The 60948-nt window shown below is 55.8% G+C and overlaps 2 protein-coding genes across 6 annotated transcripts; one reads left to right on the plus strand and one right to left on the minus strand.

Moving 5' to 3' along the window:
- Positions 1-396: 396 nt before the first annotated feature.
- PSD (pleckstrin and Sec7 domain containing) lies at positions 397-30537 on the plus strand. The gene is made up of 12 exons (XM_043518557.1): positions 397-593; positions 2202-2282; positions 2925-3037; positions 3800-3858; positions 4444-4533; positions 21058-21101; positions 23567-23745; positions 25077-25147; positions 25848-26005; positions 26630-26774; positions 27737-27880; positions 28461-30537. Exons 1-12 carry the CDS (start codon positions 436-438, stop codon positions 28698-28700), a joined length of 1482 nt encoding a protein of 493 aa, XP_043374492.1. The 5' UTR covers positions 397-435; the 3' UTR covers positions 28701-30537.
- Positions 30538-30952: 415 nt separating this feature from the next.
- On the minus strand, positions 30953-60172 carry NFKB2 (nuclear factor kappa B subunit 2). 5 transcript variants are annotated; one of them, XM_043518556.1, is made up of 23 exons: positions 44466-44680; positions 43284-43346; positions 42839-42917; positions 42221-42261; positions 41825-41923; positions 41297-41448; positions 40071-40177; positions 39476-39634; positions 38682-38786; positions 37840-37925; positions 37451-37589; positions 37158-37277; positions 36767-36979; positions 36412-36553; positions 35648-35762; positions 34992-35199; positions 34359-34528; positions 33771-33873; positions 32941-33173; positions 31997-32066; positions 31685-31857; positions 31494-31605; positions 30953-31370 (listed from the first exon to the last, which is right to left on the minus strand). In XM_043518556.1, the coding sequence occupies exons 1-23, from the start codon at positions 44508-44510 to the stop codon at positions 31231-31233; spliced, it is 2874 nt and encodes a 957-aa protein (XP_043374491.1). In that variant the 5' UTR covers positions 44511-44680; the 3' UTR covers positions 30953-31230. The 5 variants fall into 5 exon arrangements, with proteins under 5 accessions (XP_043374491.1, XP_043374490.1, XP_043374488.1 ...); XM_043518555.1 differs by lacking the exon at positions 44466-44680 and adding an exon at positions 60081-60172 and having other exon boundaries at positions 31494-31857; XM_043518553.1 differs by having other exon boundaries at positions 31494-31857; positions 44466-44686.
- Positions 60173-60948: the final 776 nt, after the last annotated feature.

Consider the following 60948-nt stretch of genomic DNA (forward strand, 5'->3'; position numbering starts at 1 on the left):
GGGTATATACGCAAGGCAAGTCTTCAATTATATCCCTTTCCCTAAAGGTTCTGGCCCCTAGGCCCTGTGGCAGGAGACAGCATGGAGGGGTCAGATGGTGGGTCACTGAGGGTTACAGCCCTGCCTCCAAACTCTAGGTTGGGCATCAAACAAAACCAAAATGGGGAACACCCGGATCCCACCCCTCATACTTCCAGCCAGTGCTATGGCCTAGTAGCAGTGTCTAGAGCTGAAACCTCCTGGGATGTCTTTCCTCAGAGAGCTGTGGAGAGCCAGGTAGCGAGCTGCAGAAAGGATGACGAGCCTGGGGTCAGGAGCCCAGGTGCCTTAGCAGGATGCAGTGGAAAAAGCTTTGTTGCAAGACTTACCCGAGGCTTCTGTTTTTGTTGCAGTGACCATCCTCTGAGTCAGCTGGTCTCGGACTCAGACTCCGAGATGGACAGCACGGAGCAGCTAGCGCTGGGCAGCACAGACACGCTGTCCAATGGGCACAAGGCCGACCTCGAGGCTGCCAAGCGCCTGGCAAAGAGGCTCTACAACCTGGACGGATTCAAAAAAGCAGACGTGGCTCGCCATTTGGGGAAGAAGTACGTGTGGGTATTATGAGGAGAGGCTGTTCATCCAGGGTGCTGCTCAGTCACTGAGGAGACAGAGCAGCCTGCTGCATGCATAGCTGCTGCCACAGGGCCATAGGAGCATGCAGAGAATGGTAGGAAAGAGACAGCCAGACCCAAAGACAGACAGCCCTTAGCAGGAGCTCATGGGAGCGCTCCACACAACTCACATCTAAAAGGCCACGTATGCCCAAAATTCATCCCCCATGCACCATTTACACCAAGTTTTACTGCATTCAGGCTCCAGGGAGAACTCAGAATATTGCCCTGTGGAGATCAATGTGATGCACCTCAAAGCTGGAGACTGTATTGGGTGTGTCCACCCCCATCACACTTTCCACTGTCCTATCTCATGTCCCCTGGTGTGGTACTAAGTCAGAGGTGGGCAAACTATGGCCCGTGGGCCACATCTGGCCCTCGGGACTGTCCTGCCCAGCCCCTGACTCCTGGCCCAGGAGGCTCACCCAGGCCCCTCCCCTGCTGTTCCACTTCCCCCGCAGCCTCAGCTCACTTCGCCGCCGGAGCAATGCTTGGGGCGGCGGAGCGGCGAGCTCCTGGGGCAGCACAGCTGCAGAGCCTGGCCTGACCCGGTGCTCTGTGCTGCGAGGCTGCCTGTCCTGGTGCAGTCGTGCTGCCAGCCACCGGTGCTCCAGGCAGTGTGGTAAGGAGGCAGGGAGTGGGGGCATTGGATAGAGGGCAGGGGAGTTTGGGGGTAGTGGTCAGGGGGAGGGGGTGTGGATAGGGGTCGGGGCAGTCAGAGGGCAGGGAACAGGGTGGTTTAATGAGGGCAGGGGTCCCTGGGGGGACAGTCAGGAAGGGGGGGGATTGGATGGGGGGTGGGGGCAGTCAGGGGCAGGGATTCCGTGGGCAGTCAGGTGACAGGGAGAAGGGGCGGTTGGATGTGGCAGGGGTCCCGGAGGGGCCGCCAGGAAGGGGGGGGGTTGGATGGGGCAGCGGGGGGAAGTCAGGGGCAGGAGGTCCGGGGGCAGTCAAGGAGAAGGGGTGGTTGGATGGGGCAGGGATCCGGGGGGGGCAGTCAGGAAGGAGAGGGGAGTTGGATGGGGCAGCAGGGGGCAGTTAGGGGTGGGGGGTCCAGGGGCATTCAGGGGATAGAGAGCGGGGGGTGGATAGGGCAGGGGTCCCCGGGGGGCTGTCAGAGAACAGGGGAGTTGGATGGGGCAGAGTCCTGGGGGGGCTGTCAGGGGGCAAGAAACGGGGGTGGGGGCCAGGCCAGGCCTGGCTGTTTGGGGAGGCACAGCCTCCCCTAACTGGCCCTCCATACAATTTCAGAAACCCAATGCTGCCCTCAGGCCAAAAAGTTTGCCCACCCCTGTACTAAGTGCTTTAAAATCACTGGATAATTACCTGTTCTGTTCATTCCCTCTGAAGTACCTGGCACTGGCCACTGTCGGAAGACGGGACACTGGGCTAAATGGATCTTTGGTCTGACCCAGTATAGCTGTTCTTATGTTCTTAAAATTTCTTCTGTTCCCCCCCCCACCCATCTCCATCCCTCCCTCCCTCTCTCTCTTCACTGGTCTGTCACAGTGGTCTGGTCTATTCAACTCTCTCTCCCCTCTCTTTCAGTAATGAGTTCAGTAAGATGGTGGCTGGGGAATATCTGAAATTCTTCGTGTTCACTGGGATGAGTCTGGACCAGGCTCTCAGGTCAGAATCTTTCATGGGGCCACATGTGTTTTTAGGAGCCGTTCACCATCAGAATCTATGTGCACCCCAGCAACACGGGCCGTCTGCAGTTAAGAGCAAAAAATTCCTCCCCCACTCCCCACAGGCTGGCTCTAGACCCAGCACCAAAAGGCAATTGCAAAGCCGTTCTTATCTCAAGAAGACTTCTCCTCTTACCCAAGAAATGTAATTTTTCCCAAGGACCATCTGCAACATGGGAGCCCATCACGTGGGCTGGTGTCTAAGAACATGGGAGGACATACCAAACCTTACAATCTAGTGGAGGGAGATGTCATGGATTCTGGACACTCTCCAGCCACAGCTGAGTTTCCACAATCTCAGTCTCCGAGCCCAGACAGTTCTGCAATGGGTTCAGCCGCTATTCCCATGCAGACTGTCCTACCTGATGTAGAGTTCTGGGATGTGCACGAGACCGTCTGGTCACGTGCTCGGTGAGGAATCCTCCAAGCGGATGAAATAACGATGTAGGAGTTCTGGGCTCCCTGTTGTGCGCACTGGTGTTTTTCCTGTCTGTTACAGAAAGGACAATTCTCCTGCTCCTTGACAGGGTGGGGCGGGGTAGGTGATGTTTGGTTTGATGCATGACCCACTCTTCTTCTTCAGGTCCTTTCTGAAGGAGCTGGCCCTGATGGGGGAGACTCAGGAGAGAGAGCGAGTCCTGGCTCATTTTTCACAACGCTATTATCAGTGCAACCCCAATGCTGTCTCCTCTGAGGGTGAGCTACCATATGGCTGTGGCTGCATGTGTGTTTGTAAACCTGGGTGCAGATTCCCTGACCAAAACTAGGTTAAGCTGGAGTTAAGGCAGAGAGCACATGCCAGTACCTGACAGATAAATAAATCACAGGGATGTTGTAGTTATTCCCAAACTAAGTGTTGTAAACCCAGGAAATTCAGAGATAAGGCTTCACTGAAAGCCAGACTTGTTGTGGCCTAGACATGCACAGTTTGGACACTCGCCACCTGTAACCATAGTAGATCAGCACCAGGAGAGAGAAAGGAGCTACTTTTAAGTGTAACTGTGTGCTTGGATGTCTGGGTCCCGTGACTCAGAATGGCAGGGACTTTCAAAGTGAAGTAGCCAGGGCAACCGGATGCTCAAGTGGCCACCAGCAGTTGCCCAGATCTCGCTATTTCATCTGAACTTTTTACATCCTTGTTTCTTTCTTGACTTAATTCACCACCGCATGCCTGCATGTCCTCACCTTGAATCAACCTTGAGTCAGCTCCATGTGCATGGGGATTTAGGGCTTGCTGGGTGCCGGATGCCATGTCAAAGGTGACACAGGGTTCTGTAGCATTAATTCTGGCTTCACTGCTCTTCTATTGTGTGGTCCCAGCCCCAAAGCAGCTGTACAAAATCCCATCAAGTGCAGTTGCTTTGGGGCCGGGACCACACAATAGAATTAAATGGAACTTCAGCCTGCACAGCTGATCTGAGTGGTGCTCTGATCACCTTTCTTGTGCTTGTGCTGCAGACGGAGTCCACACACTGACCTGTGCCCTGATGCTCTTAAACACAGACCTCCATGGGCATGTGAGTACCTGCCAGCTCCAGCGCCCGGCCTGCTCTGCTCTGCTCCTCCACTAGGCGACTTCTCATCTGGGAGGGAGCAAAGTGGCCATTGTCTGACTGCGTGTTAGCAGAAGGCACCTGGGGTATGTGGGAGCCAGCCTGCTAGCTGTGTGGGGGCATCAAGAGGACGGGAAGGAGAAGCAACGAAGAGTGGAGAAGGTGTGATGAGCGGGGAGAAAAGGTTGCAGGAGAGAGAGAAGGGCATTGGCAAAGCAGCAGCAAGCCGAGACGGAGCTGAGGAGAAGAGAGGAGTGGGAAGGAGGGGTAAGGAAGACGAGGGAGGAGAGTGAGGGGGATGGGAAGGGAATCACTGAGTGGCCTTGGGGCTTTGAATTTTGACAGGAATGGCTTTTTAAAGCTCCCTGGCCCTTAGCAAAGGGGGCTAGGTTCTCCACATCTCCAAGTGGCCTTTCATGAGATCCAGGCAGTGCTGCTCTGTAATGGTTGGCTGTCCTATCACCAGGGTGTAGGGGGGCTCTCCGGCCAGCCACTGCTCCCACTTCCCAAAGGTAACCAGCCACATTTCTCTGCCCCTGTCACCACCAGAACATCGGGAAGAGAATGTCCTGCTCTGACTTCATTGGGAACCTGGAAGGCCTCAATGGAGGGAGTGATTTCCCCAAGGAGCTGCTCAAGGTAACTCAGATCGGTCTCCCCAACTGAGCCAGGCCAGCTAGAGTTAAGGCTGGGATCCCTCTTAGAAAACTGCTTTTGTGCCACTTCCTAGTAAAGGATTCCCCCGGCACCTGGCTGGCTCACTCAGGCGTTGTCTGGGGCACTGAGTGGGGTGCAGTCTTGCACCCAGAGCAGACTGCATAGGCAGCATTACCCTGGGCAGCGGCTTTCTCTAGAGCAGGTGTTTGCTAGGAGAGCAATTTGTTGTCCTGAACTATGGCTGTAAATTCGTGCAAAGCAAATTTATTTCCATGTGCCATGGCCTGGCATCCACTAGAGAAACTAACCCCTGTACAGCCTCTTGCACATTTGTAGGATGATCTGCATCCACACACAATGCCCCAGGGGTCAGAAAACCAGAAAAATAAACAGTGTCTGAGCAGATTGAATAACTGAGCAAAGCTTAGCTGGTCCAGACTGAAGCTGAACTGGTTTAGTACCTGTGTGGATGCCGATAAGCTCAAAGTCCTGGGAGGGTCCCCAGTAAACCAGTAGCCCCGCACGGTGCCCCAGAATGCGTTGCTTCTAGAAGCTGAGCCAGGAATTGTGGGATAGATACCCAGAAGGCATTGCAACTAAAGAGAATTAAGACACCACTAGTGTTGATGCGGAGCGAAACTGACCCCAACTCAGCATGGCTAATGCGAAGGCAGTGACCGGCACGTGCTGCAACTGGTTCAAGCTGCTAGTGTAGACTGAGGCCCATTGCTTGGGTGGAACCCTCTCCCTGGCCGTGTGCCGAGGCAGAGCGCTGCGAATGCACCATCCCCAGCAGCCAGCGAGCTCTGCTCCTTTGGACGGTCCTCCCGCCCCCTTTATCTACCCTCCATCCAACCTCCTTTGTGGTGTGTCCTTTCCAGCTCCACTGTGTTATCCTGACCCAGAACAACCTTCACCTCTGCCAAGGAGAGCTGGGTGGAGCTACGCCCAGATATCCCACTTCCCCTGTACAGGCCCACTGTGTTGTACCTCCCCGTCCTGCCCCTGGAGCCACGCATCCAGCTAGAGTCCTGCCTGCTGTGTTGGCCCAGCGTGTCTCTGTCTGTTGGGGCTGTTCTAGAGGTGGCTTGGTAAAGGCTGCTGTGCCCAGCTGTCTCGGAATGGGAGTGTGGGGATCAGGGTCCCAACAGCTGATGGCCCACATGGACATGGGAGGGTGGGGTAGGGAGTGCACACACTCTCCCAGCCCATGCAGTGTGACAGGTATGGCTTCCCCTCACCGCTAGCCTGGCGGAGCTCTGCTGTCCTCCCTTTTGTGGATCCCTGGGGCCCTCCGTCTGCCCAAGAGAGCGAGACCACAAGGAGCAGTGACGGGGTGCCGCTGACACTGTGCGCAGCAGCACAGGGAGGGCAGGATTGTCTAGTGGTTAAAGCAGAGGCAAGGCAGCCAGGAGTTCCCAGCACTTATATGCTATGTGATATACGGAGAGTCCCTGCCTCTCTGTGACTCAGTTTCCTCATCTAAAACATAGAGACACTGAGCAGGGCGCCGTGAGGCTGAATCTGGGGACAGTTGTGAAGCACTTTGATGCCAAAAGGTGGGAGGTGCCAGAGGAGGGCAGCGGCATTAGCGGCAGAGCCTGCCGTGGTGCTGGTGGCAGCGATGCCAGGTTGCAGCCTCCCTTCCTCCCCGCAGGAGGTGGTGGGGAAGGGAGAGGTGGCAGCGGTTTGATGGTGACTGCACCAGGCCATTCCAGGGTGATAGTGACAGCAGCTCGAGATGGCTTCTGCAGGGCTGACTCATGGTGTGGAAGGAAGTTGGCTGCCTCCACCTGGGAGCGTTAGCCCCGACTCCACAGGGAGTCACTTAGCTCTCGTGACTAAGCTGTTGTGTGAGAAAGAACAGCCTCCCCCCACTCTCCCATCCTGGGCCCTGAGCCACCAGCACTGCACTGGCCTTGCCCCTTGCGGACTGTCTCTGCTGAGCTTGGCTCCTCACTGGGCCCTGGATGTGTCTGGGATGCTGCTGTGGCTTATGCTGCAACCAGGATTGAGCCCAAGAAACCAAACCAAGCCAGGATCTGGATCTGGCCCAGAGGATCTAGCCCTTTCCCCTGCTGAGCTAAGACCTCCATATGTAACTGACCAGTGGGGAGGTTCATTGCTGATGAAAAGCGACTGTTTCCACCACAGCTAAAGGGCCCTAGACAAGCTACTTTTAAATAAAGAGGTTTTAAAAAGCAGATCTCACCACAGTCAGACCATGCTTCTGCCACTTTTCTCCAGCCCCTCACTTGGGAACAGGGAGCAGATGTTTGAAATGAAGTACATGGGGGTTCAGTCAGGCACTAGCAGGGATAACAGGAAGAGCTCACCGTACTGCTGCCCCCACCTCCCCACTGCACTCACAACCCATGGACCAGCAAAGGTGCTCGCTTCCTGTGGATAGTAGGAGACTGGCAGGCAGAAGTGTGGGATGAGAGGAGAGCACAGTGCTTGAGGGCAGTGGAGAAGAAATCCTGGAGAGTGCCAGAGAGCTGGAAGGCGATGGGTGGTGATGGGAAGAAGTGGAGAAGGGGCATACGTGGGACATTCCACTCCACAAACCAGCGGAGGGTCCCTGGGACACCAGTCCCCTACAGACTCCGGCAAGCGTGTGGGAGTTTGTTAGGCTGCCACCACTGCATGCCCCAGCAGACCCCTTTGAGCCCCTTGCAATTCCCCCAGCTCATTGAGAGCGTTGTTAGCCTGGTAGCTCCCAACTAGCCTACATATGCTCATCAGCTCTCTGACACGCTGGCGGAGGGCTGTCTGGAGACCAAGGAGCCTAGTTAGCCTTGACACACAGCTGCTTGTCTAATTATAGCTCACCAGGAATACACAGGGTTTGCAGAGGACGGGAGGGGCTGGCTGACCTCTGAGGAGTTTTCCTGAAGCTTGCTAAGGCATTGGCAGAGGGTCCTGACAAGCCCCTAACGTCTGCAGGGAGAGGGCATTGGGGAAGGTCCTCAGAAGATCCTCTGATCCAACACCAGGGAGTTGGTGCAGTGGTGCTCTGCTCCACTTCCTAAGATAGCTAGTGTTGGCTCCCTTCACATGGACCTTTGGAGGTCTACAGAGAGAGGTGGGGGTGCTGCTCCCCCTTACCTCAGGAGCCCCTATTCCCCCCATTGCCTCCTTCCCTTGGAAGGGATCCCTTTTCTTCTGTACACTTCCTCATTATTTGTAGGGCAGTAGCTAGGTGCTGTACACACATACATGTACATCATGAGGTTCCCTGCACCTGAGTATAAGAGGAGAGAGATCAGGTGGAGCCAGCCACATGGGGGGAAGCACATGGTAAGAGTGAGCTGTAATCAGCATGGCAAGCTGCAGTTACCAGCTGTAGTCTGTGGGAGTGGGGCTTCTTTCCTGCAGACCGCAGGGAAATCAGCAAGAAGTGAGAGAATGGCCTCCTCAAGCTCCATGCATGCCACACTCCCATCTTAAAACTGACATAAAAACTAAGGAAATTCACAGACAAAAACTTTGTTAAGGTGAAGGTTGAGCATATGTAACAATAACTTCAGAGATGGAAAGCCATACACAAATGTATGACAACCGTTAGAGAAGAAACAAAAAATCAAGTTTAAACTTACAAGAAACCCACACATTTGAAAGCATGGAAAGTCACAGTTCAGGGACACAAAACCACCTTAACTCTGCCCCCTTTTGGATCCCCGGAGAAAATAAACTCAGACTGTGCTATCCATGTAAGAGGACACAAGTATATAACCACATAAACTCAAATGCTTTACTCTCAACCATAGCAGTCTATGGTTGTGCCAACTCCAGCCTCCTTTACAGATACACACACCACCAAAAACTCCTACTTGACCAGTTCCTGCTTGGGCAATCAGTAAGCCGTCCATCCACGCCTCTTCCTCATGGGACTGGGCCTTTTGTTGCTGTGGGCCATTCACTGATATGAGGAGCATTGACCACAGCCAGCCTAGCCACAGTGGAGACATGAAACCAGTGCTAAGCCAATACACTGTGGTGCCCATTTTCAATACCCCACTTTCTCAAAAGTTAAGCCATAGACTTCAGACTTCTTAGAAAAGAGTCCTTGATCCCAAACCAACACATCTTACAAAGTAACAACAAAAGGAACAAAGCCAGGATGATGGAATTGCTAGAATTGGTCTAAATCTGGTTGTGGGTTTGGTCTGGTGGTGGTGGTGGCCCGTGATGTACAGGATGTCAGATTGCCTGATCTGGTGGGGCTGTCTGGCCTTAATCTCAGTGAGCTCAACCCTGCTTTTCCATGTTATGAAATGTTTGGGTTTCCTGGTGTTTGACTTTAGCCCTGAAGTCCCTGAGTCTCCAGAGGCCATTAGTCCTTGAACAAAACAGTCTGTGATGGATTTGCTCCTCAAGTTACTGATCTGCTCACTCAGCCTTAAATTCCCCTTTCCCAAACCTTTGCCTGTGGTGTGAGTGAGCCAAACCACACCCCAGTACTCCAAAGCGAGTTGCAGCATTGTTTGGTAATTGTATGAATGACCCTTTGCATGGCCATAGTTCCTGCCGTCTGCACTCAAAGCACCTTAAAAAAATTAATGAAGTCTCATGAGCCACTCGCATCCCCTATGGGGGAGGCAAGGAGCATCACTGTGCAACTCAGGAACAGAAGCATAGGAAGATAAAGTGCCTGAAGTCTCATAGAAAGAGGAGCCATTTGAACCATTGAGGAGGTGGGAAGTAAACCCTGATTCCCAGAGCTGAGCCTTAACCACAAAACCCTTTCCCCTCCCTCTCGCTAATCCCACTAGCATATTCTCTTCTGCAGTCCATGAGGACCCTTGCATCTTTGCTCGCCGAGGATCCATGTGCCCAAAGCCCCATCAGTGGATAATGCTTACTTTTGCCATGTGCTCAATGACTTCTGCAGTCAAGTGCTGCCCGGTTCTCCCGATCTCCTGCAGTGTTCTCTGCTGTTCACTATGCCAAACATGTCTCGTTGGGAAATTCCCCCTTCTTGCTGGCCCCCTCCTCACTGACATGGATTACATAACACCCACCCTCATCCTTTCCTTTTCACCCTCATACAGACTCGCTGGAGACCAGCTCTTAGCATCTCTGCACAAGGAGCAGCTGCTCTTTATTACATCTATTTCCTATCTCTTCACCAGTGATTCAGCCAGCCCACCAATGTACCCCTTGCCTCTTGGTTGTTAGTTTTCTTTACCATGGGAAGAAGGGTGGTTGTGTGGTCTATTGTGCCAAGTACTTCTTCTGTTCAACTAAGGTGGGGAGTTCTTGGTAGCTAGATAGGAGGCTGGCAGCTGCTCTGAAGTGTGCCCAGCTGGCTACGGCCCCATGGGGCCATCTGCCTGCTGGGGATTGGTGGAGTGCAGAAATGCCCTGGCCATGCTCCTATCCCAGGCACCCCCGCTATGCTGGGCAGATTCCCTGCTCCCTTTGTGTGCAGGCAGCTGGACGCAGACATGAGCCCAGTCACCTTGGCTACATGCGCTCAGCGCACACTGAAATTAATGGCACTTGCCTGCATGACACCAATGGCGAAATGTGGTCTTTAGGCCCTCTGTGCTTCAGTTTCCTCATCTGCAACGTGCAGCTGAGAAGCTCTACCTCCCAGGCCATGTTCATGGTAACGTGTTTGTAACCTCAGCTATAGGAGCGCTGGCTCCTGCACAGAAAGATGGCAGAAGCCTTTCGCTAATTGAGGGACACAGCTGGTGCAGCCACTTGCAGTGTTTTGTTCACTGTTCCTAAGGTCTCCAATGGGTTAGGGGGTGCTGCTTGGGCCCCGTTGGACTGGGCTCATGTATTTTGGATTCCCTGCCCTGCTCTGGCTGTCAGCTCTAACCTGAAGCTCCCCAGCGTAGAACTCCCAAGAACCTGTATAATCCCTTCAGCATTACAGGTGTCCTAATGGGTGATCAGAGCCATTTCCTTGATCCCCCCAGTGTGGTTAAGTCAGTTCTCATAATGGATCCAGAGGGGCCCAAGAGCCTGTCATATGCCCGCAGTGCAAGTCACTTGGAGCAGAACAGAGACATGACAAGTTCCAGCTCCTAATATTGTGCCTGCATGTAGGGGTTCTGCCAAAAGAGCTGGATCCCCAAGCACTTTCAAATGAGATACTCTCCTGCTTGCTGTATTTCTCTCTCTCTCTAAAATGAATCACTTTACCCATCACTGAATTGCAGCGCCTTTGGGGTGGAATGTGGCAGCTGTTTAACCACAACAACAGTTTAGGGCAGGAAGTAAAGCAGAGTACCGTAGCCAATTAAAACTGCAGGGGGGATTGAAGGAGCCAGAACGTGTTTGCTCAAATATGTAGTTGACCAAGAAATAGAGCCTAGTGCCATGGGAGTTAGGCACCCTAAATACCTTTGAGGACTTAGGACTCAGTGACAAGAGCTTCAGTCTTACGTCTCACCTGGAAGCCAGTCAGCAGTAGTATAGCTGAAGCACTGATTTAGTGCTGACTCAAAAGAACATCCCCGCCCCCCACTAAATCACCCACCGCACCTTCAGGGAGCAGCCTTCATTATCCCTAGGCTTGTCCTGACCCCACTGGGCTTGTGAGATCGAAGCCTATGGTAGCATGGCCTGCAGGTAGAGAGAAGAGAACTTAAGGAGGCTGGTTGTTGCTCAGTAAGCTTCTTTAGCAATGCAGGCTAGGTGCAGAAGCTGTGTGCTCCATGGTGGGACTCCGATTATCCTCCTCGGAGTACAGAAATGAGACCCAGATGGTATGAGACCCGGTGGCTGTGGTCAGTGCTGGCTAGACTACAGACCACCCTTCTAGATGTGATCAGAATGTTTTCGCCTGCGGCCCTTGTGAGCAAAGACCAGTACTGATCTCAGCGATGACAGGAGTTGACACCATGTATCTGTATATTATAAAGGTCAAGGCGAGTGACTGAACCCTGGGAAGGGAGGCATGACGCTTGTGTTGAGTTGGAAAGTTATGCCCTTTTTTGGTCAATATATTTTAGTGCCTAGATATCGCAGTGACTGGTGCTATACAAAAAGTATGGCTAGACGTGCACTGTATAGTATTGCATAAGAGCTCCGGCCAGGACATCCAAGTGACTAGTGCCTGGTTTTCAGAAGGTAAGTGCTCAGCAGATGCCCTTTTAAAGCATCTCAAGTTGAGTCTGACAAAAATCCCTAGTTACATCTGCCAACCTGGCTCTCCCCATCTCCTCCTGATCCCATCCCTCCCTCTGGGTGAGAAGGGATGCACTCCATAGTCTTCACCAGTGCCTGGCCAACCCCCCTTCCCCACGGAAGTTAAGGAGGGATTTTCATGGCTTAACTCCCGTTGAAATTCCTTGAGAATCGGGTGGCACACTCCCTTTGAGAATCCTAGTGATTGGACCCATTGTGGCAACTACCATGGTCAGTGCACCAGGCGCCATCTTTGGCAGCAAATGCTGGCTAATCTCTGTGTGGAGCAGCAGTGTGAGAAGAGCAGCAGGGCCAGCTGAACTGAGCAGCCATGGCAGGGGCAGCTTGAAGTGCCTAGCTGCTGCTGGCTCGAGCTCATCGCCAGCCACCAATGCATCACATCCAAGCCCTTGGATGCACAAGGGCCTGCCCATATGTCTCAAGTGCGGAGCTAACCTTTAAGAGCAGAGCGTGTCAGTGTCATGGATAATGGCCCTGCCTCTGATGGCATCTTCTCTCTGAAGCGGCACTGTCAAGCTTGGACAGCGTGATGACAATCCTCGCCAGCTCTGATCACGGGGGGTGAATCCCAGGCTTGCTGAATGCCCTCCCTGCAGAGAGACACTCAGAAAGAGGAGACATTACTCCACATGGAAAACCCTGTGAAAATTCCAGGCCTCCAATCACAGGGTTTCGGGCCAGGACTTGGACACCAGCCGCACTGCTCTGAGAAAGGACATCCCCATTTCTAGAGTCATGCATCCCAAAAGATATGGTGCTTTCCAGCTTGGTGAGCGCCTCTCCCACCCTTGCTGTGCAGCCACTTCTGGTGTGCAGAACCTCCCTGACTTGTGCCATCTGGCTTCACTAGGGGGCCTGGCCTTGTAGCCTAACCAGACCTGTCCCATTCCCTCCAGCTTTTCCCTGCCCTCCTCCTCTCCAGACCCATCGCCTCCTTTGTTCACACATCCTCTCCCCCGCCCTTTACCCCTTTTCTGCCACTGCTCCTGGCTTCTAGCCTCCTTCCTCTCCTCCAGCCCCTCATCACCCTCAGTACTTTGGGGGGTGCGCTCACCCCCCCCAGTTCCTGATCCCTCCGTCTCTTCCACCCCCCCTCTCCCTCAGTCCATTCCTTCCTCTCCCCCATCACTCCCGCCCCTCCAGCCTCCTCCCTCTCCCCCCCAACTCGCCTCACCACCCGCTCCCCGTATCTGCCCCCTCCCTTCTCATTCCTCTGAAGCTCCCCCATTGCCCGTCTCCTCTCTCCACCCTCGGCTGGCGGCGCTCCCCTTTCCCCGCTGCCGGGCCCCCTCCGTCGCTCGCTCGCTGCGTCCCTGAGCGTGCCGGCTTCCCCTCCCATCCCAGCGCCTGGCCGGGGAGCCATTGGCTGGCTGCTGCGAGGGGAATTGCGCTCCCCTGCCAGCCGAGCGCCCTCGCCATTGCGCGCACGGCCTGCGGCTGCGGCACGGAGCGCGCTCCTTGGCGGCGCGCAGCCAGGGCCGCTTCAACAGGCTGCCGGCGAGCCCAGCCCCGCGCCGGCCGGCTGCCCGGGGGCCATCGCGGCCGGCAGGATGATCGGCGTGAACAGCATCAACAGCAGCGCCGGGCGCATGCGGTCCCGCTCCATGTGCTCCGTGCGCTACGGCCGGAATTACCGGGGCATGGAGACCTTCTGCTACGGCTGGCCCCAGCGCTCCCGCACGCTCAAGCCCGTGCTCTACACCGACCTGGTGGTCAGCCGCCTGCAGAGCCGCAGGAAGAAGAAACCGGTAAGGACGGGGGGCACCGGGCGCCGCCGGCTCCCGGGGGAGAGTTCGGGCTGCGGTGGGGGCCGCCGTCGGGCGGGAGTTGGCGGAGGGGGCCCGCTCCCCACCCGGGGGCAGAGAAAGCTTGAACCCCCTTGAAACGGCAGCTTCGACTTGTCTGTGCCCCCCCCCCCCCCGGGAGAAAGGAGCGCGCGCTTCGGGTCCTGTGTGCGCCTCCCCGGTCCATCACAGCCACACACCCATCACCGTGCGCTCGCACCCTGCGCGCCCGGACAGCCCCCTGCGCTCAGCCCCCGCCGACTACACAGCGGGGTGTGCGCAGGGCAGGCAGCGAGAAGCCAAGAGCGCACTCCCCTCCCTCCCCCCACGCACCCACCCTTGCTCGGTGGAAGAGGGAAACAGGGTTTTAATGATCCCCAGACTTGACAGCAGAGCCCAGCCTGCCGCGCTGGAGCTGCTCTAACCTAGGGGCAGTTCTGTGCCACCACCAGATGAAAGCTCCAATCTTCGTTGAATCTGAGACGGGCCTCTTGGGACTCGCCTTTCTTTTCAACTCCCTTCCCGGTGGCTGCAGTTAGAAGCAGAAAGGCTAGGAGGGCACTTCAAAACCTGCCCACCCACGTTCTGCGGAGATGGGGTTTGGGATCCAGGCCTGGCCTCCTGGCAGTGCCCGTCCCATGGCTCAATGTAACAACAGCGTGACATTGCACCACTGTGTGCAGCCTCACACTGGCTTGACAACCACCTTCTCTTTAAAACACCCTGCAAGCAGGATCAGGGCCAGGATACGCAGGACTGTCCCTGCAGTCTTAGTCTTAGACCCAGGTGTGTCATGCCAATCAGGACCCCCACATGGCAGGAAGAATGGGGAGAGAGCCCACCATAGGCTCAACAGCACTGGGGGTTTCAGGTTCCTGTGCAACTTGCAATTTGGTCTGGAAAGGTGAGTGGGTTTCCTTAGCCCGCTAGGTGAAGAGAGGGAGATTTGGGGCCAAGTGCTTGCCTGGTGTAAGTCGGTATTGATTTCAGTGGAGCAAGCCTGCTTTGGATGTGCTCCTTTGAGTTTAGTCCTGGACTCTGGTAGAGGGGCATGCTGGGTGAGGAGGAGCAAAGAGGCACTGCCCCTTGCCAAAGCAGAGGGAGAAGCCTTCCTACAGAGCAGCAGCCTCAGGAGAAGGCCCCCCAGAATAGTGCCAAGCTGGGCACAGGGAGGGAAAGAAGACGGGGAGATCCCACCATGAGCACGGCCTGGCAATGACACATCCCGTCATAGCACAGCATTGGGGCAGGCTGCATCCACGTCACATTGTGACACACTGAGATATAACCACGCACTAGGGCCACCTGGCATATTAATCCTCCGCTCTTTGCCTCCTACACGCCGCTGATGTTGCAGCCTGCAGCATTAAGGCACTAGAAGGGGAAGGGTCCTGGGAGCATTGGGATGGGGATGCAATTCCTAGCCCTCTTCAAAAGCTGACGCTGGTATGACAGCTAGCATTGCAGCCACTGCAGGTTGGGAGCTATGGACGCCACAGGGTGTGTGTGTGTGTGTGTGTGTGTGTGTGTGGCAGGATGGGGCCATGCAAGCTGTCCCAAGCCACATTTACACACATCTGCTGCATATGTGCGTACCCATGTATGTTCACATGGGGTGGAGGAGGAGTGTACTTCCCTCACTGAGATGCCAGTAGCATGGGGAGCACAAGGGAAACGAGCTTGGAATAGGGTTGGTGGTTCCCCAACTGCTACAGAGGAGAGCCAGGATTTCTCACACCTGCAGCGCAGCACTGTATAGCACGTGCAAGGCCTCCCAGTGAACATGAGTAAGGGAATGGACTGGAGGTGGAATGAGGGGGGTATGGAAGAGACTTGACAGGCCAGGGCAGGTAGAGATGAGAGAATCGTTCCCCCCGCACCACCACCACAATCTCTGCACAGAGAGTGGCTCACACTGAACCAATACTGAAGTTGTCTTCAGCTTAGCCAAGCCAAGGACAGCATGCAAAGGGCTCTTGGTGGCTTAGGGAGGCACTTTGCAATGTAGCTCATGGCTAAGCTCAGATCCTTGTGAAGGTGGAGATGGGAAAAGTGCAGGGTTGAGCTCTCGTGGTGAGATGCCCCCGGGCAGGGAGACAAAGAGGAATCTCTGCAGGGAGGACACTTTTCCTTTACAAAATAGCTCATGGGCTGTGACTGTCCAGGATGCTGATGGTCCCATAGGGCTCTGGCCTCAAACAGGCTCAGAAACCTGTGACCCACCCCTAGTGGCATGTTCCTGAACTCAGACACCATCACATTAAGCCATGGGCTATTTGAGCCTTCTCCAAGTAGGAGACTTGTGTAACCGATCTCCTAGGCCCGGGAAGGGGTTAATTCTCTCTTTCAGATTCATTGATTCATGCACTAGCCAAGTGTCTGGTGGAAAGATTGAAGCCCTGGTTTCAGTGCCCCTCTCTGCCTGTGCCCTGTGGTGGGACCAGTTCCCTGTCTGTAAAATGTACAGTGCACTGAGATCTGTGGCTGTGAGAGCTGCGCAGGAACTCTCTGTTCCTGCACATGGAGGGCTTTACCCTAGGCCACTTGCAGCGGAAAATCTTCCCACAGTTGTGGGCCAGTGATAGCAATAGGAAGAAGGGGGGTAGGGGGTGGGCAGGACAGCCAGCTTCTCTCCTTGCATGTGTATGTGTGTCAGGGTAAGAGCTGTCCCCCTCGCAGCCCACATTCCCCCTCTGCTTGCTGCTGCAGTGAGCTCATACCCTATACTGATGTCACAAGTCCCTGTAGCCAGAGGGCACGGATTTATCCATCGATGCAGGGGCAGGGCGAAGACGAATGTGAGCCAATAACCAGCAGTGCCCTGTTTATACGCACAGCAGCATGTCCTCTCTCCCTCTCATCACACACTCCCCTTCCATCCAGGGCACAAAGCAAAGCAGAATTCAGCCTTGGCTCTGATTAATAGCACTTGCCAGGAGGCAAGAACCTTGAGGCCCCAACCTGTTAAAGGGCCAGCATCACCAAAAACTTCCTTTTGTGGAGGAGTTTAGAGCTGGACTGACAGCCCCTGGGGACTGGTGCCCTCAGTCTATCCCCAGAACAGGTAAAGCCTGGATAGCAGCAAGGCAAGTTTCACCCTTACCATCTTGTCCCTGAAGAACCATGCCCCACCCCAGGCATGGGCTGGGTGTTCAGTCTCCCTGTCCTCTGCTGAAGCAGCTAACAAGGGGAGTTAGGAGTGATTCTTGAAGCCCCAGCAACGGGCTCAGCCCTGTCCAAATCCTTGCTTGAAAGAATGTACAGACAGGCAGCAGGACACACTGGGAGAGCAGGGAAACTGGGACACCAGTTGTGGTCCACCACGAATCTTTGGGGTTGGACTGAGACCCCCAGATTCATTTCCTACTGGACACCAGGCAGCTATCAGCTGGGGGCAGCTTTTATTCTAGTAATGGCAGGATTTCAGTGGAGGTGAAAAACTACATTCTGGTCCCGGTGTCCCAAGCACTCCTGTTTGTTAATGTTCCCTAACTGCATGGGACACCGAAACTGTATGCCTTTCTATCCTCTCTACATGCGAGCTCCTAGTCTTCTCCAGCCCAATTCACCATGTTGACATGCCCCCCCGCTCATGCACTTACTCTGGCTCAGCAGCTTCTTGTGATGCATGCAGTGTATGTAACAGAGCCGTTCCTTCTGAATCCACAAAGCTGTTAGTCCTTTAAAGTATTCCCAGACTGTCCTGGATCCCTGACTGTTGTACAATTCAGCTCTGGTGGGCTGTTCTCCAGAGCTGTGTAGATGTCCATCTTGTTCTGAGTTTTCAGGGTGCAGCTGTTGCTCTGCTGCTTCTCTTGGAGCAGAAGTCCTCTCATCAGTCCTTTAGAGGGCTGTAGTCAGAGCATCCCCAGTCATCTCCAAGACACTTCAAATCTCCAGCTGGATGAATTTACCCAGAATGCTTCCTGGTTAGTTGATATGTATCTCACTCCCTTCATCACTTGAGGCCCATGCGATCTCTCGGCATTGCTCTGCCATCAACCGCCTGAGTTCGCATTCCACTCCCTCTCAGAGCACCTTTCCGGCCCATGTTACAATTCCCTACATCTTGTATGGAGCTGTGCAGGCACTTGTTGTACTCCTGGTCTCCTTCTTGTGCTTTTTCCAAATCTCTTTGTTGTTTCTCTCCAGGGTTTTTAGCATCTCCCAGCTCAATACTGCAACACTGGACGAGGAGCCTTTCCCCTCCTTACCTATGGCAGATTCATTGCATCAGCTCCTCTCCTTAGATAGCTAGGTCTGCTTCTTCCCTCCATGACTGGATTCTCCTCCTTGAGTCTGGCTCTGCATCGTTGTCCTTTAGTTGTCTTGCTGCCGAAATTCCAGCAGATGGCTGCTTAATGTACTTCAGCTTCTCAATCCCTTGCTAATAACCAGATCTGAACTTCTCTAGAGTGCTGTGGGTGGTTGGAACCAGGTCCATCTGGGCATGATCCTAGTCTCTTCTCAGGGAATGCCTTTCCTACTGAGGCTGGGTTCAATTCTCTGCCTACGTAGAGCTTCTCTCAGAGGTGCGATGGGGGTGGCTTCTTACCTCATCCAAAAAAAATCAAACCTGCATTGATTTCACCAGCAAATCCATTGGTCAGTAAATAATGGACTTCAAGCCTGGGCCTTCTTAGATGAACTTCTGTGAGCTCAGTGCACCTTGCTTGGGCAGGGCTGGCTTTGGCCTGGCTCCACAAGGATGCCATTGGAGACAGAGCCCCAGACAAGTATTCCAGGTTCCTTCCCATGGTAGTGCACATCTGTCAGAAAGATACACTGTTCTCCTTCCACATTATAAATGTCTGGCTGAATGGTGTCTGATGTTCAGGCTGTGTGAAGATGGGCTGGAAGGACAATTACATACTTTTCTATGACAGGTTTCAGAGTAGCAGCCGTGTTAGTCTGTATTCGCAAAAAGAAAAGGAGTACTTGTGGCACCTTAGAGACTAACAAATTTATTAGAGCATAAGCTTTCGTGAGCTACAGTTCACTCCTTTTTGCATATACTTTTCTATAGAACCATTCAGCCCGAAGGATCCGAAACCAGTAGCCCAAACCCTGAAATCCATACTCAGATTTTACATAGTCCAGATGCTGGCTGAATTGGGGGGCTTGTACCTGAGTAAAAGCTGAAGGAGGACTTGAGGCTTTGGCCCTGTACAAATGACTTTCTCTGTATATGAAGTGTGTCTTTCCCAGTGAAATGCAGACACTAACACGCATTCTTCATCGGCAATGCTCCCAAAGAGTTGGGGCCAGAAGTGCAGTTTAGGGAGGCAGAATGTTAGCTACTCAGACTGGAATTTGGCCCCAACATTCCCATCCATATTGCTTAGAAAATGCACTTGGATCTTTAACACACACAGCTGAACAACAGCATCATGGTGCCTTCCCCAACACCATTCAGGGGCATTAATTCACTGCTGACTCAGGGAGTCGGGGTGAATTGTCCCTCCCCCCAGGCCTGCCACAACTTGGTGAACTCCCAAAGTCCTGCCAAGGCCCCACCAGGCTCAGAGCAGGAGTTGGGAAGCTGTCACAGCCAAAGTAGGTATTACTGCACAGCCCAAAATCTGTGAGTAGGGGTACCAGAAAAGGTTAACACCCCAGGGAAGCCCATCCTACAGGACCTGCTTGCCCTGAGTGCTGTTGTGTTTCCCCTCTGTCATGAGAGTCATAATTTGTATTAGAGTAGCACCCGGGAACCCCCATCACAGCCCAGAACCCCATTGTGTTGTGTGTTAAAGCACAGAACAGAGAGACAGTCTCTGCCCCAAAGAGGCTCCAAAGGGCCTCCCTTGCTATGTGCCTAGGGTTTGAGTGATGTCAAACTTTCCCCTAACCCCCAGCAGACTAGGATCCCCAAAAGCTGGCTATTGCCAACTGTACTGATTTACAGCCTGGGTATGACACAGCAGTGCTGGGGCTGTGATACGTAGGAGCTATTCACCCAGGTGAGCACCATTGTGCATGCAGGCAGTATGCACTACGCTGGCCATGTGCACATCTGAGTGCCCAAGCTGGGTATTTAGGGAGGCCTGGCTAATGACTGGGGTTGGCCATAGTGCTTGCAGGGCAGGGATTGGGTCTTTTCTGTTTGTACAGTGCCTAGCACAATGGGGGTTCCAGTCCTGATTGGGGCCTGGGGGTGCTGCCATGATATCAATGTCCCGTACAGCTACTCGCATAGGTCTGCCCAGGAACGTGCATGCAAATGTGAGCCCCGAACATCTGGGCCAGCGAGTTTTCAGAAGAATGTAAGCCACGAGAAGGAGAGAAAGCCCAGTGGAATCGGCCTTGGCACATCTGTAGTGGTTTTCATCTTCAAAGCACTTGCAAAACATTAATTAGACCTCACCGCCACCCTTCCCAGTAGGTCAATGCGCCATAGTATAGATGGGGAGGTGCAGGGGAAGTGACTTGTCCATGGCTACACAGTGAGTCAGTGGCAAAATCTGGCATGGCACCCAGGCCTGATCAGTAGGTGCTACCCTAGCAGTAACGTGGGCAGTGCAGCCAAGGAGAAGGTACCCGTTCCCCTGAAACTCGTGTGTGTGTGACTCTGCCACTGCTCACGGAGCACTAGGGACACAGCCGCAGCACACCCCACTCTGGTTAGGGGCCAAGTAGTGGGTGTGGCTTACAAAAAGGAGGTGTGAGCCATCCCTGTAGTGCACTGTAGCTTCCCCCTACTTCTGAGCCAGCCGCATGTACCTCTTCCTTCCATTTTCTGCCCTGCAGCTCTTTGCGAGGCCCTTCCCAGAGGGATTCAGGCGGCTTCACTAGCTGCATTTTCCCCAGAGATTTTGTTTACTCCCAATCCCATGTTGTCTACCAGCCCCGTGTGTAACCCCTTTATTAGAACACCCTGTGGTGCAGAGAATGTGAGGGGGAGGCATTACAGAACCTCGGCTCACAGCCGGCTGCTGGATTTGTTCAATGTGCAGTTTTCCCTGCTGTCCACTAGGAGGTGCTGGGATGCAGGCTGCCCCCAGCTGCCCCCATTCTGTTTGCATCCTATGCCTGTCCAATGGCAGCTGCCTTCCTTTTCCTAGCCTTTCACAGCTCACCCTCACTGCCGCATGGGATTTCTGTCCACTCCTTGCTCAGCCTGGCCCTGCTTGTCCCTTTACTGGTCCCCAGCTGTCACAGAGAAGCCCAGGGCCTCTCCAGCACGCCCTCAGTCATAGCCCTGCTTCTGGCCTGAACCTCAGAGTCGCCCATCCCTCCTTACACCCCCCCACATCGGTTCCAGGCAGGGAGTTTCCCATCCCCAGCTCCCTGCTGCCCATCGGCCGGTCCCAGCGTGCCATGGGCACGGCCCTGTCCCACATATTCGGGAGGTGAATGCAGCTGCTTTGGCTTGTGAAGAAAACATACAACTCTCTCGTCCTCACTCGTCCCCCTTCTGGCCTCAGGGAGGCACCCACACCTACGCCCGACTGCCTTTCCCCTGTGGGTGCCAGTGTGGAGGGAGCGACAGGCCCCACTCAGGGTAGCGTAGCAAGCATTGGCCCCGCTGACCGTTGTTCTCTTGTCTCCCCAGGCTCTGTACAGCTCCATCAAGAATGAGAAGTTGCAGTGGGCCATGTGAGTAGCACCCCAGCCATGGGCCAGCCTCTCCCACTGGCTAGACGGGGCTTGGGGGGCTCTGGCCTGAGAGCTGCATGCAGCGTAGACACATGGCCCCCGTTAGATGAATCCTTCAGGCGCTAGTTTCTCTCCTCCTCATTGCTTTGCTCATAGGATCCAAACCATCCCCACCTCTCCCTGCGGGCCAGGCCAGCCAGGAGGGTGGCAGGTGTGACCTAGAGGGCTGATTGCCTCCAAGAGGGGCCAGAGCCCAGCGAAGTCCATGAGAAGATGCCGCGTGATCTCTCCGGGCTCTGGCTCCAGCCTAGGTGAGGAAGAGCGCAGCTGCTGCATGTGCTGGAGAGCTCGCTGCCCGGGAACAGGAGTGATGTACAGAGGGGCCCGATAGGGCAGCAAAATGCAATGGGGGGGAATTGAACATAGACTTGACTCTGGCTGTACAAAGCTGGAAAGGATGGGTCCCAGCTTTTCACACAGCTGGAAGCTGTATAGCAAAGCAAGTCAGACTAGGCCCAACTAACAGCTGGGAGGACTAGCTCAGGGACTGGGAGACCCAGGAAGGCCCAAAGAGGGAAATAACCTGGGCAGGCCTGAGGTGTGGAGTAGGAGCTCTGCAGGCAGCAGAACTGGGGAGTAGCTGAGGCAGGATTTACACAGCTATAACCAGGGTGGTGGAATAGCCTCGACCAGGGGGGCAGGTGTAGCTGGGAGGTAGGCTAGGCGGATTGTGAGCCGACCTGGCCAGCTATTCGGGTGCAGTGGGATTCCCCCTGCCCGGATCTACACTGGGTCACTCATAGCAGAGAGTAGCCCAGACTGTTGGACCAGGCCAGAGAGACAAAGCCTGTATAAGATGAGAGCCATTGATGTCTGCTTTGGCATAACAGGGGAAAGAGGGCTCTTCCAGGCTAAATGGGGGAGTAGCCCTGGCCAGGTCTGCACAGTGTAGATGAGGGGTAGATTAGGGAGCAAGATTTTCAGAGCTGCCAGCCTGGGGAGTCTGTGCACGTGCAGAACTGACCTGTTCCTAAGGACTTGAGGAGTTCTGCGGGGGGAGCTCTGGGGGGACTCCTGGGCAGAGCCAGTTCCCAAGGCCCTCCCCTCTTGCCCAGTCTGCCTGCAACCTGGCCCTGGCTATGGCCCAGCCCCTTACCTGGTGCCTGGCTATGGCCCAGCCCCTTACCTGGTGCCAGGGTGGGGAGGAACCACAGTGGGGCAGGGAGCAGCAGGGGAATGGGCTGGGAGAGCCTCGCTGGGCAGGGTCTGCTTGGGCTGGGGCTATAGAATTGGGGGAGGAGCAAGAAGTCATGGCTGTGACAGGGAGGTGGCCCCCTTTCCCAGGGCTGGGAGGGGCTCAGGGTAGGGTCCTAGTGCCTAGCCAGCCAGTTCAATGGAGGGGCCATGCCCCTCGCCCACAGCTGCCGTCCCCATAACTGGCAGCAGTTGCGTCGCTGGGAGCTCACGTAATCCCGGCTCTGAGCCAATGCAGCTGCCATGGAGACGGCCAGCAGCTGCGGAGGGGTTTAATTAGCAGCGCTGTGTTTGTGAGGAAGAGGGGAGGTGGTAGAGCAGGGCTCCCACATCTTTGCATTGGGAGAGCAGCACCAAGGAGTCCAGAGCCCAGCAGGGAGCATGATTCACAGGCTGTGAGCATGTGAGCAAGGGCCCACCTCCCTCACCAGCTGGCTGTCGGCTGCCTTCCGCATGCAGCGTGCCCACCTCCCGCCCGCACATGCACTCCCGTTCCTGCCCCTCTCCCCCACCCCCCAGCCCACAGGGCTGAAGGGATCTGCAGGGCTGGCTCGTGATGTCCCACAGCCCCTCCCAGTGCCTGTGGCTAGGTTCCTAACTGGGTGCCCGTCCCTCTGGAGCCCAACGTCTCCTCAGCAAAGCCCACAGTGGGCTGGGGCTCTGCGTTGCTCCCTGCTCCCCTGAGGGTGTCAGAGCCAGGGCTGGAGTTTCTCTCTGGGGCTCTGTCCACTCCTTGCTGTCAGAGGGGGAAGTGAGCCAGTCACCACAGGCCAAGATGGCCTCCTGCGGTGGCAGGCACCAGGGCACTGACCCTTCCCTGCGCAGCAGACCCCAGCCTGGCCCCGTTGCCTGCAGGTTCTCCTCTTTTAGCCAAAGTTGAGCACTGGCTGCCAAGGGGCCTTCCAGGCACCTCCCCTCCATGGGGCAGGCAGGGGGCTCCCGTGCCCAGCTCGAGACTGACCTAATCGAGCCCCTAACCTGGGAGAGACGTGGTGCGAGAGCCACCAGCCTGGCAGAGCCGTGAAGGGGCCTAGGGCACAGCTCCCAGGAGCATGGAGGGGGCTGTTGGTGTCTCTCTTGAGGTGATTTGAATGGGAGCCCTCCCACCGAGTGGGCTCCACCCCAACCCCTTTGGCATGGCCTGGTTAGAGTGCTGGGTGGTGTGTTGGCCAGCCCTGGTGCCACTAATCCCTGCAATGTCTGCCCCACAGCGATGAGGAGGAGCTGAGGAAGTCGCTCTCTGAGCTGGCCGACCCCAACCCCAAATCTATCAAGCGCATCAGCAGCTGCAGTAACCCCTTCCTGGACTTCTCGCAGGACCCCAGCATCGCCACCTACAAGTACGGCCTGCTGGTGCGCAAGAGCCATGCGGACTCTGACTGCAAGAAGAGTAGGTGTCTGGGGGCGGGGCTGGGGTGTGCTAAGGGCAGAGCCAGTTCTCAATGGGGAGCCACTCCCTTGCAGTCACAGTGGGACGAGTGATGCAGTGCCACTCCACGCCCTCGTGGCAAAGGGGCTTCGGTCGAGACAACGCCTGGCTCAGAACCAGCTCATGCCCTGACCTCTCTTCATTCCCCTCCCACTGGTCAGTGGGTCCATTTTAAAAACTATTTTTGTACAAAATTACAGCAGAACTTTCAAACACGCAAGCCAGGTCCTCCAAATCTCTGCTTCCTGGAGCACCATTGTCTGCAGCTCCCGCACTCGCCCACGTGCCATGCCCCCAGGGGACAGGGGCCTTTCAGCTAGTAAAGACTCCGTTTGGTTTTCATTTTTGTCCCTGTGCTTCCAGCTTCTCAGCTGAGCACGCCCCAGCCACCTGCAGCGGGAACCCCCCACAGAGATTAAAGCAGGGTCAGAACTAACCCCACATTCAGCAAGTGCTGGGAGGAGCAGACCTGAGGGCCTGACCTGCGGCAGGTGCTGGGGCTGCATGGCTCTCTTCCATTGGGAGTTAGCATTAGTGTGCCGCACGCCAACGTCATCGCCACCTGGGGGTAGGGGGAATGGCAGCTAGGTGCAGGGCCGGTTGCAGGAGAGACCTTTCCCCTGCGCTGTCTTAGCTGTGTGCGGAAGGAGACAGGTAGGGAAGAGAGCTCTGCTCTATTCCTTGCTGTTCCTCTGTCTAAGGTGCTAATCAGGCCTGGACTCCTGGGGGTGGGGAGAGGAAGTATCCAGAGCCCCCGTTCTGGGTTCAGACTGGGCGCAGGCTGCTCGCTTGTTGCAATGATAATTAAATCTAGTTGGGGGAGCAAAGGTAGCCGCCCAGTTCACAGCCACAGAGGAGCATGCTACCTTCCCACTGCCAAATCCTCCCTAATCCCAGGCCAATTGATGCCTCCTTGATCTGATTAGAAGCTGGCTGTATTTTCTGCATCTGCTGCTGGGCGTAGCAGTGCCTGGCAGGAAATGCTGCCTGCCTCTGCTTCCTCTGAGCGGTTAGCATCGTGGTTAAACACAGCAAGGAGAGCACTGAACCGTGCCCTGGCTGCCTGGCAGCAGCCTCTGGCCCCAGGGGGCAGAATGCAGGATCCTCCCCCCGCAGCAGCCAGCTGCTGACTCTCAAGGAGGGCACAGCTCAGGTGGGCTGCTGGGGAATGAATTCCACTGGAGAGCTGCCCGTCCCCTGGGTGGGCTGACATTCACGCTGGCAGAGCTTGCTGTGCCACTTCGCGCTTGGGACTGACTTTCCACTGACTCTGCTTCTCTCTCCCTTGCCAGCCCCCAGAGGGAAGAGAGGCTGGAAGACTTTCCATGCCATCCTGAAGGGAATGATCCTCTATCTGCAGAAGGTAGGGTGTAGCGAGACTGCTGCCCGCCTGGCCACCCCAGGACAGGGCTTGAACTCAGGCCAGGCAGCTGAATCACAGGGAGGCAGTCTGGACTTCTGCCCCTGCCCCCACTACCCTGCCGGGTTGTGGGACCCTGCTGCAGTGATTGATCAGGTGGAGAGAACCTTGCTGCTGTCGGAGCGTGGAATCCATTTAAGCACCACGACACCAGGCACTAGCCGTGAGCCTTTGGCCCAGGGCAGGGTGAGGCATCCCTGGCCAAGGCAGCAGCGCTGCTTCCCCAAGGCAGTTGTTAGAGCCTTGCAAAGTAGGACCGCATTACAGCAGGGTCTTGGCAGAGGAATGACATGCCAGCCTCCAAGCTGGCCTCCTGCCTGGGACTGCAGCATTTATTTGCAGCGGCAGTGCCCCCCACTGGGCTAGCAGCATAGGGAATGGCCTCCCATAGGCCACTCATACATGCAGTCCTCCCCCCTCCCCCCCTCGGGAACACGCGGACACAGCCAGCTCATGGCGGGTTGGTATGTACCACCCTGGGAGTAGCCCTGATGCCTAGCACTGCTGCGCCTGGTGGTGGTGAGCTCCTAGGAGGAGTGGCAAGGGCCACTATAGCTCCCCCAGTCCTGCTAGAGCAGGACCCTAGCGCCAAGGCAGGCTGTGAGGAGCAGGACTCATTTGTAACCAGAGCCTGGCCTTGCAGGAGGAATATAAGCCCGGGAAGCCCCTGGCAGAGGAGGAGCTGAAGAACGCCATCAGCATCCACCACGCGCTAGCCACGCGGGCATCCGACTACAGCAAGAGGCCGAACGTCTTCTACCTCAGGACAGCCGAGTGGCGGGTCTTCCTGTTCCAGGCCCAGTGAGTATAGGGCGACCAGATGTCCCGATTTGATATTTGGGGCTGTGTCTTATATAGGCACTTACTAACCCCCCTCCCCCCGACCCGATTTTTCACATTTCCTGTTTGGTCACCCTAAGCGAGTAACCCGGGCCAATACGGGAGCTCCTGGCTGCACAAGCCAGGCAGGCAGTGCCGAGGGGCACCGGCTAGAGACATCACACTGGGCAAGTGTTACCAATCTAGCACCACCCCCAGGGCTGGGAGCGGGCCTGTGGGGCCAAGGGCAGCATGACGCTTTTCAGTCTAGCAACTGCTTCTCCTGGAAGAAAGGGTGAAGTGAGGAAAGCCAACACTCCTTTGTCATGACCCCCCCACCACCGCACTGTAGGGAGCGCCCCTGCCACTTGGCCATTGCTCAAGCATCGATAGAAGCCAGCTGCTAGCTGGGGTTAGGTGCACCATCTGCCATTACCATGGTCCATGGGCAGATGCTGGCCTAGGAGGCCCATTGGTCTGTTCCAGTAGGGCCCTTCCTCTGTTCCCAGGGCTCCAGCCTTGGGGCTGGCACCATCCCTGGAAGGGGGTGGGTAGGGAGGGTGCAGCTTTGGGCCCATGGTTTAGTGCTTTGGCATTTCCCCACAGGAATACAGAACAGATGCACTCCTGGATCACACGCATCAATGTGGTGGCAGCCATGTTCTCTGCTCCCCAATTCCCCGCGGCCATTGGGTCCCAGAAGAAGTTCAGCCGGCCCCTGTTGCCCAGCTCTACCACCAGGCTGGCCCAGGTAACAGGGTACAAGCCAGCTCACTGTGTTAGGGGTAGGGGCTGCAGGAGCAGCACTAAGGCCTAGGGCTGGCGTTGCTGAATGTTTAATCGTCTGTGGCCGGGACAAGCAGGGAGGTGATATCATTTGAGTTATAATCAAAGCCGGAGAAGACAGAGGAGTTGCAGAGGGGCCAACACCCACTAGGGGAACACGCAGCACAATGGCAGGTGAAATTCAACATTGCTATGCCAAATAGTGCACTGTGGAGGGGTAAGGTAGAAGGGAATAAGTTGGAGCAGCTGTGCAAATTAACAGTCAGCTCCGGAAAGGGACCGGGTTGTGCCTGGGGACAGCTCAGTGAAGACCTCGGCTCCGTGCACTGCTGTGCTCAAAGCCTGGGCCTCTTCGTACAGACAATATTAATGCCATGCCCCAGAGCAATGGTGCAGTCTCCTGCAGGGAACGGGAGGGGCTCACAGAAGGAGCGGGGCCTGGATGCTCTCCGAGGAAAAGCATGGGATTGTGGCCTTAGGAGAGGAAGGAGAGAGGGCTGCAGGGATCTTGCCTGGTTGGTCTAGCGCACGTAGAGCAGGAGCTTCTGCTCCGCCCAGCTCATAACACAGGAACACTGGATGAAATCAAAGGGTGGGAAATTCAGTCCAGGCCTAGGCTACTAAAAGAACCTAGTTTTGGAAGGGAGCTAAACCTTCATGGCAGGAGCTGGACTGGTGGGGGTTAGGCAAAGCATTCCCTGGGGCAGGTTATCCCCTAAGTGCCCCCTGCTCAGGTCTGCTACCAGACACTGTCAGAGACAGGAATTGGGCCTGGCTGGGCCCTTAGGCTCATCCAGCATGCCAGTCACCACAGCCAAGTGGTACAGTGTCCAGCTGCAGTCCCAGCCAAGAGCGACATGAGTGGGTGGGTGCTGCAAGCAGGGCCTGCTTGGAAAGGGGCACTAACACAGTCCTGCTGGGCCCCAGGAGGAGCAGGTGAAGAGCCACGAGTCCAAGTTCAAGGCCATGTCGGCAGAGCTGGTGGAACATCGCTCCTCGCTGCCTGAAAAGAAGGTGAAGGGCAAGGAGTATGAGGAACTGAAGCAGAAGGAGGAGTACCTGGAGTTCGAGGTGAGCTGGGTGCCCACCTGCTGGGGGGGAGCCCTCTGCCCTTCCGCTGGCAGTGGCCCTGCTCCCTGTCCCCACTCCCACCAGCTCCACATAAGAACCCCCAGTTGCTGATCAGAGGCTGCTGAGACATCTCACTGCCTGGGGGTATCATCAGGCTGAGCAATGGCAACAGCTCAGGGAATGTGCCACGGGGCTGCTCCAGAGCCCTCCTCCCTTCCCTGCCCACAGACCCACCTGCCAGCTAGCACTATCCAACCCCACCAAATACCTCAGTCCCGCCCCTGCTCTGGCTGCCAGTCCCCCCCAAAAGGAGGAGAATTGGCTCAGCACAAGCAATAGTAAGATTCCTGGGCACCTATTGCTGGCACCCAGCTCCTCCACCCTGCCCCCGGGATCAGTGAGGCAGCATTAGGGGCGCAGTTCCATTGCATTTTCAATCCAGTATGAAATGCTGAGGAGAAGCACCTGGCTGCTTCACCCACTGTGGCAGGGGAGAGCCAACTCCAGGTCCCAGCAGCGAGGCTGCACTCAGTGCTCTATGCCCTGCGCCTCTCACCCACTCTCCTCTGCTTGCCCGCAGAAAACACGCTATGGCACCTATGCCATGCTGCTGCGCGCCAAGCTGAAAGCCGGCTCCGAGGACCTGGCGGCCTTCGAGGCCACGCTGTTCGACGCAGCCATCAGCGAGGAGGACAGCCTCAAAAAATCCCGCTCCAGCCCCTCCCTCAACCTGGAGCCACCTAGCACAGGTACCAAGATCAAGCGCAACGTCTCGGAGCGCAGCAGCCGCCATCCTGCCAACAACCTGCAGAAATCCTAGACGGGCAGCGCCTTCTCAGCCAGCCCCGGGGGCAGCCGGGCCCCTGCCAACGAGAATCTGCATGACTTCATCCTTCGTGGGCACAAGCCATGGGGCTGACAGCTCTCACCCAGCCACCAGCACCAACCCATGCCAGCTCAGCATGGAACTAGAGCCCTCCACCGACTCCATTGGAAACACATGCCGTGTGGTGCCGTCTTCAACCCCTGACCACCGGGCTCACACTACAGGACTGAACGCCCCCCTCCCCCTATTTCCTGGGAACTGGGTGCAGGTTTCCAGAGCGGGGAAATAACCAAAAACCAACCACTGAGCTAAATTCTTCAGTGTAAAAAGCAAAGCAGTGCTCTCTCCTGCTCAGGCCCCCCCACCATGGTTTCTAGGACAGACTCACTCTGTCTGGGGAGACAACCCAAGTGGGGCCCTTTTATACAGCCTCACTGCAGCCCTGGCCACCCCAGGGGCCAGTTTCTTTAAAGCTGCCAGATGGGCAGAGCCCTGGCCGCTCCCTGTGATGCCCCCCCTCCCCCATCTGCTGGTTTCTTACGGTTTTGAACGTTTTTGTGATACAGTTTTGCACTTTTTAGTACCTGACTGAGCTGACTTACAGGGAGTTTTTGGGGGGGTAATTTTGATGCTTTTTTGGGAACTGTAAAAACAAACCCCAAGCCCTCCAAGGCATTTGTTTCCTAGAGCTGCTGCAGGTTTTCTGTGACTGCGGGGGGTGGAGGCCCAGCCCCACCCGCAGCCGCTAGCCTAGCACTAGTTTTCTATGTTGCACAGAGGAGCTGGCTAGTTCTGCACAGCCCCACTCGAGCCACTGGACTGGCTTGTGCCCCTTAGGCAGCAGCTGGTACCTGCCCTCCCACCCGAGGTGGTGTTGCCCCAGGGCACAGGAAACAACCACCAGCCAAGTCCGGCGTTCCAGCCCAGGATGCAGCTGTACGGTGCAGGGTAGGAAAAGGCTAAGCAAGCCTTGACTCAGCCATGAAGCCATAACGAGGGGCCAGGGTGGTGTCTCGTGAGCACACAGTGCCCCTTCGGCTCATCATAGTGCAGATCACTGTGGACAGGCGACACGGGTGGCTTTCCCCATTGCCTAGCTGGCCTAGCTCGGGGCATGGTGAGGTGAGGAGGAAAGAGCAGGGTTATTTTGAGAGCTGGAATTCAACCTGCGCCTGCTGGCCATGGCCCCTGAAGGCTCCTCTCTGCCCTCTGTTGGAGGGGCTATGCCAGTCCTGCCCCTCTACCTCCCACTTGAAAGGGCTCAGAGGCTGCTGGTGCCCCTGAATGTCACGCCCAGGCCCTGCCTCTCACAAGCCTTTTCCAGCATTAAAGGTCCTTGTCCATCCCTGACCACTGGAGGGATAGCAAGAAGGGAAGGGCCTGGACCTAGGAACGAAGCTGGAGCTAACGAGGAGCTTTGCCCCCAGCTTGTTGTGGTGACTGGAGGCTCCTCTCCCTTGCGGGGAGCAGCATGAGCTCTAGCCCAGGAGCTTGCCTGCCCAGGCTGCAGCCAACCATCCCAGCAGCATGCCGGGGGCTGGAGGCAAGGGGATCCTGTCCCCAGCAGGGGGCTGGATCAATGCATGGTCAGCTGTAGCTCAGGGCTGAGCTATAGCACAAGGGTGCAGGCTCAGCCAATGGGAAATCCAGGGGCCAACAGGACTGCACCTACCCAGGGACCTTGGTCAATGGCGGCAGGACAGCCACGCCCCCCGGCTGCCCTTCGCCCCGACTGCGAATGTGTCTCTTTTTATTCTGCTCTTTCGAGTCTATTGCAAAAAATCTTTGTACAGCTTCTTCCATCAGTTACTGAAGTAAAACCTGCTCTTAAGCTGCGGGGCTGGAGTCAGTTCTTCCACTGAGCCAAGGGCTGCCAGGCCCAGGAGCAGCTGATCCATCTCCCTGTCAGACAAGTCCCCAATCCCCCCTCATGCAGAGAAGCACTGTGACTTGGCCTGGGTCACAGGGTCAGTGGCAGGAGTGGTACAGGGACTCTGCCTTCCACCCTCATGCTATGATGGTGCAGGCAGTCCATGGGCACACCCTTATCTCCACAACCATTGGGGAAACTGAGGCAGGGGCAAAGTAGCAGAGAACTGTGCCTAAAGGAAGGGGCGAGGCCAAAGCACACAGGTAGGACTGATGGGGCCCTAGCAGCACACACGCCCTAGCTCCCAGTGCTTGGAACGCCCCTGCAGGGGGGGTGGGTGTTCTCAGGACCCTGGAGCCACAGTGAAAACATTCGGGGAGTCACACCCTTTATTTACCTAAACCAAGAAACCTGATGAGGGATCTTTAAATAAGAGCAGAGAGGGGGCTGGGTTCTGCACAGCAGGGCCTGCCAGGCTGCGGCCAGCCCTACCAGAGGAGAGTCGAAGAGGCATGGGCAGCCCATTCTGGGGCCAAGAGGCACTTGCATTCAATCCGTGGGCAGTGCGGGGGCTCCGAGCCTGCCGCAGCTCCGTCCCTCCAAAGTGTCAGTCACAGCCGGGCTATCCCGGGACCAGAGGGAGGCACCGGCAGGTCAGTGCACCTGCTGCTGCTGGCTGTGGGGGGGCTCGCCGAGCAGCTCTGCAGAGGGCAGCGGGTGCAGCTTCAGCGGTGGGGCCGGCGGCTGCTCCTCTTCCACCGACTGGCTCCCATAGGCACTGTCCTCCTTGAGCTCTGCAAAGCAAAGAGCCAGCATGGTAATGAGGGCAGCCGGGCCCCTCCTGAGCGGCAGCCCTAGGGAAAGGTCTGAGACACGGAGTGTGCGCCGCTGGCCCCCGGACCTGCCCCAGCCCTTACCTGTGCTTTGCAGCTTGTCGGCCGTCTCTGCTTTGCGAAGCATCCTCACTCCCTCGCTGAGCCCCATGGAGTCCAGCGCCTCCAGCAAGCCCCCCAGGCTGCCGCCAGCGAGCTGGGGAGAGAAGGCAGTGAGAGCGGGCTCGGCAAGGGGGCCAAGGAGAGGAGAGGGTTCCCCATGCGGGGAGACTCACCTCATAACTGAGCAGGAGGCTCCCGCTGGGGGAGGCCGTGTCCTTGTACGTCTCCACCAGGCTGCGCAGGCCCAGTCTTTGGGCCAGCTCAGTCCAGTCCGAGCCGCTGCGGTCCTGGTTCAGTAACTGCTCCAGGCCCTGCAGGGTGTTGCTGTCGAGTGACAGGATGGTCCCTGGATATGGGGGAAACACATGAGCCCATCGATGGGCCCAGCCCTGCCCAGACACCACGCTGCCATCCGAGCATGCTCAACCCCCAGAAAGGAGGGGTGTGTGACTGGGGGGAACCCAGCAAGGGAGGGGGTTGCTCACCTGGCCTGGGGGCGGCAGGCTGCTCTGACTCCGGGCCTTGCAGCGAGGCACGCAGCAAGATCTCCCGCACCTGGGAGAGACGCATACAAGACTCCTGAGCCGTGTCCTGGGAGCATCCCCACAGCCTGTTCCCCCCCATCCCTCACTGGGCTCACAAGCGCAGGCCGAGCTCCCAGCACTCCCCAGAGAACAGGCAGGGAGAGGGAGCACTAGTGTGGGGGGAGAGCAGGGACAGCGAGTGAGCCCACACACTGCTGCTCTGCTGGCCCCCGACAGCACCACAGGCCCAGGAGAAGCTCCTGGGACCCCACCCTGCCAGAGCTGCAGGTTCAAGGGGCTGCAGTACAGAGGAGCCTGGAGGGCAAACACTCCTCTCCCCACTCCCAGCTTTGCCACCAGCCCCCTACCCGAGGCTGCCAGGGGACCAAGGGCTGAGCAGGGCCCCCAGCTGGCCTGGGCAACAGGAACACCCACTACTGCACAGGATGCAGGTCCAGCCTTCAGGGTGGGAAGCAGCCATTGACTGGGGGCCCAGCATTCCTGCACTGGCCCTTACAGAGCCCAACACCCACCTTGGAAGCTAGCACTGGCCTCGCCAGAACTCTGGTCAGACCAGCCCCCAGAGCCATACGCCCCTCAGACCCGTGTCGCAAGATCATCCCATAGCGAGCCCCACATCCCAGGAGTGTCTCTGGGACCCCACCTCACACAACACCGCGGTGCCAACACCTGCCACGGAAGAGCGAAACATTTGTCCTTTAGCTTCTTTTGATGGGATTCAGTAGCTGGAGGGATGGCAGAGCTGCCAGACTTATGTGCCCAGCCAACACTCTGGGACCCACCACTCCCTAGCAGGGCAGCTCCCTCCCCAGAGCCAACCCACCAAGGGAGACCCATGCTCTTGGGTCTCCAGTTCCCCTGGTTTAACCCCTTATGCTCTGTACCTTGTGGCTCCTGGTTAAGTCAAGCGGTGTGTGTCTCCGCCGCTGCCTTGCACCCCGAGTGCCAGGCTCCCTGCTTCTGTGCTCGGTAGCGGTGCTGGTATCTGTGTGCTCTGTGTCTGATTCTCCCAGCTCCATGTCTGCCTCCTGCTCCTCGGGCCCACTGTCCGTGTCGCTGCTGGCTTCGGACGAGGACGACCTCACCGGCTCATCGTTCTCACAGAGGACATCCCCTCCTGGGGATGGGGGTGTGGTCAGAGCCCAGACAGCATGGTACCCGGAAAAGGATTTGGCCCCTCCCACCTGCCCAGGCCCCAGCTGGCTCAGATCCCAGTGCCCACACTTCCTTCAAGTCGCCCGTCTCCACTGTCGGGCAGGGACTCAGTCCAGGGAGGGTCGTTCACACGCCCTCCCCAGTGCCCCCATTAGGCAGCCTGGCTTTTCAGGCCTCAGCTTCCATTTCACATCCCTCTCCTTGGGCCAGGATTTGGGGCGACTGGCCTGGCCCAGCATATGCAGTGGAAGGAGGTTACAGCATCATTTCAGATCTCATTCGCCCCAGAGGCCACCCCCAGCCCAGCCAACAGAGCGCCCTCTGCTGGAGTTATCACTTCTGTCTGTACCTCAGCCTCCATCTGCCACCTCCCATTGGCTGGGCCAGTACCACAAGCAGAGAGCCCACCCATTAGCCCTCCTCTGGAGGCAGTAGCTCTCCCACCAAGCCAGACACTGGAGCACCAGGGAAGAGCCTGCGTCATTATGCTGCAAAGCACCTAGCACAGCTCTGGCAGGCTTCTGTGATTGCCAGCGCCAGGGGAGCAGAGAGGAGCTACCTGCTTTGATGAGCATTTTGGTGAGGATGGGGGAGCCCAGGCCTGCAGCCAGGTGCAGAGGGGTGTTTCCAGCAAATGTCCGAGCATTGACATCAGCTCCCAGCTAGAGAGAAATGCAAGAGTCAGTGAGGAACAGGCAGCAGCAACGCACGGAGAACAGACGCAGCCCCTGCACGCTAGGCGCAGCACCATGGGGGAACACAGACTGCCAGTCTCAGCAGCGGCCGTGTGCGCTCTGGGCAGCAGAGAGCCCGGGGACAGGCACAAGCCCTGCCCCACACAGAAGGGCCAGGCAATCACACCGCATAGGCAGGCCTGCTGGCACTCCAGCCTACGTGCTGAAACCACACACAAGGTCCAAGGGCAACCAACCGAGCCAGCAGAAGACGGTCGGGAGCAATTCTGAACCCCCTGCCCAATCCCACACCAACACCATGGGCCCCACTGCAGCCCAACCGAGGAAGCTGCCTTTCTCATCCCAAGAGCCCAGCCTCCAGGCAGACCAGAGCTGGGAGCCTTGACCCCGCCCCGCGCCCCCCCCTGCCCACTCCCGGACACTCTGGAGCTAGAGGGCTCCCTGCCCTGTACCTTCTTCACCAGATGGCCAGCCACATTGAGGTTCTCCATCTCCACGGCCAGGTGCAGGGGTGTCCGGCCCCCTTGCCGCTCCACGGCATTCACGTCTGCTCCCATCCTCACCAGCAGGTCCAGGCAGGCCAGGCTCTTCACCCTCACAGCCAGGTGCACGGGGAGCAAACCTGGAACAGGGAGCAAGCTTTAGCACCAGCAGGGGACTGTCACCCCCTCAACTTATCCCACAGGGAGGACGTGTTCCCCCAGCTCCACATGGAGCCCCAGCAGGGCAAGCTTCCCCCAGCCCTGCCCTGTCCCGGAGGGCAGTTTGGACTCTGGCCCATGCTGGCAAGGGCCTTTCGCGACGCAGACACTTGGCCATTGCCAAGGGCTCGGAGGTTCATATACCAGGACAGGCAACTTCTGAGAGGTGGGGGTGGGCTGCACGGACCCTCCCTGTCTCATTTCACACAGGCCACTAACCTGGATTTGAACCAGTGACCTACCGGATCCAGGCCAGCTTTGGGGCTTCTGGCCCTTTCCTGGAAGTCCAGCCCACTGGGAGGCAGAGCCCCGCTGAGAGCCAGTCTGCCCTTTGCTCAGTATCATCCCATCCCAAGCTCTCCTCGCCCCGGGGTCCCCTCTCACCATGATAATTGGGTGTGCTGAGCAGACAGGGGCCGGAGGAGTCCAGGTGCCCCAGCAATGTCTTCAGCATGGCCTCATCGCCTGTCTGGAGTGCCAGGTGCAGCAGCGAATTGCCGTACCGATCCAGCAGGGTGGGGTCTGCTTGGGCCTGCAGCAGTAACCTCACCACCTGGTGCTGCTTAGTGATCACTGCCAGGTGCAAGGGAGTCTGGGAGGAAAACAGCCAGCTCAACAGGGAGCCAAGAGCCAGCGGGATACTCTCGAGCCGACAGCCCCACTCCCTTTGCTCTCACAGCAGGAGCCCCCAGCCTGCTTACCACATTGACACCTTCAACACCGACAACGCAGTCTGATCTCCCTCCGGCAAGCAGGGGGCGTTGCAGCCCAACCCGGGATACGTGGTTTACAGACCAAAGAGCCTGCCTCCCCTGGGGAACACACCCAGAGGCAGCCAGCTTGAAGGAATGGGGCTCTTGGCATTGGCAAGCCAGGCCTCTGGCAGGATCTGCCATGGCCTGGGGAGCTTGGGGTCATGCTCTGCGAGCAGAGGGATGGGAAGAGGATGGCTCCAGCTAGAGGGTCACAACAGCCCTTCATCATCAAGGGAAAGGCAGGAATCCTGGGAGATGCCTTGGGAGCAGATGGGGTCACTGTACCTGCTGCAAGTGGTTGGCCACGTTGATGATCTGCTGGTTGGGGATGCTGAGGATGACCTGGATCAGCTGCTCGATCACAGTCGTCTGCTCATGGATGATGGCAAGATGCAAAGGCCTGTGGGCAGGGAGGGGATGGCGAGCTCAGAGCAGCATCTCAGCAGCCACTCACTGTGGTAAGCCAGCACTGTGCTACCCAGCTGGGCTGCATGCCCCCTCCCCAGGCCCCATGCATGCCCCAGCCCTGAACTCCCTTCCCATTGTTCCTCCATGCTGGCTGCCCCAGCAGATCCCTGCTCCCAGTGACCATCAATCCGTGTGAAACTGCACAGGTCCTGCACCCTATGGAGCCCTGAGCCACCATCTGTGGCCCTACCCAGCTTCAGGAGGAAATTAATTCCACATGACCTGGTCCCACACCCTGCGTGGAAGGAGCTTTGGCTTCCTGAGCCAAAAAGGGAGCTGGCTCAAGGCTATGGAGCAATGTGGAGGCGCCAGAGAGACATGTCTTCTCCTGGGGGAGAGGGAGCTAGCTGGCTTGGCCTAGACCCCACGTGACGGAGCAGGCCTCTGTAGAGTCCTGGCCAGAGCTGGATCTGCCCATTCCCAGGGAGCAGGGTCCATTGGGGAGTCTCCAGAGAGAGAGTGGAAAGGATCGTGCGAAAACTGTAATGGCACAGGGCCAGCACAAGCCTCCACACAAAACCAGAGCCCTCCACAGCTGGTGCTGTCCTCAAGCCCCCCACCCCCATTCCCTGAGGACTCACGTGTCTCCATTCTCATCCTGGGAGGCGGCCAGGTGCCGCTGCACGGCCAGCAGCATGCGTGGGTCAGCAGTGACCGAGTAGTCCAGCAGGGCATGGGCGCTGCGCTGAGCCAGAGCCAGCATCCTCATGCTGCAGAGCTGGGCTGGAAAGCAAAGCCGGGAGTCAGCCCCTGGACAGACAGTTCAGGGACCAGCAAGAGCCACCCACCTAACTGAAATTGCCAGTCCTCCATTCTGCCAACAGCCTATGAACACCTCTCCCCCGACCCCCGCAACACACACAGAGTGCCTCAGACCCCTCTATCAATCCAGCCCGGGGATCAGCCCTTCCCTCACCGTCTCCCCACCCACCATACCATGGTGATGCAGCTGCTGCCGGTGGCTCTCCTCTGGAGGGCAGGGCTGCTTCCCAGTCTCCACAGGCAGGTGCTCGCCATCCCCCTCCTCTTCCATCTTGGTGGCCCTGGTCATCTGCACCCCCCCTTGGTAGCCACCCACAGGGTGGGGGCCAGATGAGTAGATGTTGTTGTAAGTCAGCCCCGAGGAATATGGATAGTTTAGATTTCCGCCTGTAGACCAAGAAGGAAAGACCTGTGACAAAGGCAGGATCTGGGGGAATGCCAGCCCCCCACATACTGCTGCTGCTGGCTCTGAGGCAGCTCAGGAGGTTTGGGGTCTCCCAGGCCAGCCTGGGATGAGTAACTTGCCCTGCCATAGCTCCCCACAGCGGGGAACAGCTCAACTCACCTCCACCGGAGCCAAAGCCACCGCTTCCCCCGCCGGCCCCGCCCATGTGCGAGCCCCCACCAAAGTGCTGGGGGAACTGAGGCAGCACCTTCTTCCGCTTCCTCTCCACCTCCTCCTTATCTGCAGGCAAGACACATGGGGGAAGATCAGAGCCAGAAACAAGCCTGACCTGTGCTGGGACAGCACTTCCCTGGCAGCTGCAGGCCTCCCCGGGGCTCAGTGCAAGCAGACAGTGGCTCCAAGCCCAGCCAAGTCAACCTGGAGAGCCCCCCCACCAACCGAGCACCACTCACCTTCCACCACTGGGTAGTAGGTGAACTGCTTGGAGTCGCTCACGTCTCCCCCACGCTTCCGCTTCAGCTGCAGGAAGACAGTGACGGGGCGGTCGATCTTGGGCTTATGGTAGGGCGGCGTGCGGAAGACGATGGCGTACTGCAGGCAACCCAGGAGAGGGAGTTATGCACTGGTGCCACCTTCACAGCCCCACACTCCCCATGGCAACCCCAGCAGTACAGCCTGGCCACCCCCAGGATCCCACCACCCTGGCAATCATGCATCTCCAGCCCAGCAGGCAGAACGAAGTGCCTGCCACCACAAAAGCCTCATGCCACTGAGGTGGCACAAGGCCCTTCCCCAACACTCCATGCAGACAACAGCCCTGCCCCCATCCGGCCCACTGCACCTGCTTGTGAACATCCGTAGGGGAGAAGTCCCCGAAGGCCTGCCAGCCGTTCTCATCATCCTCGTAGAACCGCACCTCTATGTCATCTGGGGGAAGAGAGGAGAGGGGGGCAGTTACCATGGGGGCTCTGGCAGCGCCCAGCCAGCCTGACTCCTCCCACACAGCTCAAGGACTCTGCTTCCTCCACCTCTCCCACAGCTGCCTTAGAACCAGAGCAGCTCAGTATTCCCTAGCCACTATCCTTGTCCTCCTCTGTTTCCCCAGGTGCAAGGCACCACACGGCCCTGACCCCAAACACCAGCCCCAGAGCAGCCTGGTCTATGAGGCAAGCTTCGGCAAGGATGAATGAAAATGGCTCCAAGTAACTGCAGGCCTTGGAGACATCGTGCTCCCAGGGGCACGGGGCAGAGGTACGCCCATCGTGGGGTTATGTTAAATAACTACATGGTTCAGATGGGCTCTCTCCTCACAACCCGATCCATCTCAGGCTGCACCCCCTATCCCTGGCAGGCCGGGTCGGAAACACATGCATCTTCCCCCACTGCCTCTGCCTCTGGGTTCTCTCAGCTCACCCACCCTGCCCCCACCTGGTCATCGACCCAAGACTCAGTCTGCTGTCCAGCCAGTCTGGCTCCACAAAAGGCTCAGCCAGACAGGGAAGAGGGAGTTCCTCAGAGCATCCTACCAAAACACGGGGTGCTGAGAGAGCCCGAGACCACGCACAATAACTCGCTCACCACCCCCAGAAGGAGCAGCACATAAGCACACCCAGGTGGCTTTTGGGTGGCGGGGGGGGAAGAATGACAGCAAAGAACCCAACTGGCTGCTAGCAGGCTCCTTACCTTTCTGAACTTTATCGCACAGCAAGTAGACCTCGTCCCCTCCCCGCACCGAACCAGCCGTCTTATCCATCCGTGAGATCTTCAGGTTGGAAGCCCCAGGTGACTCTGTGGAGCAGGAAAGTGTTTAGAGCTCAGCAAAGGCACTGCCCAGTCCTGGGGATGCACGGCAGTAATACAGTGGGGAGGGGTGGGAACGGGGAGAGAGTGTCAGGGAAATCTCCAAAGAGTCAAACATGAGTCATGGCAAAGTTCCTGATCTGTGACTCATCCACCATCCTCCCTTCCCCCCAGTATGCCCCACAGGGAGCAGTTCCTTGCTCCCATCAGGGGTGCTGGGGAGAACAGGCACCCACTTGCCACAATTGAGCCCACCCACTGGCAACACAGCCCAAGGGAAACACCCCTTAGCTCAAATTAGTGGGTTCAAGGGAAATGCTCCACCAAGCTGCCAAATGAGGATTCCCAACAAGGACACACCCTGCTCCGGCTGCCCACTCAGTGGGCAAGTTCAGGGTCCAGCAAGGACGTGCCCTGAGGAGATCCCCAGCCTGAATGTAGCTCCCTGCTTATCCTGGTAAGGCTAGGGAGGGGGCACTAGCCACATTTCCTGCTGGCCACTCCCTGCACTGTGAGAGGGAAGCTGGGTTGAGCAGAGCCCACGATCAGTTCTGGGCCATGGGGGTTCCAGGTACACACACAGCATCTTTCCCTCCAGGAGGCGCTGAGCACGTTAAATCCGCTGCGGTTTGGAGCAGCGGCAGGTGCCACTGGGTCTGGCCAGCGCCAGCACTTACTACTGTCATGGATCGGGTCCGAGATGACAGGGTTGAGGGGCAGTGTGAAGTTCCCATTGCTGTCACGGAGGTAGGCAGTGAAACGGAGGCGCACGATGCTCAGGTCCATCACCTTCTTCAGCTCCTTCGCCTCCACCTCAATCTCACGCAGCTCAGACTCTGCATGAGAGAGGGAGCAGAAATCTGGGTTACAGACCGCCTGGCAACAGGAAAGGACTCTGGCTCAGAGCCCCCAGAGCCCTCCCTCTCCCACACCGGTACACAGCCTACACCAATGCATCCCTCCTGCAGGCTGTATCAGCCCACCCCCGAGCCTGTGCAGCTGCCCTGCAGGCTGTGCACGGGGTCAGGCCCACTCCAGATCTCCAGAGTCAGTAGATCCTCTACAACCCATTTCTTGGTCCCCCGACCTTGATTCCCTAGCCCTTCCCTCCTTGCAACATACGCCAGACCCATGTCCCCCACAGCCTTCCTCTACTCTTCCCTCCCCCCCTGCAATTCCCTGCAGCCTGTCCTGCGGCTCTCAGTCCTACTGGGCACCCTTCCTTGCTGCCTGTGCCCAGAGCAGCTGGCTCCACCATGGAAGAGCCTTCACCTGTCAGTGCCTGATTTCTATTGCGTATCTTCTGCTGCTTCAGCTTGTCCTTCATGATCTCCATCATGTTCTTCTTGGTCACGTGGAGCACCCCAAGGTTGTTGAATCTGAGAGAGAGGAGCCCAAGGGACAATCAGAGAGCGAACACAGGAGAGTGGGGAGGAGCAGCCTGCCCACCAGCTATAGCAGGAGGGGGAGAGGTGGATGCCAGTCATTGAAACAAAGCTAAAGAAGACAAAGGGAGGTAAAGCACTGGGTAGCCAGTGGGTTCAGGGCAAGATAGGAGATTGGGGAGCAAGGAGATGGCTATTTAAGGGAGCATCCAAAGCAGTTGGGAAAGAGTCAGTCTGACGCCAGTGTACAGACAGTGGCATTCTAAGGAAAGGCCAGACAGTCAGTAGCTTTACTTGGTGTGGAGATTAGACATGCAGGTCTGCGAGTGAGGTCATACTCCTGGCAAGTATGAGGACACAGCACTGATTTGGGAGGGATGCAGATCGAGTTAGACAAAGGCATCTGAATCTAATCCACACTAGCCTGCTGCAGGTCTAACAGTCCTTGTCCAGTCCACTAATGTGCTTTGATCTAGTCCCGATTCAAAGAGGAGCAGATCAAAGCACTCTAAGAAACTGTTAACGTGTGTCAACAGGGCGCAGGCTAGTGCAGGTAGACTGTAGACAAGCCATGAACTGGATTTTTAATAAAGCTACTAGGGCTAGAAACCAAGCAGCTTAATATCCAGGAGAACCACACATATAGCCCCTGCTTTGGCCCAGCTGTGAGGAAAGACAGCTCCAGCCAGCTATGAGCTCTACCTGCCTCGGCAATGGCACAAGGTTTGCCAGGGAGTTTCATGCGACGGATTAGCGGATAAGCCCTTTCCACGTGGGCTAGGCATTTGTGAAGGTGGATAAGGCACTGGCTAGAAAGCAGAGGGATGGGGCTCAAGGGCTACCTAGTGCAAAGCACGAGAAGTGAAGTCCAGGGAATGTATTACCGTCGCTGCTAGCCATCAGGACACCTACAGAGGATGCCAAGCTAAGAGCCAGAGGAGATCCCACAGGGATGGAGTGGTGCTGAGGACAGCTGCTCTATCTGCTCAGCACAACAGTGTAACAGAGACAATCAGAGTAACACTGACACCACCTGGTACCCACTCAGTCACAGACAGGCTTCTGGCCAGGTGCCCAAGCAAGCCTTCCCCAGCCTTAGGCACCAGTACGTACTGTGCCGTCATGTCCTTAGGTCCCACGGTCACGATGCAATTGCCAGCCTCATTGCACTGCTTCCCCACCAGGCTGTGAGCGTGCACTCGTGGAGGGTCACTGTGGGTCACCAAGTCCACCTCGATCCGTGCCACGCCTCCGTAGTTGCAGATCTGATGGAAGAAGGGGGATGAGAGGAGGGCAGAGCATTTCTCCCTGGCAAGCATGGTACACAGGCCTGCAACCTCCCTCCCCATGGCATTCTATTGCTGGGATCACCACCCTGCTTTGTTACAGCACTGCCTCTGCTGACAGCTCCCCCAGGGTCACACTCCCTTTCAACCTCTTGCAAGCCCCTCGGGGAAGGAACAAGTCCTGTCCTCAGCACCACGAACATACAGGGCTTTCTTAATATCTCCACAGAGACTCACATGCCTCCTCAAAGCCCCAGAGCAGTCACCTCTGCACATGCAGACAGGATGCTGCGGGTAACCCCAGGTACCCACAGCTGCGCAGAGCAGCACCATCTCCTACAGGCATGACACTCACCTTGACAGTGGGGTAAGTCTTGCGTCCCTTCTCACTGGATGCTCCGGGCAGCCCACCATGTGAGGGGCCTTCACAGCCGTACCGGAACCGGAACCCGCGCTGCAGAACCAGAACACCAGGTCACTGCACTGCAGAGCCGCGCAGCCAAATAGCCCCCACACGCTGGGCAATCGGGGAAAAACCCGCATTTCATGCTACAGACAGTCGAGTTACCAACCTAATACACACATTACTGACCCCCGGGGGGGAATGGCGTGAGAGCACGAGCCAGGGGAACTCACAGCTACTCCCACCCCAGGTTCTTCTAGAAGGAGGCACTGTGGGGAATAAGTGAGGAGGTGCTGCCTGTGGGGAGCTCACAGCTACCCAGTGAGAGATGGCCCACAGAATCCTCACCTGTTTGGGCTGCTCAATGATGATGAGATATGGACCTTCAGCTGGAAAAGAGAAAGGAAAGACACCAAGTGAAGAATGCGTGTCTGCATATGGGTGCCAAGGGTTTAAAACCCAACGGTGGCTGAGGGGGAGGCAGGGTCAATGCTGGAGGTGAAGTCTGTTCACCGTGCCCTATGGCAGAGCCAGGGAGGGGTCCCACAGCAGCTGTGGGGTAACATTGTTTCTGGAAGCAGCATTAATGGCGGGGTAAGAGCCGTGCTGAGGAGGGAAGGAGACGGACCAGGCCTCCCCACTCACAAGAGCCCTAAGATCACATAGGGAGGGTTGGGGACCCCCAGGAACTGATTGCAGGCCAACCCCATGCGTGAGACTGCAGCCAGCCACGCACAGCAGGCTCCGTGGGGAATTCCTGCCGCTCCCAGCAGAATTCACTCCCTGTCACTCTGACCCAGGATCCTGGTCGGCCTGAGAAACGATTTGAGTGAGCCAGCTCCTCGGGAATTCCCCTCTCCCTGTGCTCCTTGCGCTCTGTGTCTGTGAGTGAGGCGCTTGGAATGAGGCAGCTCACAGCTCACAGCACACGCACCGCCCTGAGCGAGCGCTGGGCCAGGGCCTTACCCGTCTCCATCAGCGGCTCCTTCTGCTCCATCATGTGGGAGCTGAACTGGAAGTCGTCATAGTCGATCCCATCCAGGCACTTTGTGGAGAAGGAGAGGGGGAGAGCGGAGAGTGAGACCCTGCTGGCACCTGGGGTGCAGGGAGGAGGGTGCACCCCCACACGGCAGAGCAAGGGGGGGGGGCCCCTCCCTTGAGCCAGGCACTGAAGTGCCAGCCCCAACCCAGATGCAACCCATTTGGGGGGCCACACCCCAATACCCACCCCAGGCGAGACCCTCCCCCCAAACCAGAGCCAGCCCCAGCGAGCCCCCCACCCCCGGCCAAGCCCCAGCCCCCCACCCCAGGGCGGGCCTAAGCGAGCCCGTCTCCCGAGCCCGCCTCCACCAGCCCACAGCGGGCCCGAGCGGGACCCCCCGGGCCGAGCGGGGAGGCGGCCGGGACTCACCGCGTTGTAGGGCTCGTCCATGGCGGAGCCGGGCTGCACTGCGGGGCCGGGGCCGGGGCCGGGGCCGGGCCTGCGAGAGAGGCGAGCGCTGAGCGGGGCGGGGGGGGCGCGGGGCGGGGGGGCAGGAAAGTTGGGGCCGCGCCGCCCGGAAAGTCCCTAGAAACCCAGCCCGGGGCTGGAAATGACGGGCCCGCGCGTCACCGGCCCGCCCCGCCCCCGCCCGGTCTCCCGGCCCGACTCCTGCTAACCCCCCCGCCCGCCCCACAGCACCCCTGGACTCCCCACTCCCGGACCCCCAGCCAGGCCCCTTCGTCCCGTTCCCACTGAGTCCCCCTGCCCCCCAACCAGACCCCTGGACTCCCCGCTGCCTGTCCCTGGCTCTGGCACCTCCCAGCACCCCACCGACTCCTCCCGCTCCCAGCCAGCTCCCCCCCCCGCGCACCCCGCCAGCTCCCCCCCACCCAGATCCCCCCCCGCGCACCCCGCCAGCTCCCCCAACCCACCTCCCCCCCCGCGCACCCCGCCAGCTCCCCCAATCCACATCCCCCCCGCGCACCCCGCCAGCTCCCCCTACCCAGCTCCCCCCCGGGCACCCCGCCAACTCCCCCAACCCACATCCCCCCCGGGCACCCTGCCAGCTCCCCCTACCCAGCTCCCCCCCGGGCACCCTGCCAACTCTCCCTACCCAGATTCCCCCCCCCGCGCACCCTGCCAACTCCCCCAACCCAGATCCCCCTGGCACCCTGCCAACTCTCCACTGCCTGCCCTGAGGGGCAACTCTCCAGTACCTCCTGAACTCCTCCCCCTCCCAGCCACCCCACTAACTTCCCCCACTCCTCAGCCAGAAAGGCTCCCTCCACACCCCCATACTCACATGTACCCAGACTCCCCCCAGCCTTCCTACACACACCCCAACTCCTCCTCCATCATACACACTAACCCCTGCACACACAGACTCCTCTGACCCTGACACACACACTGCCCTAAAACTCCCCCCCTCCAAAAATGCACCATTCCCTGACTCCCTCCCACCCCTGCCCTATTCACAACATGCTGCAACTCATCCCTCCAGTTACCCTCACCCCACATACACACCGAACGCCACCCCACTGTTTACACTAATCACACACTGACTCTCCTCCACACACAGTCTGAGCCCCTCCATGTGCACACACACCCCTACCTTAGTCGCGTGCTAGTCCGGAACATTGACTCCTCTGCACACATCCCAAAGTCTGTGAACACCTACACACACACACACAATCTGAGCCCCTCCACACATACACATACACACCCCTTAGTCAGGTGCCAGTCTGGAACACTGATTCCCCTGCACACACTCCACAGTCTCTAAGCCCCTCCACACACACACCCTTTAGTCAGGTGCCAGTCCAAAGGAATAGCCAGCTTGCCACAATGTTGCCAGGCTGACTGTGTACCCCAGGGGGCGGTGCTGGGGAGGGCTATGCAAACCATTTCCTATCCTTCTGAAACGGAGGGAGTTTTCACCTCGAGCGGCAAGAGATTCACAATCAGTCAGTCACTCCAAGGCCTCTGCAGAGACAGAGATGGGGTTGGCCCTGCCTTAGGCTGGAAACTCCAGCAGCCTGCCTGCTTTCCCCACTGCCAACTCTCGCTTCTGCTCTGAGTAGCTATCCCAGCACCAGGCTCTGCCGGAGAGCCCAGCAAAGATTCCATGGCCCTTTCTATCGCATCATGGGTTTGCCCCTGCCTCCTCCACCTAAGTCCCCTCTTCTCTCCGGCTGGTGTGCAGCGTGTTACGTTCCAGCTGGCGGGCCCCTCCACCCCAGAGGTGGCTGCATTTCAGAGGTAGCGAGATTGTCAAGTGTTTTGGGATCCTTGGAGATGAAAGGCAACAGGGATAACGCCTTCTGATGCCCAGCTCCACAGGTCCCTTCCCCATGAACTGCCCCTCCAAAGACACAGAAGCCTTGCAAGGTAACACAACACAAGACTGCTAAGAACACATCTCAGACCAGCCCTATGTACATGCAACTGACCTTGAGCTCAGGAGGGGCGGGGGGCGCGGGGCAGGGTGCAGCTCAAATCCTCCCTGAGACCTGCTGTCAATAGCTTCATATGGAGAGAACACCCTCTGTGCTCAGAGCTAACTGGCACTGCTCCCCCTCCCCAAAAAGTGGCCTTGCTCCAAAGCCACCTGCCCGTGGCCCCATCCTTTGCACCACTGCCACTGTCCCCCCCTCACCCCATTCTAAGCACTGGGACAGTCCACCACAGCCAGTCCTCTTCCAAGCCAGGTCCTGGTCGTCCTCCCTCCCCTTCAGACACGACCCCCTTAACAACTCCTGCTTCCGGACAGTCAGAGTCGAGACACTCAGAACTGGTCACATCTAAACCAGCCATGGAGGAGGGGGTATTAACAGCAAGTCAGTGCTGCTGAAGAGTGCAGAGCTGGAAATAGAGGGTCTCGGTCTAAGCCTAGAATAGGTACAGCCGGGGCAGCAGCAGGACAAACTTCCCCCACACCCTGTGCCAGTGACTCTCCCCTCCGTATGCAGGGTGAGGAAAGAGTTGGTCTCCACGGCGAGCTCGGCCCTTGGCTTCTGCTGCCACTGCCAGCGACGGAGCTCAAGTCCTGCCCATGGGACAGAAACCATCAGAGATGTGAATGGCCAGGAAGTGGTACTGCAGATGTGGGCCAGGATCAAAGTGGAGCCCCCAGCACCATCTAGTCCTTTTCCAGATTGGTTTCTCCCCACCATTCAGCAATAGGGGCATGTTTCTGATTCTTCAGTGCTCTCATACCATGAATTTCTGAATCACTGGCTGCTGGCAGGTCCCACTCTGGGGATTTTGGGTGCGTGGGGGAGAGTGAGGGTAAGGAAGGGGATTGCACAGTCAATGACTCATTTTCTTCAGAAGTCAAAGGGAGGACAAACTTTTCAAGGAGATTTTCCCTCTGCTCAAGGTCTAACCACAGGCTGCCCTGAATGCATGGCCACCGTGGGGCCCTGTAGCTGCACTTTCACTCCCGAGTCTACGAGCCTTGCCAAACTCTTCCACAGTCCAACCAGCCAGCCCTGTTGCACGGAAGCACTACAAAGAGATCATAGAATCATAGAATATCAGGGTTGGAAGGGACCCCAGAAGGTCATCTAGTCCAACCCCCTGCTCAAAGCAGGACCAAGTCCCAGTTAAATCATCCTAGCCAGGGCTTTGTCAAGCCTGACCTTGAAAACCTCTAAGGAAGGAGATTCTACCACCTCCCTAGGTAACGCATTCCAGTGTTTCACCACCCTCTTAGTGAAAAAGTTTTTCCTAATATCCAATCTAAACCTCCCCCATTGCAACTTGAGACCATTACTCCTCGTTCTGTCATCTGCTACCATTGAGAACAGTCTAGAGCCATCCTCTTTGAAACCCCCTTTCAGGTAGTTGAAAGCAGCTATCAAATCCCCCCTCATTCTTCTCTTCTGCAGACTAAACAATCCCAGCTCCCTCAGCCTCTCCTCATAAGTCATGTGCTCTAGACCCCTAATCATTTTTGTTGCCCTTCGCTGTACTCTTTCCAATTTATCCACATCCTTCTTGTAGTGTGGGGCCCAAAACTGGACACAGTACTCCAGATGAGGCCTCACCAGTGTCGAATAGAGGGGAACGATCACGTCCCTCGATCTGCTCGCTATGCCCCTACTTATACATCCCAAAATGCCATTGGCCTTCTTGGCAACAAGGGCACACTGCTGACTCATATCCAGCTTCTCGTCCACTGTCACCCCTAGGTCCTTTTCCGCAGAACTGCTGCCGAGCCATTCGGTCCCTAGTCTGTAGCGGTGCATTGGATTCTTCCATCCTAAGTGCAGGACCCTGCACTTATCCTTATTGAACCTCATTAGATTTCTTTTGGCCCAATCTTCCAATTTGTCTAGGTCCTTCTGTATCCTATCCCTCCCCTCCAGCGTATCTACCACTCCTCCCAGTTTAGTATCATCCGCAAATTTGCTGAGAGTGCAATCCACACCATCCTCCAGATCATTTATGAAGATATTGAACAAAACGGGCCCCAGGACCGACCCCTGGGGCACTCCACTTGACACCGGCTGCCAACTAGACATGGAGCCATTGATCACTACCCGTTGAGCCCGACAATCTAGCCAGCTTTCTACCCACCTTATAGTGCATTCATCCAGCCCATACTTCCTTAACTTGCTGACAAGAATGCTGTGGGAGACCGTGTCAAAAGCTTTGCTAAAGTCAAGAAACAATACATCCACTGCTTTCCCTTCATCCACAGAACCAGTAATCTCATCATAAAAGGCGATTAGATTAGTCAGGCATGACCTTCCCTTGGTGAATCCATGCTGACTGTTCCTGATCACTTTCCTCTCCTCTAAGTGCTTCAGGATTGATTCTTTGAGGACCTGCTCCATGATTTTTCCAGGGACTGAGGTGAGGCTGACCGGCCTGTAGTTCCCAGGATCCTCCTTCTTCCCTTTTTTAAAGATGGGCACTACATTAGCCTTTTTCCAGTCATCCGGGACTTCCCCCGTTCGCCACGAGTTTTCAAAGATAATGGCCAAGGGCTCTGCAATCACAGCCGCCAATTCCCTCAGCACTCTCGGATGCAATTCGTCCGGCCCCATGGACTTGTGCACGTCCAGCTTTTCTAAATAGTCCCTAACCACCTCTATCTCTACAGAGGGCTGGCCATCTCTTCCCCATTTTGTGATGCCCAGCACAGCAGTCTGGGAGCTGACCTTGTTAGTGAAAACAGAGGCAAAAAAAGCATTGAGTACATTAGCTTTTTCCACATCCTCTGTCACTAGCTTGCCTCCCTCATTCAGTAAGGGGCCCACACTTTCCTTGGCTTTCTTCTTGTTGCCAACATACCTGAAGAAACCCTTCTTGTTACTCTTGACATCTCTTGCTAGCTGCAGCTCCAGGTGCGATTTGGCCCTCCTGATATCTTTCCTACATGCCCGAGCAATATTTTTATACTCTTCCCTGGTCATATGTCCAACCTTCCACTTCTTGTAAGCTTCTTTTTTATGTTTAAGATCCACTAAGATTTCACCATTAAGCCAAGCTGGTCGCCTGCCATATTTACTATTCTTTCGACTCATCGGGATGGTTTGTCCCTGTAACCTCAACAGGGATTCCTTGAAATACAGCCAGCTCTCCTGGACTCCCTTCCCTTTCATGTTAGTCCCCCAGGGGATCCTGGCCATCTGTTCCCTGAGGGAGTCAAAGTCTGCTTTCCTGAAGTCCAGGGTCCGTATCCTGCTGCTTACCTTTCTTCCCTGCGTCAGGATCTTGAACTCAACCAACTCATGGTCACTGCCTCCCAGATTCCCATCCACTTTTGCTTCCCCCACTAATTCTACCCGGTTTGTGAGCAGCAGGTCAAGAAAAGCGCTCCCCCTAGTTGGCTCCCCTAGCACTTGCACCAGGAAATTGTCCCCTACGCTTTCCAAAAACTTCCTGGATTGTCTATGCACCGCTGTATTGCTCTCCCAGCAGATATCAGGAAAATTAAAGTCACCCATGAGAATCAGGGCATGCGATCTAGTAGCTTCCGTGAGTTGCCGGAAGAAAGCCTCATCCACCTCATCCCCCTGGTCCGGTGGTCTATAGCAGACTCCCACCATGACATCACTCTTGTTGCACACACTTCTAAACTTAATCCAGAGACACTCAGGTTTTTCCACAGTTTCGTACCGGAGCTCTGAGCAGTCATACTGCTCCCTTACATATAGTGCTACTCCCCCACCTTTTCTGCCCTGCCTGTCCTTCCTGAACAGTTTATAACCATCCATGACTGTACTCCAGTCATGTGAGTTATCCCACCAAGTCTCTGTTATTCCAATCACGTCATAATTCCTTGACATCACCAGGACCTCCAGTTCTCCCTGCTTGTTTCCAAGGCTTTGTGCATTTGTATATAAGCACTTGAGATAACCTGTTGATCGCCCCTCATTCCCAGTATGAGGCAGGAGCCCTCCCCTCACAGACATTCCTGCCTGTGCTTCCTCCCGGTATCCCGCTTTCCCACTTACCTCAGGGCTTTGGTCTCCTTCCCCGGTGAACCTAGTTTAAAGCCCTCCTCACTAGGTTAGCCAGCCTGCTGGCAAAGATGTTCTTCCCTCTCTTCGTAAGATGGAGCCCGTCTCTGCCCAGCACTCCTCCTTCATGGAACACCATCCCATGGTCAAAGAATCCAAAGCCTTCTCTCCGACACCACCTGCGTAGCCATTCGTTGACCTCCACGATTCGACGGTCCCTACCCAGGCCTTTTCCTTCCACGGGGAGGATGGACGAGAACACCACTTGCGCCTCCAACTCCTTTATCCTTCTTCCCAGAGCCACGTAGTCCGCAGTGATCCGCTCAAGGTCATTCTTGGCAGTATCATTGGTGCCCACGTGGAGAAGCAGGAAGGGGTAGCGATCCAAGGGCTTGATGAGTCTCGGCAGTCTCTCCGTCACATCACGAATCTTAGCCCCTGGCAAGCAGCAGACTTCTCGGTTTTCCCGGTCAGGGCGGCAGATAGATGACTCAGTCCCCCAGAGGAGAGAGTCCCCGACCACCACCACCCGCCTTCTCCTCTTGGGAGTGGTGGTCGTGGAACCCCCAACCTCAGGACATCGCACCTCATGCCTCCCAACCAGCGGAGTCTCCTTCTGCTTTCTCCCCCCAGACATATCATCTGGTCCACTCTCCGCATTGGTACCTGTGGAGAGAACATGAAAGCGGTTAGTTACCTGTGTCTGTGTTACTGGAGATGCTGCTAATGAGGAGGGGACCTCTGTAGAAACCTCTGGGGATGCAATCAGGAGTCTGAGAAGGATCAGGGCTATTTGGCTGCAGGCAGACTCCAGCATCACAAAGCAAGCCTGAGACTCAGCGGCTGCTCAACAGAAGCTTAGGGGTGCCACAGAGCACGGGGTAGCATATTATGGCCACCTCCTCACCTTGCTCTGAAATTGGGGGAGACAACAGGCTTGACTGCCTGATCCATAGGCTGATAGGCTGTCTGCGCTGTATGGAAATTAAAGGACCGCTGGCATTTTTCATAAAGGATAGTGGGTGGGTTGCACCAATGTCCTTGGGGAAAGGATTTCCCCCATCCGTTGTTTTATTCTACAGAGATTCTCCTGAGCGCCTTCCAGCAGTGCACTGAGTGAAGTACTAACATCTGTCACGTAGTTGTGTGCCGTGGAATATTCTTTTGGAATATTTTATCATCTACACACACGTATTGCTCCATGTTAGAGAAGGCAGGTCAAAGAAACACACCTGGCTCTTGGAGCAGGAGGTGGGGGCGTTTCGGATGGTCCTTAGATCCCGGGGGAGTTTGTTCCACAGTCTTGGGCCAGCCTTGGAAAAAGTCTAGATCCTGCACAGACAAGCTTTACCCTTATTGTAGAGAGTTCCACTGTGCCAGAGGAGCCAGGTTGTCAACCACCATCTTCATCTGGCACTTTACGCTCTTTTAAATACCCTGGGCCCAGGCCATGGTGCTCCTTGAAGATAAGGCCAGAGACCTCCATTTGCTGTTCTACAGAAAACAAGGGTAGGGTTGCGCTACACGCTAGAAATGGTTGGATTTCAGTGATGCAGCCTGTGTAAGCACTTTGGGTTCCTTCAGGATGGAAGAGACTACAAAACCAGAAGATGATATGCAGCCTGGAGCAGCATCCTTTTCCATCTGGTGCCTGATGTGCCATCTCCTGTCCTTGATCTCCTGGTCTCAGCTTCCCAGACGTATACTATCTAGTTACTTCTCTTTGTAAGCAATTTTCCTCCCCATCCACCTGCAAAGTGACTTTTTACCTCTGGTAAGATACACATTTTGAGGCTGGGGTGAGCTCCTAGGCATGGAGAATGCAGAGAGCCAGGAGTCCAGCTACTGAGTTCTGGGTACGATACAGGTGCCGAGAGCTACATCATCAAACTTGCCAGAAGAATTTCATTTCCCTGGCCTATTTTGCACAGATAGAGCAAGCGCCTGGAGCCCCTTGGGAGAGCTGGCAGGGCAACTGAGAGCCCGACAGCCACATAGCACCCTCTGCAGGACAGCACACCAATTGCTGCTCTGACTGTCCAAAACCAAACACACAGCTCCAATTAAGGGCCTGCCAGTGCCAAGTAAAGCTGATTAACTGTTTCACACTTGCAGTTCCTATGAATATGACCCTGTATTCCAGGTAATATTTTTGCAGCAGCTTCTCAACATGCTGACTCATACAGTTTATCATCCCCCAGGAGGGAGTGGAATGCATCCCATGCACGAGATGTATACCGTAAGAGCACCCAGAGGCTACAGGGATGGATGTTTCAGAGACACAGACACAGGGGATGATGCACAGTCCCAGATTCATTGCTGAAGTACCCAACGTATGCGTAGAACTAGCTATTCCTCTCCTATCTGTGCATCTTACCCCTCCTATGGGGCCTCCGCACCATTTATCTTTACTGGATGTATTATCACTGATCTCAGCTCATGTCTTACTTATCAGCATCCTGCCGTATTTTCAAGCTATCCTACACAGATTCACCTGGCCAACCCTTTACTCTGTCCTCCAAAGAGTTCATGCAATAACTAACAACAAGTACAGGAGCAGCACAGACCTGACAGGATCCCACTTGGACACCAAGAATGACTGCATTCAATGTTTTTCATGGGAAAGGGAAAGCTACTTATTTTATAGTAACTGGAGTTCTCTCAGATGTGTGCTCCCCATGGGTATTCACTGCAGTACTCACTGATGACGAGGGTGTGAAGACCACTGTGCCAAACATCCCAGGAATGAAGTTTCCTAACTTAGGATCATAGAATTGTAGGACTGGAAGGGACCTTGAGAGGTCATCTAGTCTAGTCCCCTGCATAGGGGAACTTCCCGGTGGCATGAGGTTTCTGGTAGAATACTGGCAGATGGACGGACTGATTCAGGTGGAATTCAGAGAGAACCTTTGTGATGAACTTGGGATATACCCTTAGGGACACTTTATCCATATGGAATACCATACAGGGTCCATCACAGAATTGTAGGACTGGAAGGGACCACAAGAGGTCTTCTAGTCCAGTCCCCTGCATGCTAAGTATTATAGTATTAGGACTAAGTATTATAGACCATCCCTGACAGGTGTTTGTCTAACCTGCTCTTAAAAATCTCCAATGACGGAGATTTCACAACTTCCCTAGGCCAATGGTTCTCAAACTTTTTTTTGTGGACCAATTGCTGAGGGTCTCAGTGGACCACTTAATGATCTTTCCAAATGTTGTTTGTACCGTTAGCTAACTATTATAAAGCGCTTTGGATAAAAGTGCTATATAAAATAAACTTAATGAACTTTTTTTGTTCAACAAATAAAAGCACACAACTCACATTTTCATATCCGTAGACTTACCTTTCTAATGCGATGGATGTGTCCTCTCTCCCCCACCACAACAGCCCCTGAGCTGGGGCTGGGAAGGAGGACCATCTCTCCCCGGCAGCCGCAGCCCTGAAGCTGGGGAAAGTTGCCTCTTTCTCTGGCCACCACAGCCCTGCACGTCCTAAATTCCCCACATCCCCTCTTCTCACCCCACTGCCCCTCCCACCTACTCCCTATTCCCATCAAGGCCAGCACCTCACCTTACATGTGCATCTTCTCCAGGGTCCAGGCACCTAATTAGTGGAGTCGCGCCTACACTAATTGGGTGGGTGGCCCTTCATTCTCTCGTGTGCAGCTGCCCAGGCATGCACCTTAGAGGGAACTGTCCGCGGACCACCTGAATGGAGCTCATGGACTATTGGTGGTCCACGGACCACAGTTTGAGAACCTCTGCCCTAGGCAATTTATTCCAGTGCTTAACTACCCTGACAGGAAGTTTTTCCTAATGTCCATCCTAAACCCTCCTTGCTGCAATTTAAGCCCATTGCTTCTTGTCCTGTCCTCAGAGGTTCAAGAGAACAATTTTTCTCCCTCCTCCTTGTAACAACTTTTTATGTACTTGAAAACTATTATCATGTCCCCCCCTCAGTCTTCTCTTCTCCAGACTAAACATACCTAATTTTTTCAATCTTCCCTCACAGGTCATGTTTTCTAGACCTTTCATCATTTTTGTTGCTCTTCTCTGGACTTTCTCCAATTTGTCCACATCTTTCCTGAAATGCGATGCCCAGAACTGGACCCAATACTCCAACTGAGGCCTAATCAGTGTGGAGCGGAGTGGAAAAATTACTTCTCGTGTCTTGCTTACAACACTCCCGCTAATACATCCCAAAATGAGGTTTGCTTTTTTTTGCAAGTGTTACACTGTTGACTCATATTTAGCTTGTGATCCACTATAACCCCCAGATCCCTTTCTGCAGTACTCCTTCCTTGGCAGTCATTTCCCATTTTGTATGTGTACAACTGATTGGTCCTTCCTAAGTGGAGTATTTTGCATTTGTCCTTATTGAATTTCATCCCATTTACTTCAGACCATTTCTTCAGATTATTTTGAATTTTAATCCTATCCTCCAAAGTGCTTTTAACCCATCCCAGCTTGGTATAGTCCTCAAACTGTATAAGTGTATTCTCTCTGCCATTATCTAAATCATTGATGAACATATTGAACAGAACCGGACCCTGAACTGATCCCTGCAGGACCCACTCGTTATGCCCTTCCAGCTTGACTCTGAATCACTGATAACTATTCTCTGGAACCGGTTTTCCAACCAGTTATGCACCCACCTTAGAGTAGCTCCATCTAGGTTGTATTTCCCTACTTCGTTTATGAGAAGGTCTATGCGAGATAACATCAAAAGTCTTACTAAAGTCAAGATATACCACATCTACTGCTGCACCCCTATCCACAAGGCTGGTTACCCTGTCAAAGAAAATTATCAGGTTGGTTTGACACAATTTGTTCTTGACAAATCCACGCTGACTTGGATCTGTTACTTATCACCTTAGCATCATCTAGGTTTGCAAATTGATTGCTTCATTATTTGCTCCATTATCTTTCTGGGTACAGAAGTTAAGCTGGTCTGTAATTCCCCAGGTTGTCCTTATTCTCCTTTTTATGGATTGGCACTATATTTGCCCTTTTTCAGTCTTTTGGAATCTCACCCATCTTCCATGTCTTTTCAAAGGCAATCGCTAATGCTTCAGATATCTCCTCAGTCAGCTCCTTGAATATTCTAGGATGCATTTCATCTGGCCCTGGTAACTTGAAGACACCTAACTTATCTAAGTAATTTTTAACTTGTTCTTTCCCTACGAACAAGTTAATAAGAACTGCAAGCTCCCCTGTTCTCCTAGTGATTGCCATTGGGAAGGCTACTTTCAGGGATAGACAGAGAAGGGAGCAGGAGGCCAATGGCTCAAATGGCAGATTCATAAGAGCCAGCAGCACTAGGTTAACATCCCAGTTAGGAGCTAATGCCAATATTGAAGGGAAGGTTCTGACAAGACCTCTCAGAAATCTCACGGTTGTAGGATGGGAGCATGGAAAGCATTGATTGCTGCCAGGTGCACATGCAATGAGCTAATGGGCAAACCCAAAGATTTCAAGGAGAGGAGATAATTTAAGATGGTAGAAGTGTTCCGTGGAGCTTTGTGGCAGTGCTGGCACCAGCTTGATAATCTCTTCCATGAGAAAACACTATACTGTGAAGTGGACAGCTTTCTGCTATTACTGAGGCTGGATTGGACTTCCTCCAAGCACTCTCTATGCTTGTCGTCCCTCCAAACACTAGGCTGGGAAGAGGCACAAATGCTAGAGAAGCTGCAGACAGTTGTTGGAGTTCCATCTTGAGCCACGAGCGGCAGAAAGAACTGGAGAGGCAGGCGGTCCACAGCACCCCTTATGCCCTCGGCTCAGCACACAAGAAGGTGCAGGGCACAAACACAGCTAGTGATCATTCTTCCAGTCGTGGGTGTATGGAGCGCATGTGCAAGCCTATCGTGAATACCCACAGGGACCGACACTCAAAGAAGAATATTGATTTACCATGAAAGTGTGGCAAGGAGAGATCCCCTGACCTGATAAAAAGGAGATGAAAGCCCTCCACTGCAGAAAAGTCAAACCCTCCCCTCACCACAGGAGCACGTAAGGGGACCTGATTACAGCAGACATTCACTGTGCCTAAAGCATTCCCTAAATTCTCCGTCCATTCACAGACAGAAGTTTCATTTGTTCTGACAAATCCATGCTGCCTACTTTTTAATCCTCCAATTATTTTACTTATAAATCACCAGCTTTGTTCATTGACTTATTAAAACAGATTGTTCCATTATCTGTTCTCCCTACTACCATCGTCCCCCCTGAATTTCTCTGACCACTGGCTCTAGGATTGCCTTTTCCCCATCCCCGGAACTTCACCCACCCTCCACGTGTTCACAAGTCACCAGTGGAGTCAATACTACTTGAGCTAGTCCCTGGAGCCCTCCAGGGCGACTCCATCCGAGCCTGCCGACTGGCATGCATTCATGGGGACCAGGGACAGTACCTTCACTATGAGTGCTTAGCAAGTAGACAGCTCTTTCCAGATTCAAGACATGTTACAAACTGGGAATCAACTTGCAACCCTCCTGTGGAATCGGGCAGTATTAAACCCTTTCAGTGAGCAGGGAAGTCAAGGCCTTGAATTGCCTGAGGCCACAGAGGAGCAGGTGTTAAAGCCAGGCTGAGAATGCAGGCTCCTAGCACCAGGCTCAGTCTACACCCCTCTCTCATATCAGCCTGCTTCTTTCTCGGTTTCTCCCCTTTCCTTCTCACTCTCAGGGCTTGTCTACAGTACCGCGCAGCATTGATCTAAGATATGCAACTTCAGCTATGTGAATAGCATCGCTGAAGTTGACATACTTAGATCTACTTACTGCGGTGTCTTCACAGCGGTAAGTCGACAGCTGACGCTCTCCTGTCGACTCCGCTTACGCTTCTCGTTCTGGTGGAGTACTGGAGTTGACGGGAGAGCACTCAGCAGTCTATTTATCGTGTCTATACTAGACGTGATAAATCGAACCCCACTGGATCGATCACTGCCCGCCAATCCAGCAGGTAGTGTAGACAAGCCCTCAGTGCATTAAGCTCTAGCACAGGGGTGGGCAAACTATGGTCCGGAGGCCACATCCGGCTCTTCAGACATTTTAATCTGGCCCTCGAGCTCCCACCAGGGAGCAGGGTCACGGGCCAATGGGAGCTGCAGGGATGGCGCCTGGGACAGGGCAGCGCGCAGAGCCACCTGGCCATGCCTCCACAGAGGAGCTGGAGGAGGGACATGCTGCTGCTTCCGGGATCTGTTTGAGGTAAGCGCTGCCCAGATCCTGCAGCCCTGACCCCCTCCCATGCCCCAACTTTCTGCCCCAGCCCTAATCCCCCTCCTGCTCTCCACACCCCTCGGTCCCAGCCCTGAGCACTCCACCCCAACCCTCATCCCCAGCCCCATCCCAGAGCCTGCACCCCCCAGCCAGAGCCCTCACCCCTTCCTGCACCCCAACCCCCAATTTTATGAGCATTCACAGCCCACCATACAATTTCCATACCCAGATGTGGCCCTCAGGCCAAAAAGTTTGCCCACCCCTGCTCTAGTAGCTTGTCCAGCGAAGGCTACAGCATGTTGCTCTTAGGAATTTCCTCCTTTGCCCTGTTGTCTAGGGAGTCTGTCAAAACTCTGGCACAGGCCTCACTTGTAACCATTAGTGAACCCCAACCCACTGCTCCTGGGCAGAATCACAGCCCCCTTCTCTGCCCAGCCTCCCAGTGCAGTAATGCCCCAGCTTTTTCACAACCCCCCAGGAACAGATGCACAGTCATTTACCCCTCCCCAGTGCAGCCACAGACCACTCCGTCCCCCGATGCATGCAGTATACTAATCAAGGCCATTGCACAAGGTCCATCTCCCCGAAACACCACCAGGGGTGGGGGTCCACAAGGGGTTATTCCCTCATGGGCAGTGGCTGTTCTTCAGTGGAGCTTGCACAGCTCTTTGGGCACAAAGGGGCCCTAGAGAAGGGAGAGTATTGAGCTGTTTCCCTCAGCTCTTCCTACTTCAGCTCTGCCTCTCGGCTAATGCCTATGGCACGTGGGTGATGCATTCACCCCAAGCCCACCCACCCACATGTATGATCACCAGGGTTTGCCACCCTCAGCCATGCCATCTGTGGAATTTATCACAGCTCTCCCTGCCCCATCCGGAGCAGCTCCTTCATTTCCCTAGATCCAGCATCCTGCCAAGTTATCACGTGTCCCTGATTCTCGAGGACTGTTTCATTTCCAGGTTGGCCACAGGATATCCCAATCCCAAATTTCAATCACTCTTCATGAAGGGGTTGCTGGGCTGCTATTCAGGAAGCTTGGGGTGTTTCTCCCCACCAGCTACCAAGGGCACTGCAGGCCCCTCCCCAACAAGTGTGGTTCCAGAAGCGACTCACTCAAAGAGAAGGGTGGACATTCTACTCCTTTCCAGCAAGGAGAGAAACTTCTGGCCTCAAAAACACCCAGGGCAAGTCACAGGCTCAGATTCTCCCCCCTTGCAAACCACAAGCTCAGAGACCTGAGAAGCAGTCTGGCACCCCAGGCTATACTTTCAACTGTTACAACATGGGATCAGACACAAAACATAGGACCATAATTAAAGCCATATACCAATCCATCAGCCGCAGGAGTGCTAGAGACAGACACCAGGTGCCTTGAAACCAGGAGAGAGATAGGAATGAAGCCCCTCAAACCTTCTCAAGCCAAGCCACCTGCAGCCTCCCCAAACTCTTCTCAGTCCCAAATGCAAGCCTGCCACTGAAAGACTCAAAGATAAACTGCCTTCTAAACACCGTGCCTTGTCACCCTGGCTCACCCAGGAGAGCCCGACAAGGGATCCAAGACATACCCCAGACCTAGGGTGACAAAGGACCTTCAAGTCCATAGAGATGAAAATGTTAGGAACTTCCAGAGCAAGCCCAAAAGCCACCACCACCAGATGAAGTTCTACTTCACCAGCTCAAACCCAGACCAGATGATGAACACCTCCCAGTGAGGCAGGACAAAGCAAGGTGAGCTTTCCTGCCCCTAGGAGATCAATAGACCCCTACAGTCAGCCCTAGAAAGACTTCGTAATTCACCCCATTCCACTCCTGGACCCCAACCTTGATAGCAACTGACTGGATAGGACTAATCCTCACCTCTACATGTGCAATTCTGCAATTCCTCTGCACGCAGGAACGCTTCCAGTGACGGCAGAACTAGGGTTAGCTTGTCAGCGCACACAAAAGGGGTCCTCCGCTTCTGGCACAACTGCAACCAAAACAGCACATGCACCCAACGCCCTCCCCACACACACACGCACAGCACAGCACAAGAGGGTGCTGGCAAAACCCTGGGGAGCACAAGCCTGCCTTTGCTGCCTGCCCTGCAGAGCCAACACAGCTACAGGAGGGAGAACTGTGCGCTCTTCCTTGTGCATCATTAGCAGAGCTGAGGGCTGAATTCCAATTAGATAGACTTGTGCTTGTCCATCGAGACCAACAGGGATCCACAAGTGTACCCACAGATCCTTTTGATACAGGAGCTGAAATGATCCCAGCGTGGTTCTCAGAGCCCGGGCTGAGTTTGCAGGGCTGGCTGATACAAAACCATTCTTTCTACTTGTGAATTGACCTCATTTGGCCTGGAATCGCGAATAGAATCAGTGCAGGACCCCATAATGGCATCTCACCAGACATTGTGCAGAACAATGTCAACACTATCAACCTCCAGCACAACGGAGCTTGAAACCCCACTCAAGGCCAGACCTGACACAGAACCCTAGACAATATCAAGTCAGACCTAAGATTCCCAAGGAAACAAAACACTACACTGTACTGCTGGGCCCGCAATCTAGTCTGTCCCAGGCACTAACCAGAGGTTAACACTAGCCAATACTTTAGCACACTAGAACATAGAGGACACAGGCAGACCTTCAGTAAATACAGACTCAGTGAACAGAGGACTAGTCAGAAAGGCCAGTGCGAACTGGGAGAGGGAGGAGCCTGCATTCAGAGTGAGGAAAGAGATGGAGACAGAGAAATGCTTCTTAATCTAACACAGAGTGCATGGAGAAAGGGGACTCTGGGAGGAAGCAAATTTAGCTAGAACACGGAACACGCACAAGCATGACAGCAGTGGAAACGAAAGGCAAGACCGCCAACTAACTGGCCAGGAACGAGATAACAACAAAAGGGATTTGTTACACGCTTGGACAATAGCTGGAAATGAAGGAAAGAATCCAAAAGTAATCTCAAAAAAAAAAAAAAAAAAGGAGTACTTGTGGCACCTTAGAGACTAACAAATTTATTTGAGCATAAGCTTTCGTGAGCTACAGCTCACTTCATCGGATGCATTTGGTGGGAAAAAAAAAGTAATCTGCACCCCTCCCCAAGGTGCCAAACTAGTCACCTGACCCCCCAAATGCGCCCACCCCTACCCCCGATGCCAAGCCAGCACCCTGATGCACTCCCACACCCCACTCTGACCCTCAACAACGCCTCCACATACAACCCCTGCCCCAGATGCCAGGCCAGCACCCTGATCCACCCCACCCTGACCCCTAGCACCCCCCCATATGCAGATACCAGTCCAGCACCATGATCCACCCCCCACCCCTAGACACACACACACACACCTGCTCGCAGTGCGAAACCAACACCCTGACCCACCCCCCTCCATGCAGGTGCCAAACCAGCACCCTGATCTCCTCCCACACTCCACCCTGCCCCCCAACAACCTCTCCCTACACACCTGCCCCAGACACCAGTCCAGCACCCTGACCCCCTGCCCGGAGCCGGAGCCGGAGCCAAGGCCCGCAGACTCACCCTCCGGCTCCAGCGGTTCCTCGCTCCGGCTGGCCCAGGAAAGTCCCGTCTCTGCCCCCGCCTCCCGGGGATTCCGGAGCCCGGCCTCCTGCGCCACGGGACCCGCCGGGGCGGAGCCTCCCCTGCCGCGGTCCCCGCAGAGCCTCGCCCCCGGGGGAGGCCGGTCGGGGCCGAGCAGGGAGCCCGAGGGCAGGCGGTCCCTTGCCCTTGCTGCAGGGCGGCGCCACTCTGGGCCCGGACTCCTGCAGCCTGAGCGAAGGGCCCCGGCCTGAACTTTGCCCCTTTCCGGCAGGGAAGTGAAATTCTCCTCTCCCGGCCCGGCTCAGGTGGGCCACCGACCCCCAGCGGGCTGGGGTGGATGCACCAGCCAGGTGTCCTCGGGGGGGGGGGGCAAACCTGGCGGCCTCCCACCACCCCAGCAGGCCCCGAGGTCCACCCTTGCCCTGGGCACACAGGGAGGGGAACTGCAGCCACCTGCCCAGGTCACAGCGTGCCCCAGCGACCACCGCCTGGGAAGGAAGCTGAGGCCTCAGGAGAAGGACCCTGCAGCACACAGGCTGGGCGCACTCCCCGAGACTGTCACCCAAGCCTTGATCGAACAACAGCCCTGGGACAACAACATAGAAAGGAACGAGGAGCACGTATGGCACCTGAGAGACTAACACATTTATTCGGGCATAAGCTTTCGTGAGCTAAAACCCACTTCATCAGGTGCATGCAGTGGAAAATACAGTAGGAAGATGGATAGATATACAGAGAACATGAACAAATGGGCGATGCCGTAGCAACTCTAACGGGACTCATCAATTAAGGTGGGCTACTGGCAGCAGGAGAAAAAAAAATTTTTCTCTCATTAGAGTTGGTATG

The sequence above is a fragment of the Dermochelys coriacea genome, chromosome 7, assembly GCF_009764565.3.
Source record: "Dermochelys coriacea isolate rDerCor1 chromosome 7, rDerCor1.pri.v4, whole genome shotgun sequence".
NCBI lineage: Eukaryota > Metazoa > Chordata > Testudines > Dermochelyidae > Dermochelys > Dermochelys coriacea.

Excerpts from the sequence above, each read along its gene's own strand:
- PSD (XM_043518557.1), top strand. The coding sequence starts at position 436 with ATGGACAGCACGGAGCAGCTAGCGCTGGGCAGCACAGACACGCTGTCC. Across the intron at positions 594-2,201 it reads CATTTGGGGAAGAAGTACGT|TAATGAGTTCAGTAAGATGG; the intron begins GTGGGTATTATG and ends CCTCTCTTTCAG. Across the intron at positions 26,775-27,736 it reads CTACCACCAGGCTGGCCCAG|GAGGAGCAGGTGAAGAGCCA; the intron begins GTAACAGGGTAC and ends GCTGGGCCCCAG.
- NFKB2 (XM_043518553.1), bottom strand. The coding sequence starts at position 44,510 with ATGTGTGCAGAGGAGTCAATGTTCCGGACTAGCACGCGACTAAGG. Across the intron at positions 41,924-42,220 it reads TCATTGAGCAGCCCAAACAG|CGCGGGTTCCGGTTCCGGTA; the intron begins GTGAGGATTCTG and ends CTGGTTCTGCAG. Across the intron at positions 37,590-37,839 it reads CTACGGATGTTCACAAGCAG|TACGCCATCGTCTTCCGCAC; the intron begins GTGCAGTGGGCC and ends GGTTGCCTGCAG.